The sequence below is a fragment of the Dermacentor silvarum genome, chromosome 9 (genome assembly GCF_013339745.2).
Source record: "Dermacentor silvarum isolate Dsil-2018 chromosome 9, BIME_Dsil_1.4, whole genome shotgun sequence".
In the NCBI taxonomy this organism is placed as follows: Eukaryota; Metazoa; Arthropoda; class Arachnida; order Ixodida; family Ixodidae; genus Dermacentor; species Dermacentor silvarum.
The window spans coordinates 150,803,974-150,876,062 of record NC_051162.1 but is presented as its reverse complement, the minus strand read 5'-3'; the positions used below and the strand labels follow the sequence as shown (position 1 = coordinate 150,876,062).

The window sequence follows — 72,089 nt, the reverse complement described above, 5'->3', positions numbered from 1 at the left end:
ACTACCGGACGTACGCTGCGTGTTGTGGTTTGTCGGAAAGGATAAATAGTGACTTCAGTCAGTCGAGGGACACGCGGGGGTCATTCTTTACGATGCGCGGGGTCAACGTTTTTTCAGTGCGATGGGTAACACGTACGGTCCGGTGTAAGTGGCTAGAAAGAAGCCCGGATTGTGTCATCGCGGAGAAAGGCGTGCGTAAATGTTGCTAGATCTTTCAAACGAAAGGTATTGACATGGAATGGTGTGCCGCTGGAGACGGACGGGCGGCGTTCATAGTGCGTAGGAAGCGGGGACAAAAATGGGGAGATCTGAGGTTGCCGCGTGTGATGATGCCGAGAGAAATCCTCCGGGAAGGCCCAGTGGTTCCCCGTCAACGAGTTCTGCAGGCGTCGCTTGAATTGTATGCCTTAAATGTAGCGCGCCGACCTGGGGCTGCAGCTGGGATACCCTCGACCCAGGTTGAGGCTGGGTGGTATGTAATGGCTGCTTCGAATTGGACGTGTGCTTTGAAATAGAAGTGTTCCATTATCCATTATCAGGGTGCTGTGGGGGCAGCCGGGCGGGCGGACTGCCTGGCGGCAGCAGCAGTGGTTTCCGGCGGTATTGGGGCGTTACTAGTCCTGGTCTGGGCGCAGAGGAATACGCTGCAGTGAGTGGCAGTGGCGTAACTTTTTGTTTCCTTCTGAGGCAGTGGCAGCTCCCGAACTCCCAGTGGCTGCTGTGTTTCTCAATGGACGACGTCCGTGCTTCAAGCCACTTGAGGCTGTGACGTAGGGTGCATTTAAGAAGTTCTTCACGTGAAATCCCCCTGATTGTCCCTCGCAGCTCTTTGGAGCCTACTGTTTAGACGTTTGGCTATGTCGAAGTATGCCTCTTGCGGTTCCTAGTGTCTTCTCTATGGCAATGGCTTCCATTAAAATTTACCTATGGTCTTTGTGAGTGTCTAATTAATCGCTGCCTCAGGATCCAAAATTGTTTCCCTTCATACTGGCCGGCGTCGGCGTGGCAAAACTGGTTTAAGTCATTTCCGAGAAGATGGCTTTGTTCCCCTTTGCTAGCAGCACTGAGGCTTCGAGCAGAGCTTTCATCGTCGTTTTGTCCACGACGTTCGTTAAAGCGCCTGAAAAGTTTCTTCGAAACAGGTCCGACGTCGTCAGCCCTTATGAAAATTGTTATGTCCTTTATGATTACTGTATGTTTCCTAGAGGTCACGCAAGGAAACATTCTTTATGTTTCCTATGTGTTGAAATTTGGCCACTGCATTTGTTTTCTTCGTGTGTCCGTACTTTGTGTATCCTATATGTTGAAATTTGGCCACTGCTTTTCTTTCCTTCATGTGTCCTTCCCGTATGTGTTCTTTATATTACCGTCCTTTATTTACCCTATATGCTGAAATTTGGCCACTGCTTTTATGTGTTCTTCATGAGTCCCACCTTTATGCACCCTTCATGTGGCCCTATTGATAAGATCCTGTATCCTGCATTTTCTGTAAACATTCATAGATGAGTTCTCTGTGCCCATTTTATATTTATGCACATTCTGTGAGTTTTAAAGATATGCATTGGTTTTTATTATATGATTTACTATATGCATACTGATTGGAACTCTGCTAGGGCGCAGAAATTCAGACAATATTGTTCTATAACAGTGGCGTAGCCAAGGGGGGGGGGGTTGGGGGGGGGTTCAAACCCCCCCCCCCCCGAAATTTTTTGCACCCCCCCCCCCTAACCCACCCTTTGCTCTCGTCGCTTCGCGCTGACATATTTCAAGAAACCGGTGCTACTTTCACACTTTCATTCCTGGGCGCTTCCGTTTGGGTTGGTAATTTACAGTGAATCATGTCTGCATATGGAAAAAGACTGTCACGGTGTTTGTCAAGGCCTTCACACTCTGTGAAGTTTTGGGCGCGAATGTGGCGGCCGCATTCTGAAACAACAAATGCGCAACAAATGCGCAACAAATGAAGCAACAAATGCGGCAGCCGCATTTTAGATGAAGGCGAAAATGCTCGAGGCCCGTTTACTTAGATTTAGGTGCACGTTAAGGTCCCCAGGTGGTCGAAATTTCCGGTATACATTTCCGCCGCTTCCCTTCAGGTGCCGGTTAGACCGCGTTCGCGTAGGAATTGGTCTCGAAGCTGGCGGAAGCGGCAAAATCTTGCAAAAATCCGCCCGCCTAGGCGGCAAAACAGTCAGAAAGACAGGCGGCGAGCCAAATCGGTCTCGGGCCGATTTTTTCCGCCTTGGCGAAGCGGAAACGCGGCGGAAAGTCGTTCTGCTTCACTGGAAGCTACACTAGCATGTAAACAACCGGTCGTAAAATTGAATATGGCACCAAAAGTGTATAGGCTGTAATGCTGATCGACGCGATCAAGAACCAGCCCTTGCTCTACGATAAGAGTGGCTATAAAACGTACTGTCAGCAATACTCGCGATAGTATTCAATGTCGCGCGACCGGAGGAGCGGCAACGAAGCCTTGGCGTGACCCAACTTCTCGAGCTTTTGCAAAGCCAGGCGAACCCACCACTGCCGTTTCCGAGGTTTTCTTGTCTTCCGTTTATTCATTGTCCATTTCTAGAAAACAAGTAGGTAGAAGTATAAAAGCCATTTCTTCTTCCACTTCCACGGCAGACAATAGTTAGGCAGATTCCTCGTTGGCGCTCCATAATTCTCCTCGCCCGTGCACGGTATGATGCAGAAGTCGCGGGGTGCTTTTCTCGTCGCGACGATAGATTGGGAGCGTAGGTCTCACGTAGGACGCGCAGGCTTTGGCGAGCTTCAACACAAGGGCCAGCCCGGGTTTTAGCTTTGGTGTTCCCGTTGCCGCTTTCGTGTCCTGGAGGTGCCGACAATACGAAATGATGAAATGTTATTACAACTTGTAAATAAAAGCTATTAAAGAAATATAATCACGCCTAGGCAGCAACCTGTGACACAGCCCTACCGCGCCCGTGTGAGGAGAATTACGGAACACCAACGAGGAACTTACCGAAGGTCGCAGATGACACGCGAAATTGCGCAAGATGATCATTTTTGATGACGGGTGGGTCAGTGAATGAACATACCGCTCGAAATAATGCGATAATGAGCGCCACCAGGCCGACAAACGTACGCAGACTAGATTGATCTGTATGAAAACGGCAGCGGCGGCCGCGGCGGTAGCAAAACAAATGTGAAACTTGGACATGCGCGGAAAACATTATCCGGCCGCTTTGGCCTTCCGCCCGCTTTGGCCTCCCCACCCGCTTGCCGCTTCCCAAGTGTGAACGTAGCCATAGTCTGCAGCGCAAAACGTTTCTCGTTTGCGATTGCGCCCCTACGGAAGGCTGGTAGTTACTGTTGTGTTGCTGAATCCCAAACCAGCAATTACGAAAGGCTGGTAGTTGCTGTTGTGTTGTGGAATCCCAAACCAGCAATGTACACACGAAAGGGTTGATGCCAGCAGTGAAATTCCACCGACTCGCAACAGAATGCACGAAACAGACAGCCGACAAGCATGGATTACTGCTGTGCGCAGTACAGCGTAAGTAAACTCTTGTTGCAGACGCTGACAGTTCTCGTCGGAGTTCACGCGTCCTGAGAAATTGATTATGTGCACTATGCACTGAACAAGACCGGAGTGCATTCCTGAATCACTATTACACCAATCAGTCGAGATTCTGTGAGGTACAAGGCCGCTTCCTGTTTGCACCGGCCTAAGTGAAGCAGAAATGACTCGCACGCACTACTTAAAATGCGTACACATGCCATAACTATGCAGTGCGGTGAAATATTCTGTACAATTCTGAATCTGTTGACGTAAAGGCAAATGACGGCTGCACGCTCGCACACAGCAGAAGACACAGCGGCCCATGCACTTTCCGCAGGAAATGCAAGGCGACGAAAGCTTCGTAAAAAAAGCATTACTCATTTTAGCGCATATTAAGGTTTTCTAGCGCCAAAACGCAGCGAACAAGCTATTGCTATGGGAGTAGGTATAGCCTGGTAACACGTGCATTTTCACATGTATAGCCGTCCTTGACCTGTGAAACGCACTTCGCCCCGACGAGGACGACGCCATCTACGCTTAACGGAGATTAACAATTAATGATGTCTTCTCCGATCGGGCGGGTCGTCTCAATGATGCGTTTTCAAAGACTGGTCCATTCAGTGGCGCGATGAGAGACGGTTGCTCCAAACGCCCACTGTACCTGTCGTACTTACTGTATTTTGCTGAGCTTACATTACTTTTTACCTAATTTCTTCACACGGGAGGGGGGGGGGGGGTCCCATGTCTTTGATATACATGCATAGAGTCTGCTTAAACTACCGATATTTATTATCGATCACGTCACGTAGAGGAAAGCAGACGCTTGCCCCCCCCCCCCCCCCCCCCGGTCGGGCCGATGACCCCCCCCCCGAATAAAATTTCTGGCTACGCCCCTGTTCTATAATAATAAAACACTTGCAGTACAACCTGTATCTTCCTCACTGCAGTGTCGCTGTTCTAGATATGTTTTTGTCAAAAATATAAAATGTAATGTTTGAATGGAAGCATGTCACGTTGGACAAGTGCTTGTACTTTTAAAAGAAAGCGTCGACAATACTTTGCAAAGGTGTCTTTGAAACTACAAGTACTTTATTGGACTATCTACATGTTACATCCATATGCCACATCGGCTCACAGCAGACCTGTGGAATGGGGTGTTTGGATTAGAGCTCATGAGACACCTGAAAAACAAAAGTCCAAACGTTTTCACTTATGCAATAAATTTCATATAGGCAAGAACAGTTTCGCCTGTATCCACACACCTAAGAAACGTGCAGGTGTGAAAAGGATTGAATTGAATTTTATTCCGTAGCAAGAAAAAGTTATGAGGAGGACACGTAAAAGCTTTAAGAACAGCTTGAAGAGACCTGACCTCCTAGCACACGGGGAAGCATAAAAGCATGCAGCTAAGGGAGTACAACCTACTAAGAGGAAACACAGGAGTTATAAAACGTCACTTGAAAAGGGGATTATAAATCTGTCATAAAGAAAAAGGAAATCATCGTATTATACAAACATTAAACGCAGTTGTTTTGCTGATGTGTTAGGTATGGCAATGTCAACACTAAAGCTTTAAACGAATTATTTTAAACAGACTGCGCTGTTGCTATCTGCCTGAGCATTTTTTTTTTGCTATCTGCTCGAAAGTTGTTGTTTTTTTTCGAGCGTAAAAGAAGCCAGCGAGTGCATGCGAAATTGCCGTGCGACTGGCCGCTCGACGCGCTTTGCATGTAGTCGCGGGCATCTTTCACGCTCGGAAAAACATTTATATATAGCACTACGGAGTAAAAGAAAGCTGTATCGGGAGTTTCTCATGTCTCTCTACAACTTTCTCATTGACACTCTTAGTCCAATAACAATAGAGAAGTTCATTAATTAGGTACTAATTATCTAATAAGACGGAATGCACAAAATAACCTAGTATCTCCAAGCGACGGCAAACACCATTACCTTGGTGCTGCCAAGCTACGTTACATTTGCATAGTTTTAACGTTTCTCCTAAGTTAACCAAAGTACCGTGTAAAGCGACAAGAATCCGCGCAAGCGTCGAGACTTGCTTGCCTTTCAAGACGTGATATCATCAAACGCTTCTTGTCTCGAAGGCACCTCAGCGCCGACGCTCTTTCTGGAGCAAACACTGTCTAATTGCAGATGAACTCCAGCACACGAAAGCACAACTTTCAACAAATCCCTCCACACACCATGATTCGAAGCCACAGCACCACGTTTTTCACGAGAGAACCCGGACAGGCGAGAACAAAGGAAGCTCGGATGGGCGCTGTAGTACACTCTAGACACTGGCGTTTCACACGAAGCATACTGCTAAATAATAGCATTACACAAGTCCAGAGGTTTCGTGATGATTAATGCACACGTCAGGGACCACATTTTGTCGAGACACTTCCAAAACATGATTAAATTACCGTCTTGCTGCAACGAGTACTCCTGCCCACACAACATGGCCCAGAGGGCCCAGCTCAATATAACACCCAGTAATTTTACCGGGCATGGACGATGATGATGATGATGATGATGATGATGATGATGATGATGATGATTTATTGGCATCCCCTTTGAAACGGGGCGGCGACAAATAGTCACCTCGCCTGCTTGATTTAATCAGGTATACTATACATGTTCTTTATCTAGCATTTTTCTATACCTCTCATTATTATTTTTCTTTTTCAAAAATTTACCTTGTGCCGCTGCCTATGATTTTAAGAGCACCAGGTCGTATCCATCTTTTCCCTGCTTTTTTTCCACCCGTACTGCAATCGTCTCTTGCTGATCTCTACGGCTGATCTGTTTATGTTTCCTTCCACTTTGAAACCAAGCGCTTCTGGGAGTAGCACGTTACCTACGGTTCTCGCTGGGTGGATCCCGTCGCATTCCATCAGGATGTGCTGAGTGGTTTCTGGATCTTTACTGCAGCATGCACATGTCTCATCTAGTTCCGAATATTTGTTCCGATATGTTTTCGTCCTTAGGCAACCGGCTCGAGCCTCAAATAGCAAGGCACTGCCCTTAGTGTTATCGTACAGATTTTTCCCTTCTAATTTCTTTCTTCTCATTTTTGTAAATCTCCATGGTCCTTTTTGTTTCCATTCTTTGCATCCAATTCACGGTCTCTATTTCTCTCACTTTCTGTCTGATTACTCCTGGTTGTCTATTTGCAGTTTCGATTATCCTGTACTTGGTTGCCAACTTCCTTGACCTCTTCCTCCAGTCTGTGTCCACGCTTTTCATGTAGAGATACTTGTGCACTTTAGCCACCCATTTATTTTCATCCATGTTCCTGAGCCTTTCTTCAAAACTAATTTTGCTCTGTGCTTCTCTGATTTCAAAAGAGGCCCAACCCATGTCACCCTGCACTGCCTCATTTGTGGTATTACCGTGGGCTCCCAAAGCCAACCGGCCTACTGATCTTTGGTTAACATCCAAACTCGCCAATATATCCCATTTTAAGCATATAATGGCATTTGCGAATGTTAGCGCTGGCACCATTACTACTTTCCAGATTCCACGCACCACCTCATACTTATTGTGGCCCCACAGTGCTCTGTGTTTCATTATTGCTGCATTCCGTTTCCCCTTTATTTTCAGATTATCTTGGTGGTTGTTTGAGTAATTCTTTCCTTCGTTTATGTGTACGCCGAGGTACTTATATTGCTTCACTATGGGTATTACTTGCTGGTTGAATTAACACCACGAAGTTACTCGTGTGTTCATGAAAGACTATAATTCCTGATTTCTCCGACGTCTCACTGCGGCAGCGCCACACTGCGGTAAACAAGTGAAAGTAGCCTCTGATATCTACCTTCGCTTCTAGAAAATGCAGTTTGTGCAGTGTAACGCCGAGGAAGTCGTAGCTGGAAATAATGCCGGTATTTAAACAGCATTTAATAATTTCAAAGTGCCTGGATGTGCTGGCTTTTTTATAAAGCATATACAGGAATTTTAGGCGAACCATGCGTGAACTATTGCTGGTGGACACGAGCGAATCAGCGCTCAGCCCGTGCACCTCTGCTCGTCTGCTTGCAATGGCGGACGGCTTTCGGGCAGCTGCGAGAACCACCGAGCACAAATTCGTGATCACCGCCCATATACACGCTTCGTATGGCGCCAAGTGTCGTGTTTGAGAGAATATGTGACCTCATCTTGAATAGGTTGAACCATATTTCCTCGTAGCGTAAGGAATAAAGACGACAAAACGTGCCGATGCCTTGCTTGCTGCGGCAGCTTGAGCTTCGGTCGAAGTGAAACAGGCGTACTGCTTGCACACGTAAACAAACAAATATGGCCATGCTCCGTACACAACTTTTATCACTCAGCCATCTGACAATTGAAAAATATTCAGTTGCGCGCCCACGCAAGCGTTTACGGGATCCGCGCTGCCCTACTTATACCCCTGCGAATGTCAACACAGCAATCACACGCAGTTTTGAAAAGACAGTTATCTTTTAGCAACGACCGCACGTTTTGAATTTGTTAGTGAGCGAATTTCAGCGTGTAATTTGCGTAGAGTAGAAAAGGAAAGGTAGCTTGACAAAGTCGAGGTCCGAAAAAGCCGATTCCCCCCCCCCCCCTACTTTTTACCTGAATACGCCAGGTAGATCTATCCGTAGCATGTGTTAACAGATAATTACTGTGTGCACTCTATGTTACCTCGATGTGCAGTCGAGGGAGTGCACAGCCAGGTAACATAGAGTGCACACACAGGTAACATCCTGCCGTAAACACAAAGGACACATCCTACAGGAAAGATTAAGTTTGCTTCCTGGAGTCGTAAGAAAGGATGAGTAAACATGCGGTACACACGAAGTATGTTTCCTCAAGATCACATAAAGGAAAGGAAACATAAAGGTCACATAGGGCACAAGAAGGAAACAGACCGCAAACATAAAGGTCGTGGCCATTTTCATAGGGGAGGGTGGACTCCCGATTCTCAAACCAAGTCGTGGTGGCGTCTTCCAAAGAGAAATACACATGGCGCAACTTGTCCTCACTGTTCAAGTTCGTAAATGTTGCGACTCTTTCGCGCGTGTCCAGCCAGCTTTCCTCGTATACAAACCACAATCCACGGCAAGTCGGTGGTTCGCTGGGTTTCTGTATCACCAGTGCAGCAGAAGACGCTCGATTGTCATTGCCGCTGGTGACTCTGCCTTGATTTTTCCGGCCTTCTCGAGTGGAAGTCCGTACACGGCAGCAGTGCTTCGTAGCCAGCCGCTAGTTCGACGGTAAGTGGCTACGTTGATGTAATATGTACGACTCGGGCGTCCCTTGCTGCTTACAGAAGCAGTCCGGTATACAAAGGAACAATTCCATCAGATGTGACGTTGTAGTCGCGGTGAAGTTACAGGCTGTGGCACTCGTGATATTCACGAAACGAACGGTTTCTACAATGAAGCTCTTTATGGCTAGGTTTTGACCAAAAGTGCGTGCGTCGACACGGTGAGTAGAAAAAAGTCGCGTCGACAAAACTGAATTCAAAGTAGCCTGCTGCGCGCTGGCGGTGCTCCGTGGCTCGGAGTGAATGGCGGAATAATAAAGCCATCATTGCGTATCCACGAATATCTGTGCATTGTTTTATTGTGGCGACGCGACATCGCTGTAGCGAGGTTATCAGCAGTTGAACTTTGGTCTTGCTATGGCCAGGACGCGCGTAGTCTTACTGAAGAACAACGTGCATGGAACGAGCGCCAGCGTGAGCAACAGCGTGAGTGGGCGCAAAGGCGACGGGAAGCCGCTATGGCTGAACGCCTGCCGTCCGAACGATCAGTAACGTCGGGATAGCCGCCCTGTGACCGATGAAGAACAACAGGCGTGCCCGCGAGGATCGCCTTCGCGAACAGAAGCGGGAGTGGGCGCGAAAGCATCGGCAAAATTGCACTATCACGGGGACCACAAAGCAATGGTTATCATGATGACAAAGTAAAGAGAAAATAAAAGACTATAACAACAACGAAGTTATGTCTATCTGTCTTTGCTCAATAAATTTAGCAATTAACCATATATAGCTCAATATGGTTATCAACAAGTACAGCTTCGCTGGTCTTCCATCTTCACATAGTGGAATCGCTCTGAATTTGGGGGGTAAATTTTGCCGAGAAGAACAAGTTCCAGTCAAACGCAAGTGTGGTGCGCAAAGCTGTCGATCGTCTTAATCTGGTCTGCGTGTCAAGCAGGTCGGCCATTTATACATGACTCGCCCAAGATTCCAGTGTTATCGCTTTTCTTCGCGTGCGCTCGAGATCGAAAAACACTTTTCGCGTCACGGGCGCACCCTAACTAGACAGGGTTCGGCCGACAATCTACATAGAGATACTAATAGATGGATAGATAGATAGATAGATAGATAGATAGATAGATAGATAGATAGATAGATAGATAGATAGATAGATACATAGATGTAAAGAAAGAAAGATAGATAGGTAGATAGATAGATAGATAGATAGGTAGATAGATAGATAGGTAGATAGATAGATATATAGATAGATAGATAGATAGATAGATATTAAATAAATCTAGGATACAGGAATGCGTGCACTGAGCTGAGCGACAGCTTTGGAACAATGTTACCTGGTGATAACTGGTAACCGGGAAAACAAACAAGTACACATGTCTGCAGGCTTATATACTGTAATCGTTCGAGAGGAGGTTCCTGCGGGAATAAAATTGCTATCGCCCATCGGACCTAGAACACGTCACTCTTGGAGCCGCAGGTGTTGTATCCCATGTCTGCATGCTGCCTCAAGAGAAGACCATCCTCAGACTTATTTTCTAAATTATATTTTTTGTAACTTACAGAACGCGTCACAGCCTTGCCAGATTGAAAAACACGTGCAAGCCTTTGATATTAAAAACTGTCAGCCCTTCCACTGGGGTGGATGGAAACCCAACGAAGCTGTTCTATGGTAGTGTAACGAAGAAGAAGTGCCGGTTATGTATGTATTTCAACTTATGACTGTTAAGATGTGATTTGTATTTGATTATTTGAACTATTAAAGAATGAGAAACACATATGATCCGGTGGTATTTATTTATTTAATGACCACAGGGACCATGGCCTTATGGTCGCTATGGTACACCGCCATAGGGTGTATGGCAAAAGTTGGCACGTTCTTCATAAACACGTCAGCAACGCCGCGCGCGTTCGGTGCAAACGCGGGCAAAACGCCGCCGCCGTGGACAACACTTCTGCGCGTTGCTGATGCTGCGACATGTCCAAGTTTATACAGCTCCTCAGAATTATGAGAATGACAGCCCATAAACAAATGTCATGAAACAAAACACCGGCAGCGCGTGCCTTTTCTGTTAAATCTTCTCAGACTGAGATTGAGTCGCCAGTTCCCCTTGCGCGCGGTCGCAAGATACGCATTTGGTGCCGCAGATAAAGGTCGCCTCCCCTCCCTCCCGTCCCCCCACGGCCTTTCGCACGACGGAAGAAGTCGCGTTTTCTCTCCACCGTGAGTTCGTTCCCCGTGAAAGCGCGCGTCCCTCGCACACTTTCACTCGCACATACAGCATACGACCAATGGGACTTCTTTTCTACACGAGGACGAGACCATCGGAGACTGAGCCCTTAACAGCTTCGGTGCAAAAAGGTGTTTTATCAATATACACTGAATGCCTATATTTTTTTTTCAGAAAGTATAGGTTTCGATCGATATATGGCAGAGAGGCGGCAAATCGTTTGCTTGCTCGTTTTTTTTTCCCTTGTGTTTTGGCTACTTACCTTTGCTGGTCTTGCTGCCGATGTTGCGATCAACCGTATTGTTTTTCTTGTTGTATTCTCTCTATCAGTCTCTTTCTTTTATCCTTTCTTTTAGGGGTTTTACGTGCCAAAACCAGTTCTGATTAGACAGTTTTAGTATCGCGTAGGCAACTAATAGCGCACGCTATACGCTATAGTACAGCGTACGCTAAACAGCGCACGTTTATTACAGTTTTAGTTGGCCTGCGAGATCTTCCAATCTCAGAGGCAATATGTCATCGTCGCGCCTATCTCTCGACTTCACCGACAGGTGGCGCTGACATATCTCGAAGGTTTCCCTCGTTAGGCTTCGTGTCGTTCGAAACGAGAAGCGATCTCGGTAACTCCACAAGGTTATCCATAATACACTGTTGTCGAAGCGGCCTGAGACTAAGAGAAAGCCGTTTACGCAGTCATTTGCTACGAACGAAGCGAATTCTACAAAAGCCACCGCCAAATTCAATTCGAAGCGGGCAGCGGGGACCGCCGCCATGTTTTACGTAAACTCCGCAAACCACGCAAAGACGGTAACGCTAAATCTGAGAAATAGCGTGCGTACGCTATACGCTATGGGTCGGATAGCGTTCTGCGCATGCGCAGTGATTACCCGCTATTTTATAGCGTACGCAATGGCATAGCGTACGCTAAACTAAAACTCTGTTATGAGGCACGCCGCAGTGGAGGGCTCCGGATTAATTTTGACCACCTGGGGTTCTTTAACGTCCACTACAACGGAAGCACACGGGCGATGTTGCATGTCGCCTCCATCGAAATGTGGCTGCCGCGGCCGGGATTCTATCTGTCTCCAACATTTTACATTGTAGAATCTATCAGTCTCCAACATTTTACAATCTCAAGACAGCAACTTTTGAGACTGACCTCGTACGTCGGTTAGCGTCCCTTACCGGTATAAATCTTATTTCGTCCATATATGTATATTCACGAAAGCACCTGGAAAACGTTGGCCTCGAGAACGTTTAATTCCATCATTCCTTTAAACCATCATGCTTTTTCTCTGGATCTGAACTCAAACCGCAACCAAACCCTAAAACATTTCGGTTTAACACATCACGTTTATTGCTAAAGAACACCGAAGACTGCGACCACCTGTGTCGTTGTCCGCGCAGTTAGTGTTTTCATTCGCGGTTGAGGTCTTTCTGAAGAGGTAAATATGCCATGTTGTGAGGAACAGTCACCATTGTGGTATAAACGTTTGCAGTACAGAAGAAAAAAAATCCACTATTTATCTCTTATACGTTAGATTCGTATTGCCGGGGCCTGTGGTTGAGATAAAAAATTTTAATCAAATTCTTCCGTTCATTTACTCACGACTTTAATCCAGGAGTCCTGAGATACCACTTTGCTTAAGTGCTCTTGGTCTGCGTCTTTAAAATCGAAAGCGCCTACACGAAGCTGTGCTTGAAAGCCGTTATTCAAAACAAAAGGAGAGGTGGAGACTTTACGGGGCTGCTGAATGATTGGAGTCCCTATTCCGGGACCCCAATGGTACCAGCCGCTAGCTTAGTCCTCCGAACCAAGGCCTTTTGGGCCTGAATTTCCGAGCAACCACGCAGAGTCGCCTCCCACTCCTCTCGGGTTGTGTTAGGGTTGGGGCGTACAGTTTAGCTGGCAAGCCCAAACCATGTGGTAGGTGTCAGCCACCTTCCTACAGCATTGGTACTTGCCAGTGAAAGAAGAATCGAAATGTTTTAAGATTGCCGGGCACATTAAAGTGCTAGTGAAAAGTCGGAACAAGATGCGTCCATCAACCTTGCCCAACCCCTTTGCAGGAGTTGGGTATTGGCGGTGCCTGTCCTTGTAATAGTTCGTGATATCTTTGAATGTAAGAAGATAGCCGCCTTCGGGTTCCAGGTACTCAGGACCTAAGTGGGACGCCCGGTGGATAAGTGCTCGGGCCACCGTGTTCGCGGCTTCATTCCCCATTATATCCTGGTGGCCCGGAGTCCTGACTAGGCAACGGGGGGTAGAATCGATTCCCCCGTTACTATACTTCTGCAATATTCCTTCCGCTAGCGGGGTGACCCAACCAGCTTCATAATTTCTAAAAGCCCCACGCGAGTCGGTTAGGATATATTGAAATCGGGGATCAGAGGCAGCTAGGGCGATAGCAACTTCTTCACCTTGTGTTGAGCCCGGGGCTGTGAAAGTGAGCATGCCTACTTGCTTTTCCTCGTGGCGGCGTCAACGCAGCAGTGGTAGAAGGTGGCACCTCGCTAGCAGCTGGCGCAGTGAGCACATAGGCACGCCTCAATGAACCTTTTCTCGGACTCGTACGGAATAACTCGGTTTACCTCACTCCGTTTAATTATAGGTGTACTGCATTGAATTCTGGTATTTTACGTGGCAAAACCGCGATCTTATTGTCAGGCATACTGTAGTGGTGGAATCAGAAATAATATTAACCATATGGCATTTCTTCCAATGCACGGTACACCAGCGTTATTAGGTTCCGCCCGCATCGAAATGCGGCCTCCACGGCCGGGAGTTGAATCCGCGCTCTTGGGCTTAGCAGCACAACGACAAAACCATTGCTGGCAAATTGCCTAAAGATATAAAGAAATCATGCTGGCGACTTTTGGAACAAGTCAAATGGTTTTATTGCTTTGCAAAAAGATAATTATTGATATTGCCGCAAGCCATAAGACTTGCAACCCTCAGTGCCCATTCAATAAACTTTACACTTATCACTGTATGGCATGTAAACTTGTCTCGAGGAGCTGCAATTGTTGAACCACATCTGGCAATTACGTGGAGCGGCCGTGAGTTTAGGAAGATGTCCGCGCACGTACATCGAGCACTTCGCGGTAGCTGTAATTAAGGACACGCAATCAGCATTATTGTAACAAATGCTAATAAACAAAACATTCATCCCACGAAGGAGGTGTCAAGCTAGCATTGCAATCTGAAATTTGCAGACACAAATTAAATATTTAGGAATTCAGTTTACATTACAATGACGTGTGAGCATTGGTTCGATGTAGACAAACGCCATGCAATGTTGCTATATCTCCCTGGACATGTGTGATGTCCTCTGTTTTCTTTGCTGATCTCTGTGAAGTGTGTTTGTATTGAAAATGAACTGTGACAAACTTGTCCAATTTAGAATCATGAGAAGGTCGTCATACTTAACTGACTCAAAATTCTGAGCACGTTCGCTTAATAATTTTGCACATCAGGACAACGTTAAGGTTGGTTCAGTCGGCTCAACCTGAGATCATGCTGTCATTTGCGAGCAGATGCCTCCGCGGATGGCACTACTGATTGTAATTATTAGAAAAATAAACATTTCTAAGTTAACGTATGCGTATTTTGAAACAGTGTAATTTTTTTTCGTCTGGCAACTTACGGCGCGAAAATGTTAAGAATCACGCGCCATGTAGCAATAAACTTCCTTTTCCTTTTTTGTCACCAAGAAAACTTATAGAAAAAATTTTACACGTGCAACCCAGTAAAACAGATTGTTTTCTTTAGAAAATCTGCCCACACAGCGCATGGTAATAGGCTTATATCAAGTGTCCACTATGCATATACCAAAAAATGATAGATCTGCGTAGTATTTAGAATAAGAGGAGTTAATGTGGCCGACAGGCGTTTACGTGCAAGCACTTGAAGTACATCAACTTTGCTGCGCTCAGACGTGTCTATTAAGGTGTTGAGGTGTTTTCGCATTGTAGTTGGCAAGGTTATGTTGAGAAGGTGCCATACTGGTTGGCATGCGGAAAACGGTGAGTGGCAGACAATGTGGACTGAAGTACTAGAGGTAGCTAAGGAGCTTCAAAAGTACCCTTGCGAACCTACGATAAAGCCTCCCACGGTGCGTGCTCTTGCTATTTTGTCTGAATTTACGCGGTCAAATCTCAGCGCTTCCTTCCTGTCGGCAGGAAACCATTTCTTTAACCAGTTCAAAATGTTGACGTTTTCACAGCAGGGTGAGCATGCGTTCCTTCCCACACAACTTGTAAGTCTAGTGTACGGTCCTCTCTGCGACAAGGTGAAGTTTGGTAAGGGCACGATAATGTTGACCTCATTCAGCTTTTTTTTTATGCGTTGTCACAACCTAGTTAGCCAGCATCACAGTAAGCTTACACGCCACTGTTATTTATGAAGCTCATTCCACACCATATGTATATATAATGGTTTTTACTATTGAATGCAAGCTTAGAAGGAGTATTCAAGCTCTTAGACTGGGAAGGCTTAGGAGTGAGGATCCACGTCGAATATCTCAGCAACCTTTGGTTTGCAGATGACATTGTTCTATTCAGCAACAATGGGGACGAATAACAGCAGATGATTGAGGACCTTAACCAAGAAAGTTTAAGACTGGGGGTCAAGATTAGTATGCAGAAGACAAAGATAATGTTCAATAGCCTGGCAAGGTAACAAGAATTCAGGATCGCCAGTCAGCCTCTAGAGTCCGTAAAGGAGTACATTTATTTAGGTCAATTAATTACAGGGGGTCCTAATCATGAGAAAGAAATTTACAGAACAAAATTGGGTTGGAGTGCATACGGCAGGCATAACCAAATCCGGACTGGGAGCTTATCACTGTCGTTTAAAAGAAAAGTGTAAAATCATTGCATTATACTGGTGCTAACATATAGGACAGAAACTTGGAGGTTAACAAACAAGCTCGAGAAGAAGTTAAGGATCGCACAAAGAGCGATGGAACGAAAAATGTTAGCCCTAACGTTAAGACACCAGAAGGGAGCGGTGTAGATCAGAGAACAAACGGGGATAGCCGATATTCTAGTTGGCATTGAGCGGAAGAAATGGAACTGGGTAGGCCATGTAATGCGTAGTATGGATAACTGGTGGACCATTAGAGTTACAGAATGGATACCAAGAGAAGGGAATGGCAGCCGAGGACGGCAGAAAACTAGGCGGGGGAAGAATTTAGGCAATTTTCAGGCGCAAGTTGGAATCAGCTAGCGCAAGACAGGGGCAATTGGAGATCACAGGGAGAGGTCTTCGTACTGCAGTGGACACAAATATAGGCTGATGATATATATATATATATATATATATATATATATATATATATATATATGTAACGAACCACACAAGGACGGTACCGTGCATTAGTGGTGAAGGAGGAAGATGAAGATTAAAGGCAGCGTTCGGGCGACCATGTTGTTCTACGTCCGCAACCTCCTGCTCGCGTCACACTAGTCGACAGGATAAAGACCTCGCAGCCACCCCATCGCGCTCACATCACCATGCAAGTATTAAACACCACGCCGTGAACCTGAAGCGCAGAGATCTACCACCGACATCGACCAGCATCATGACCACACCATGGGAAGCCTTGGACGTTCCCAAGTACACTGGATCAGCGGACGATGGGCTCGTGGAAGACTGGTTCCGCCTCTTCGAGTTCCACGCAACCGCTGCATCATGGTCGGAACGGGAGATGGTCGCCAGATTCGATGAATACCTGACCGGTGAGGCATTTCGCTTCTACCTGACCCACATATTTGAATTTAAAGAATCATGGAAAGAAATCAAAGAAAGATGATCAGTCGATTTAAAGTATACGGTGCAGACTCCCTCATTATCCAACAGCTGGAGCAATCGCAACTGGATCGCCGTAGCCACCCGCATTCTACACGTAGCAATCATCATCAGTGTCAACCAAAGCCACCCATGGCTCGATCATCGACAAGTTTCTCATATAGTGATCCTCCCGAAAAAACGAAACATCGCACGCCTGCCATGATTTCACCACGCACAATGGACATAGTAAAGCCTCCCTTCGCTGAGGGATATCCAAGTGGCTTCGCTTCAAGACCAAACTTTCCACAAGGTTTCAGTGCCGTGCAGGAATCGCGAATATGTACGTCTTCATCACGCTATCATACTCCTGCCATCGCGAATGCATTGGATGCGTTCACTGCGTCTTATACGTGCCACCCGCCGCCTGGTTTCAAGTCACGGCAGTCTTCTATGACGCTCATTCCGCAGCCCGTGCTTCACAGAATTGCTTCGTTCGCGCATGGCACCTCGAATTTTCCAGAGTCGGACCTATCACTGGAAGCGCGTGGTGAAGTCACGTCTACAGCGACATCATCCAATGACTGAGCATCCAGGATTCCAAGCTGCATTAATTCAGGCTACGGTACCGTTCACACCAATCAAGGAAAGAGCGTTGCTATTACTTCCAGCGGTGACATGAAGCACATTGCCTTCCCGCCAAGACAACAGAAGGAAACCACCACGAGCGTGTGCTCTTTCCACAAGGAAGACAATGCACTTTCGGCAGCAGCGGATAAGCCGCGTTCGTTAGGAGACCATTCCACTCCGCAACAAAGAAACTTTCTTCAACATGCAACACCACAAGGAACCGCTGGTACTGAAGAAGCCTCGCAAACCCTAAGCGTCACACTTTGCCATATGATAATAGCAGACGCAGACAGGCGCGTAGCCGGGGGGGGGGGGGGGGGGGGCTGATGGGGCTTCAGCCCCACCCGAAATTTTTTCGTGCGGGCATGCACCACCGACCAAAACTACCACCGACGCCGGCAATCATTCTGGATTTAGTCTACAATGTCTTTTTCACGCTCGAAAAGACATTTCGGCACGAACATTGCGAACTCGGGCTGGATTTCGTGACAACGCCCTTGCACCTGGAGTCACGTAACGCAAGGAGCCCCATCCGAGCACAAACTTTCAACGGCTTTTCGATAGCGAGCGGGCGCGTTGCGGCATCTCGCAGCGGCCGCGGAATATACAGAGCGCATGGATTTCAATTACGAAACTTTATGGGTATAAAGTTCTCCTCAATTTTTAACGCGAAAGGTGCGGTGACATTTCCAAAGGCATGCTTTAAAAGATTTTCAATTCTAGAACTTTATGGGGTTAATGTTCTTATAAACTTGGGCCAACATGCGCGCACTGCAAAGCTCGTGTCCAAGCCGTTCCATAAATGTAAGCGCGCGCACGCAATCTCCCACACACACGAAAATACTAAATATCACCGTGACTGTCAGCTAGCAGATGATAATTTTCTCCAAGCATTTTCAGGAAGCGTGCAGAATGTGATTGATCAGCTGTACCAGGGCAGGCAAAGTAAAATATGAGAAAACAGAAGAAAGTAAACGGCCTATTATTGATAATTTTTTTTTTGCGGGCGACAAGGTCTGGCTCTCCGTTGCCACAGGGACAGGGGCCCTATGGATTTAAGCAATGCCCCTGCTGAAAATACAGGCATTTTCAGAGTGCTTCTTCGCATGCGAGCTGATTGTGGAGATACATATCTGAAGAACCATTTGGAAAGTTGCCCCAGTAATGCCTCGTATTTAAGCCCAGACGCACAAAACCAAATTATAGAAATTTGTGGTGAAATTATCAAAGAAAGCCTAGATTCAAAAGCAGGCTGCTTCTCCATACTTCCTGTCGAAACGACGGACATCGCTGGAATCGAACAGCCTACTGTTTCTGCAAGGTACCTAAACAAGTATGCCACGACATCAAGGGAGTGTTTTAGGTTTTAGCACCGGATTAGATGCCCATCTCTCATTGCGACAGCAGGTTCTATGTAAATGTGTAAATGCTGCTGCAGCTTCTAGTCACCCTTCCAGTGATCACTGCCAGCGCAGACAATATTTTTTTTAACAAGAGTTTACTAAAAACTACTTGCGCTATACAATGTCTGTGGAACGCATGGTTAGGCTGGCGCTTCTATACAGCCACAGAGACGTCGGCATCAACGTGTCCGAAGTCACTGACCGCTTCGCTCAACTTTCCCGCCGAGAGAAGTTTGTCCTTTAGATAGCGAAGCAGAAAAAATCAATGCAAGTAAAAAGCACTGTTCCTTCAGGTCCATAAGTTCTTAATTATGAAAACGTATGACCGTTCATTAGCTTTTAAAACCGCAGAAATTTTCGCCGTTTATTCTAGCAGTTAGCATCATGATCATAATTATCACGCGAATACAAAAATTACGAGAATACCAATAACCAATTTTGACCGAACTTGCTCATTGAAAGCCCGGCCCACGCGGCGTTCGCCAAAAACACACTCGGATATTGGGTACTTCAACTTGCCACATCATCTGTGGCCTTCGCTTTCCTTTTCTTTCATTTTCAGCTACCTGCTTTTATTTCTTTTTATTGCGATAGCAATTATATGGACACTCAAAAGCAGATTTCAGCCGTCGCCGTCGCCGTGAGGTTCCGTATGACGTCTATGGAGATGAAATCGTCGCCGCGCGCCGCCGAACGCTGTATGTGCGAGTGAAAGGGCGCGAGGGACGTGCGCTTTCACGGGGAGTGAACGCACGGCGGAGAACAAACGCGCGTTCTGCGCCGTGCTCCCTTAAGGGTTGCAGAAGTAGGCGTCTCTTTCCTCCTTTACAATCACCATATATGTAGAGCAAACGCGCCTTCTTCCGACGCGCGAGAGGCCGTGGAGGAGGGGGGGGGGAGGGAAGGGAGGTGACGTTTAGCTGCGGCACCAAGTGCCTATTTATATCAGAGGCTCCGGCAACAGTCACAAACGCCGCACGCATTTTGAGCGAACGCGGGCAAAACGCCGACGGCGTCGACAACAGTTCTGCGTGTTGCCGGTGCTGCTGCATGTCCAAGTTTATACAGCTGATAAAGCTAATATCATTACTCCGTATAGCTCTCTACAAATTTGCTATCGCAATTGATGCTTCGCCTTTCAGGTGAAACTGCGACAACTTTTTTTGAAACGAAGGAATACCCTCCTTTAATTTTGGGTGCAGAATAATTCTTGGCGTTGTGCAGGCAGGTAAATTACACATTTTCGTACTGATTTATGCATTATTCCTCTATTATTCTACCCACATGGCGCTGTCGCGACCGCTGCATAGCCCAAGTACATATCACAATTTCTGCGATCATAGTTATGTTCTTGCCTAGATCATCTGTCTTTCTGTGCGCAACGTTTACTATGTGTGACTGAGCAACATGTTTATTTGTCTTATTTGACGCATTATATAGACTGATGTTTGCTTAAATACGTAGATTTATTGGAGATTCATACGTACTTTTAAATATCTTATTGCGAGGTTTTGTGTATACAAGCAGTGAACTTTGTTTCCAGCGACTCTTTTTTTTGCCCTTTAACGAGTTGTATCTTCGCATTTGTATATTCCATTCCATCTTCGCAATTTCTAATAATATTTTGCAGAACTCCCACTTTTTATTTGTACTCACTGCTGCGAGTATTATCTCGGTGTAATTACAATACACTACGAGTTACAGCTGCTCCTGCGCAATCGATTGCAACGAGGGATAGCGTCATTGAGGTTTCTTCCTGGCCGTTGCATATGTTGAAAAATGTAAACAAGGATATTGAATGACAAAGATTCATCAAAATATTTGTCCTCAACTTATTCAGTTCATGGCCTTTACGTTTTTCATATAAGCTGCATGCACTGCTTTGCTGGTTTCGAACTGATATTGACCCTTTTCGCGGCAATCCCGTGGGCGCTGCCATATTTGATCACGTGGTGACGCGTCCATTGCTTGCCTCAACTGCCTCAGTTGCCTCCTTGTTTACAATGGAAGTGTATGACGCCGGCGCGGCTTAGAAAACCTCTGTTTTCGGAGATATCATAGACGGTGACTAGATGGACGACACGAAGCTTTGATCAAGGCTTCAGAGAGCATGCAAAAGCGCTTTCGGAGCTGATTAAGCTATGTCCAAATGGCATAAGCAGCCTATATGGTGCTTGTTCTAAAAGCGGGGATAAATATGTATTCCAAGCTGTCCGATTATGAATTCAGTCAGGATTAGTGTGTTTTGCTCTTTGTTCTTTATTCGGCAAATATTTTGAAGCAGTGGCTTGTCAGTTTAGTGAAGTTGCTCGGTGCGGCCACTTTCTGATTATTTTCTGCCTAATCACTCGCGGGTGTGCTCAGTTCCGAATCCGATAGATTTGCTCTTGCAGCGCACGAGGCTTGAAACGTAGCTGTTTTGTACATTGTAATACCTTGTAGCAAATATATATTACAGCTAGTAACTTGCTTACTCTTGTGGACCATCACGAAACATTCAGCTTCGACCATTGGTGCGCCATAGGTGTATTCCGTCCTTTATTGTGTGTATACAGTGCGCATATATTCAAGTGTGAGTCCATTCACTTATTCTTGATACGTCGGCGATAGAGTGGGCGTAAGTTTTCCTGCCATTTGGACAGATGTGTACAGATAACGTGCGCGAAACTTACTATTACAGGAAGCGGCGCTACTCCCTTTGTCATTGTTTAACGAGTGGTACTCATTCTTGCCGACGTTCTGGGGATGAAGCCCTTTCTTTGACGGTTAGCGATACAAGGCTGGCGGATGAGCAAATTTCTGTACCCTCGAGGAAAGCGGTACATCACGAAGTGCCGGTAACACGTTCGGACAGTTGCAGCAGCGGTCCGCGAACTTCGCCACATAGATTCATTCTATTCCTTAACATGCCAGTCACTATTTTTGCAGCCAACTACTGCACACGTCTTCAATCCATATTATTCAATCTAGCATGATTGGAGCACAGTGTATTAGTGAAAACTCAGTTGCATTTCCGACAGCTGATCGCACAGAAGCAAGGTAGAAGCGGTAATGGTTTCGTATTCGTGCGCGGTCGCTGAGGAGAGAGGATGGCGCGCCGCCGTGAGCGCTATCTCGTTTCTCTAAAACAAACTGCTCCGCGAAAAGGGTCAATAGTTCTAAAGTTCATGTGATGTTTTCTTTGCTTATTAATTAGACCAAAACACGCGGAAGCATTGATATCAGTTATTTCTGCCACAATTTTTGGGGCATACGAATTTATTCTTTTATGACAACATACATATTTTAATGGACAGTGCATAGCGTTCAATAATTTGTTTGCAGCATCTAATATACAATGGAATTGGCAATGCAGTTATTATTCATGCATTTGATCCCTCGACAAATTCTATAAGGAGGAGGCCGCGCTGCAACCTGAGCCCCCCCCCCCCCGAACAAAATTTCTGGCTACGCCACTGGACGCAGAAAAGCCTTCTGTGAAGCCTGACACAATGCTTTTGCCACCAGACAAGTCTCCCACAAGCGAGCAATGCACCGGCTACCCAGAGATTGCCAGGACGATTTCCAAAACAACTCAAAGACCAAATGTGATGAAAACACAACCTCAGCAACTCCACCCGCAACATCAGAAAGATCAACATCAACTCCATCAAAAAGTTCAGCGACCACGACGACGTCGACACAGACGACGACAGAGAGCGTTGCCTGAAGAACAAATGCATCATCAGAAAACACGTGAACCCGCAAGGCGAAAAAACCCAAGGCGAACTCGACGAATACTACGTTTTGCAAGAAAGAAAAGTCGCCGAACGCAACTTCAGTACCACCTATCAGGACTGACCCCACGCCAAGGATTCCTGCGACAACGCTGTGCACGACGATAGAAAAGACACGGGCACTTTCTCGGCATACCGGACGAACGAAGACTTCGCCTCAGATACCTCAAACAACGAGCAGACATTTCAGAAAACTCGTGTGACGCGAGCAGGAGGTTGCGGACGTATAACAACATGGTCGCCCGAACACTGCCTTTAATCTTCATCTTCCTCCTTCACCACTAATGCACGGTACCGTCCTTGTGTGGTTCGTTACATATATATATGTGTGTGTGTGTGTTTGTGTCAAGTTATTTCAGGCTGGAATGTAGGTGATGCATACCTGATACCGCATTCCAGACCAACTTGTAGGTTACTAATATTTAGCACAGTGTCTGAACTTTTAGCTTGAACTTGGTAAACCAATTATTTATTCAGTTTTATTCTTTTGTCTTAGTCAATGCGGTTTCAACAAAGGCGTTCTTGGGACCTAGTGCTTATTTCTTCCACTGAAGATTGAAGAAGGTAATCGGCAAACGGAAATACACTGAAGACGTTGTTCTTTCTTTTTTTAGTTTTGCTAGAGCTCCCAACTAGACTGTCCACCCGATAACTTTGCAAGGGTCAAGCTATAGAAAAAAAAAACAGGCGAAAGCTTGCACTAGGACGCGCAAAGCTGAAGACACAGCGAAGCTGGCCGATTGTTGGCGTCTCTTGGTTGTAGCTAGGTTGAACTTGGCGATGTCAAGGTTTAAGCTTGGTTGTAGCTAGGCCTATACTCGTTTAGCTAGGTTGAACTTGGTAGTAGCTAGGTTAGGCCTTGGCTGCGCCTGAGTTGCAATGAGCTTGTTTATGCTAGGAGCTCTCCAAGCTTGAGTGTATAGCGTAGTGGGTATGACGCTCGCCTTCGGACCGTGAGTACCCGGGTTGAAATCCCGCCTTGCCAAGCCAGCATAATCTTTTTTCTCTCTCGCTTTCTTTCTCTCTCTCTCTCTTCATTTGTCTCTCTCTTTCTTTCTCTATTTCGTTCTCTCTCTCTCCTTCTTTCTCTTTCTCTCTCTCTCTCTTTCGCTCTCATTTTCTCTTTCTCTCTACCAAAGGAAGTTGTGTTGCAATAGTCAGTACAATGCACCCGTATATATGGTTCTCATAAATGCACGTTCTACAAGCGTGGGTGTATACCGCAGTGGTTATGACGCTCGCCTTCGGACCGTGGGTAACCGGATACGAATCCTTCCTTGCCAAAAGCGTTGATTTTGTTTTATTCATTTATTTATTTCGGGCAACGAGCATAGGCGCGCCGGGAGGACGTCACGGCGCATGCGCACTAGCGTGCAGCTGGCGGGTGCTCGGCGGAGCCGTGTCTGTGTGGCGTCGCCTGGGTGCCATGGCTACCGCGCGGCAGTTTCTTGATACGAACCACAATTTACGGCGGGGCTGGCTTAAGCAGCTTCGCTGTTAATAAGTAACGTTCTTTTTTGCAACTTTAAATTTATTTTCAAGAGATCAAATAGTGTTTTGTGTCCTTATTCTAAGAAATCACCAAAGGATAGGAGTCATACAATTTTCTATCACGCGGCCAATTTGTATTGCTGCTAGAGGCTAACGACTTAATTGACTGCCTGTCTTAAGGAACAGTTTTTATAAAATGAGATTAAAATATGATTTAAGTCCCGACACTGCACAGTGGGTTATTAGTAAGATGGTAGTAGAGAGATAAATAGTTTCAGCACCTGAGGTTCTTTAACTTGCACTAAAACACGGTGCGCGAGGGGTTTTGCATTTTGAACACACCGAAAATTGGTCGCTACTGAAAGGAGTCGAATCTGCGGCCACTTGCTCAGCAGCGTAATGCCATGGCATAGTCGGCCACAGTGGCGAAGCGCTTTGCGCGTTGACCATAGAAGAATCATCAATGTTGCCACACGCGTGTTGTATTTGGTCCTTAGAACGAGGCGCGTGTGCGAATTCAGTCGGGCAAAGAGGAGGAAGAACGAACTGGGCTCGCGCTGTGAATCCAACCGGTCAGTGCTGCAACCGCTTCTGTAAATATAATCTACACATAGTTTCTCGTTTAATTCACTCGTCCTTCACGTAACATTGTGGTGGAGGTGGAGCGTTGCTCGAATAGGAATTGCTGGCCGCGAAGTTCCAGTCGTGTTCACCGTACTGACCAGTTGCCCTCATGACCTAATCTTCGGGCTCGACTTTCTGAATCGATTAAAAGGGCGTTTACCTTTTACCACGAATCGACGACACTCTTGATCGTCTTCGCGGTGTGAAATACTTTTCGTCCATAAACCTTCGAACTGGTTATTGACAGATTTCTGTAGATGAGAAAGACCAAGAAAAGACCGCTTTCATCACTCCAGATGGTCTCTACCAATTCAAGGTTATGCCGTTCGGTCTATGCAATGCCCCCGCCACGTTCGAACGGATGATGGTCTCTCTGCTTCAAGGTTTCAAACGGTCAACTTGCCTATGTTACCTCGACGACGTCATTGTGTTTTTACCTACATTTGAGACATACCTTGGGCACGTCGAAGGTATCCTTGACGTATTCCACAAGGCTGGGCTCCAATTATACTAATAGAAGTGCCACTTCGGGCACCGACAGATTATTGTGCTAGGTCATCATGTCGATGCTTCCGTCGTATAACCCGACCCGATGAAAGTTCGAGCAGTAAAGGCTTTTCCTGTACCTCAGTCTGTGAAAGACGTACTGAGTTTTATGGGGCTCTTTTCTCATTTCAGACGGTTCGTGAAATATTTTAAAGCAATCGCTCGACCGCTGACTGAACTTCTGCAGAAACACGTGCCTTTTACGTGGGGTTCCCCTCAGGCTGCCGTGTTTTCATGCCTTATCACGATTCTCACCAATTAACCTATCTTGGCTCACTTTGACCCGTCCGCACCTACGGAGATTCGAACTAATGCCTGTGGTTATGGGATCGGAGCCATATTAGCGCAACGCCAACATAGACCCGACCATGTCATAGCCTACGCTAGCCGGCTCCGGACAATTTCAGAGCGAAACTATTCGATAACCGAGTGCCAATGTCTTGCACTCGTCTGGGCTGTTTGAAAGTTCCGCCCATACTTATATAGCAATCACAGACCACCATGCGCTCTGTTGGCTTTCGTCCCTCAAGGATCCTACCGGCCGGCTCGGTTGATGGACCCTCCTACTACAAGAATATACCTGCACAGTGCCTTTCAAGTCGGGACGCCAATATCAGGACGCAGACTGCCTCTCTCGCTACCCAGTCGAAGACCCGACCGCAACGTCTGATACTGATACCGGCGCCTGCGTTCCCTTTGTTTTCCAACTGCTCCATGTCGCCGACCAGCAGTGCAGTGAGCCGTACTTACGTATCATCATTGACCGCCTGGAATCGTCACTTGCCGACAGTTCCCTTCACTTATTCATACTTTAAGATGGCGTACTCTATCGCCACAACGTTCGCCCCTTCGGCCCGACATTACTCCTTGTGATCCCTAAACACCTTCGCTCGGCTGTTTTCCACGAACTTCACGCCCTCCCCACTGCCGGTCTCCTCAGTGTGTCACGTACCTACGACCGGATCCGCCAAAGCTTCTTTTGGCCAGGGCTTGCTCGCTCCGTTCGAAGTTACGTAGCAGCGTGTGAGAAATACCAGCGATGCAAGACACCATCGACGCTCCCTGCCGGGTACCTTCAACCACTCGACATTCCCGCGGAGCCATTCTTTCGGGTTGGTTTTCACTTACTTGGCCCTTTCCCTCTATCAACCTCTGGGAACAGGTGGATCGCTGTGGTCACGCATTACGCCACGCGTTTAGCCATCACCCGAGTGCTTTATACAAGCTGCACCACAGATCTCGCTAATTTTCTCCTACGTGACGTGATTTTATTATATGGAGCTCCACGACAACTTCTCACAGACCGTGGCCTAAACATTCCTATCAAAGGTTAGTGTAGACATACCGCAGTCTTGTGCAACGAGGCACAAGCCATCCACGTCATACCATCCGGAAACAAATGGCCTCACGGAGTGTCTGAATATCACTCTCACAGACATGCTCGCGAAGTATGTCTCTTCAGACCACTTTGACTGGGACCTCACTCTACCGTTTGTCGCGTTTGCGTATAATTCCGCGCGCCACGACACAGCCAGTTATTCTCTATTTTTCTTCTGTTCAGCTGAGAACCGGCACTGTCCCTCCACACAACCCACCCGGTTCACACGGCACCGACCAGGGAATATGCACTTGACGCCATCGCCCGGCGCTGCCCACGCAAGGGAAATTGCCCCCGACCACCTTCTGAACTCCCAAGAGAGCTGAACTCAAGGTGTTTGTACGAACGCCGACACGGAGACGTGCACTTACCGCCTGGTTATTTGGTGCTTCTGTGGTCTCCGTCGTGTCAGGTCGGCCTGTCAGAAAAACTTCTGTCTGACTACACAAGCCCACATCGAGTGATTGGGGCCGTGACTCCCGTCACTTTACGAAATGGCCCGTGATGCCCCATTTGCTTCCCAGCCCACGTTACACGACTGAGGAAGTATCACCCTCCAAATGATGACATTTAGTCGTTCCGAGATGTCGCTTCTTCTGCCGGGGGATTATGCTACACGCGTGTTGTATTTCGTCGTTTAAACAAGGCGCGCGGGCGCCATCACTCGAGCAAAGAGGAGGAAGAAGGAACTGGGCTCGCGCTGTGAATCCAACGGGTCGGTGCTTCCATCGCTGCTGTAAATATAATCTGTACATAGTTTCTCGTTTAAGTGACTCATCCTTCGCGCAACAATACTGGTAGCCCTTTTCTAAAAGCGAACCTTTTCTCTGAGAACATCGCCGGGTTTCGTGACCGTGGGGGCTGCAGGCTGGCAGTTCCCTCGCCGAATAGGCCAAAGCTATCACCGCGGAGCACGCGCGCCGCTGGGTTCCTTGCAGCACCACCAGCTGGCATCCGTACTAGCGGCGGCACCGAATGTGCGGGTGAAATAGACAGTCACAGTACCCCCCGAAATGCGAAGCATCAATTGCGATAGCAAATTAGTAGAGAGTTATACCAGCTCCTCCGCTATTTGTTTCAATGCCAGCCAGATGCGGCCGATCCAACATTTCACCACCCTATCCTATCGCCCTTTCCTCCTCTCCACCGTGGGCTAGCGTTCTCGCTTGCTTTAAGGTCGTGCGGGAGAGTACACTCTGGGTGGCGCCTCACGACGGAAGTCGGCGAAACTAATCCGGCCAGACCCGTGAAGCGTCCACCGCTAAAGTCACTGGAGCCTGGAAAGTACCGCAACCCTTTTCTCTTTGCCGCCGCGCCATCGATTGGTCAGTTGCAGTCAGGTGATCACTCTCCGCCATAGATGGTCCACGCCGCGCCGGAGCGGACAAGCAGACAAAGGCATCGCTCGCACACGCCGTTATCGACGGGGTCGGATTTTGCATTTTGTGTATTTTAGGGCATATGGAACCTTGCTAGACTTAAATCGAAACGAAAGGAAATGCCCGGGTGCTGCGCTTTCGGGTGCAGCAACCACTGGGAGTCCGGGAAAGCTCTTTTCCCAATCCCAATTAAACAGAAGGAGTGAGAGCAAGCGTTGTGACATCTGGCTGCACCGAATAAAGCTCGACAAATTCACTCCCACAACGTGAATTTGATGATATCACAAAGTTGTTCCATGATGCCGCAAAGTTGAGAACATTTGCGGTATCATCGGACTGAGTAAATGCCATATAATGTGACCGAGATCGAAGCTTCTTCACGCGTTTGCTTTGAAGGCTACTATTCGCTTTGCGCAAACAAAGCGAGGATCGAGACGCTCAGAAATATGCAGAACCGAGCAAAATGTGGCTCCAAGACTGTCGGAATGCGGGTGACTGTGTGACAAATAACATAATGTCGTGAGAAAACCACTTCAATAAAGATCTGTCGACCTGCCAATATCGAATATTAAAATATATATTTCGACGCGTGTTGTTGTTTATTACTGCTTCAAACAACGGGAACGTGACCTGGATAAATCTCTTGTAGCATAAATTTCCTTTTGCTGCACTTAGGGACCGTTTATCTTTGTCGAAGTCAATCTATATTAGAGCACTGCACGGGCCCATTTTTGTGGCCCGGGCCCGGCCCGGGCCCGGCCCGGGCCCGTTTTTACATTGGGCGGCCCGCCCGAGCCCGATCAAAACTTTTATGGCGAGACCCGGGCCCGGCCCGGGCCCGGAAATAATCTACGTTACCCGCCCAGCCCGGCCCGCCACCCCTTTACCTTAAGCCCGAGCCCGGCCCGAGCCCGGCCCGAGCCCGACTCGAAACCGGCCCGAACCCGGCCCGAGACCGAAAAATACATGTTTTTCAGAGTTAAGAAGCCCGAGAATAACTCGCAGACAGCCCGAGCTCGGCCCGGGCCCGCGTCAAAAAACCCGAGCCCGGCCCGAGCCCGGGTCAAAAAGCACACACCGTGCCCGAGCCCGGCCCGAGCCCGTGAAAAAACTCCTCTACCCGGCCCGGCCCGGCCCACGGGCCGGGCCGGGCCCGGGCTTTCGGGTAAGCCTGAGCCCGTGCAGTGCTCTAATCTATATCAATCGTTTCTGTATCAATGGTTTCGAGCACAGTAAATCAGTAGCCACGTTCGAAACCGAATATATCCATGCTTAAAAACGATGCATGGCTGCGCTTGATACCTAGTCAGCCTAAAAAAAACCTGTGTGACACACGAGCATCGGGTTCGTTTTGCATTTAGAACGAGTAGCGCACAGTTGAATGCTTCATATTCCGAATACATGTAATTTATATCGTATCTAGCTACGCGAAACACGGTTTTGTTTGTGGATTGTTGACAACAATCGTGCTGTTCTTCACTGTACCAAGCCAGAAACCTCGAGGAAGAGCTGCTCGCGTTTTCCGCAATGCGTCGAATAGCTGCGAGTAAGCTACGAGGGTAAAACAGTCAATGTAAACAAACCTGAGATTCACGTAGGCCGGCGACGTATAAAATGCCTAAAGCACGAGTAATGTTGCCTAACTACGCAGGCTGTCCTCCAGCAGTTTAGTATACTCCTTGGATAGCTTCCCAACGAGCACAAAACTTAACGGAAAGGTGAACAAACGTAAGAACCACCGCTCGAGCGCCAGTTCGCTGGTCTCGCTGCATCCAATTTGGCGCCTATAAACATCTCCCGATCGTACTTATCTGTACTGATTCGCACGCATAGAAGATCCATCATCTCATCTTTTATGTAAAGGATGATAAAATCTGTCGATTTGGGAAGCGAATCGCTGAACGCGAAGCTACATAGCTGAGCGCCTGCCGCCCGAGAGACGCGTTTGACCAAATCTGGAAACAACAGTGTAGTGTTGCCTGCGCGCGCTCCGGCGGTTGCGGTACTTTTCAGGTTCCAGTGATGTTATCTACCGCATCTCCTCCGGAATGGCAGCGGCGTGCGCTCAGTGGCTCAGACGCACGCATGACGCAAGCAGTTGTACCCTCTGGGTAGCACCATATTGCGGCAACTCACTCAACTAAGGCTCCCATTGCGGAGCGAGCGATTGCACTGGCATTGAAAAAATAGAGGAGGCGCTGGCTATACGGAGTAAGGATAGTAGTTTTATCGGCGGTATAAACTTGGACACATTCGCCTACTAATAGAATTACCAGACATGGTGTCAGCGCGCACAAACAAACATGAACAGATGACATTCGATGACCGCACACAACCGCTGTCGAAACGTTGGCGTGAGCAAGCGCGCCAGCAGCAGCGAGCGAACGCTCGTGCGATCTATCACTTCAACGGAAACTTGAGTGCCGAGAGCACAGCGCAGACAAAGGTAGGAGCCGTGTAGCAGATCGCTTTCAAGATACGGTGCGCGCAACCCGCCCACCGCCGCCTGCGCAAAGTGCAAGTACGCGGTTGCTCGCAGAGCAGCAGCCGCATCCCCCTCCCTCCCGCGCGGCCTTCCCACTTTCCTCCTTTCGTCTGCGAGATACCAGTTCCCCTTGCGCCCGGTCGCAAGATACGCATTGGATGCCGCAGCATACAGTCGCCCCTTCCCTCGCATCAATCTTTCCGCGGCCTTTCGCACGACGGCAGACACCGCGTTTTGCTCTCCGCCGAGAGTTCGCTCCACGTGAAAGCGCGCGTCTCTCGTGTGCGTTCACGCGGCCATGCAGCATACAGCGCGCGGCAACAATTTTATCACCCTTGCACTTTGTACGGAACCTCACGGTGGCGACGACGGCGGAGACGATGGCGACGCCGACGGCAGAAATCCTCTTGGAGTGTCCAGGCGGAGTGTCTAAATTCTAGCGCAATAAAAAAATTTAAGCCAGTTCCACGCTTGTAAAATCTGATGAAACAGCGCAGCTCTGCAAGCGTGCGTGTATAGCGTAGCGGGTGTGGTGCTATCCTTCGGACCGTGAATACGCGGGTTCAAAACCCGCCTCTCTCTTGTGTGTGTCTCTCTCGCTCTCATTTTCTCTTTCTCTCGCCCATAGCAAGTTGTGTTACAATCGTCGGTACAGCGCAATCATATGGTTCCCATAAATTGTTATTCCTTCTGGCGTTTTACGTGCCAAAACCAGTTCTGATTATGAGGCACGTCGTAGTGGAGGGCTGCGGATTAATTTTGACCCATAAATGCATGTTCTTCAAGCGGGGCTGTATAGCCTAGTGGTTATGGCGCTCGCCTTCGGACCGTGGGTACCCTGGCTCCAATCCCGCCTCGCGAAAAAGTTTATTTTGTTACCTTTATTTCTCTCGCTTTCTGTCTGTCTCTCTTTCTCTTTCTGCACCTCCTCTCCTCATTTCACACTCTCTCTACTTAGCTCGAAAGTGCGAACACTATCCCTCCGTAGGGCTCAAAATAACCTCGACCTCAAACGGCTCCGCTGTTAAAAGAACAAGAATGCTCGCCGTCGAGTGTCCGTGGCTGCACGGTAATGAGGAAGTAAACGCTTCTTGCGGATAAAATGGATTTTGATTGCCCTACGTACGCATGATCATGCTGCCTGTAAAAGCGTGATGCGCTTATGGCGTCCATGTTACTCTCTAGCAGTCAGCAACGCCACTTAACAGAAGGCTCGGTATAGGTTGCGCGTGTGTGTGTGTTTGTGTATATGTGTGTGTTGTGTGTGCTGTGTCTGCGTGTGTATATGCGCGCATGTATTCGTGTTTCGACTCCTTATGTACTCACTGAAAGCTTCGCTGCATATAGATTGCATCTCGTTGGATCTGCAGCACTTTTTAGTTTAAAATCCTGGCGCTGGTACGATTGGATTTATGCAAAAAATGTCCGTTATTTCTACTTCATCAATAACGCGTTCTCATTTTCTCTACTGCTGTTAATGGTGTCCTAATCGAACATTTCAAAGAAATGCAATATCACGGTGCTGAACCTGATTAAGATAAATGTGCCCCATAATATAAGCTATACAATGAATAATGAAGCACCTGCGATTAACAAGCGCTTTGTGAACCATTTTGCATGTATGGCATTCTACCTTTTCATGAAATTTCATGGAAAACACCGAATAATATGCCAGCCAAACTTACCCAATGCACTTCCACTGAGATTGTCTGAAAATTAAGCAAAATTAATGTATAAAATATATCACACTGCTCCTACAATGATGCTGAATAGTCACTTCAGATTTAGAAAGTTGCAAGTGGTCAATGTTGTGAAATAAATAACCTTTCTTTTATCTCTTTAAACAAAAAAGTACGCATCTGATCAGCTCGTTGCTAAATCCTCTTTGGTAAATACAAAACACTACGCGATTCGTGCTTATATTTTTGTATTGTCACCACCATTTTGTATTGTATTTTTGTACATTTTTACAATACATTTTTGTATTGTCGTCAACAATTAGAACTAATAACTGCAAGCATATATATATGTATACATATATATATATATATATATATATATATATATATATATATATACAATGTGAATTGCATTTACCCCTATGTTGAAACCAGGCGTATATAAATTTGATGAAGCTTCACTCATTGAAGATCATATTGAGAAAAATTATTTGAATGTAATGAAAAATAATTTAGTTTATCAGAATTCTGCATTTGGTGGTGAATTTGTAATCCTAATTTTATGCTGTTTTTATGTTATAATTGAAGCAACATTTGTTATATTTAGGTGCTTCTTTTATGTATATATGCAGGGTGTTTCAGCGAACACTTTCAAAATTTATTTAAGGTTGCCTGTGGCAGAAATCCCAATTCTAGTTAATGAGCTGGCCTACTCGAAGAGGCCGACATCACTTGCACAAAAAATTGAAATGCATAAGCGACTAATTAACAAAAATTCACTAATTCAGTTTTTAACTAATTACCTGATGGCCCATATTGCAATTTACAAATTGTAGCCATGGAGTTCGGGAGGCTGATCCACTTAGAATTAATTTTCAGGATGGCACCAGTTTCGAGATATTAATTCTCGAACTTTGCGGAGAAATGCATTGGCGTTCCAGTTAATTTTGAGCTTCAATGCATGAAGTGACGTTTTGTTAAGAACCTAACTGGAACGCCAATGCATTTCTCCGCAAAGTTCTGGAATTAATATCTCGAAACTGGTGTCATCCCGAGAATTCGTTCCTAGTGGACCCGCCTTGCGAACTCCACGGCTACAATTTGTAAATTGCAATATGGGCCATGAAGCAATTAGTTAAAAACTTAATTCGTGAATTTCTGTTAATTATTTGATTATGCATTTCAATTTTTTGTGCAAGTAATGTCCGCCTCTTCGAGTAGACCACCTAATCAACTAGAATTGGGCTATCTGCCACAGGCAACCTTTAATAAATTTTGAAAGTGTTTGCTGAAACACCCTGTATATATATACAAGGCGTTTCAGCGAACACTTTCAAAAATTCTTAAGGATTGCCTGTGGCAGATAGCACAACTCTGCGTAATTCCATGGATGGTAATGATAACGAAGCCTTCATGTTAGTCACACTGGAGAAGCGGTTATAGTCACGGATGATGTAACGTGCAGCGCGGTTTTGCACAGATTCTAGTAAGTCGATTAGATATGCTTGGTGAGGTGACCAGATAGAGGATGCATATTCGAGTTGTGGGCGAACAAATATCTGATACGCTAGTTTTCCTGTTATCGATGGCGCCGCGTGAAAATTACGTTTCAGGTATCGGAGTGTGCGCGATACTGGGGCGGTAAATTTTAAATGTGTGTTGACCAGGATAGTTTAAAGAAGTGAAGTTAATGCCAAGGTACTTGTAATGGTCCGTTGCCAATAAAGGTTTATTGTTAAGAGAGAATGTGTAAGTCGAGTTTGAGTGCTTTCAGCTGAACGCCATTAGTTTGCATTTCTGAGCGTTAGCCGTCATCTGCCACTTCGAGCACCAGAATCAGATTGCGTCAAGATCCTGTTGTAGTACCAGATGATCTTCCCGAATTATAATATTATGGTATGTTATGCAATCGTCAGCAAACAAACGGATGTTTGATGTTATATGAGAGGGAAGATCATTATTACAGATAACAAATAATAAAGTACCCAGGACGCTGCGCTGAGGAACATCAGAAGTAACGTCAGAATATGGATATGAGGTGTTATTAACTCATGTAAAGTGCATGCCGGAAGATAAAAATTGCCGGAGCCCAGATACAGTTAGAGAATCAAGATTAATGGAATACAGTTTAGCAATTAAATTACAATGTGCTACACTATCGAAAGTATTAGAAAAATCGACATATTTGCAGTCGGTCTGTGTGTTACCATCCGTATTAGAAAATAGATCATGGGTGAATTCTAGTAGCAGGCTTTCACAAGCCAAACCTTTCCTCAAAACCGTGCTGTTGGGAAAAAAGGTAAAGGTTTTTTCTAAATGATGGGCAACATTAGATACAATTATGTGTTCAAGTATTTTGCAAGGAATGCTAGTGAGGGATATGGGGCGGTAGTTATTTACATCACTTCTATTTCCAGATTTGAAGCTCGGTATCACCGTGCCAATTTTGCAATCATGTGGAAGTGTACCAGTGGATAATGATTGATGAAACATATGGTAAAACATTAAACTGCAACGAATTATTCTTAGTTTCAGAATCTTAGTGTTGATTCCGTCAATACCGGAGCTTGTGGAAACTTTTTTTTATTACGAATGCGGTACCTTCGACTGTTAATTGAATGTGGTTCATATAACTGTAAGCGACGCCAGTAATACTAGGAATATTTGAGCAGTCTTGTTTCGTGAATACGGATGTGAAATATTTGTTTAAGACATCGGCACATTTTTCTTCTTCAATCAGATTTCCGTTTTCATCTTGTAGCATCTTGTAGTGCTACGTTAGAGAGTAGGTCCAGGAAATAGCAGGCCAGAATTTTTTGGGATTGTTAGTCATCAGAGACTGTAAATCACGATAAAAAGCTCGTTCTTGTCTTTACGAATGGCGCGACAATATGCGGTTTCGCAGGATTTTCATTTCGACCAAGATTCAGGAGTGTTTAGTCGCTTAGCTGTCTTAAACAAGCGTTTCTTTTTACATTGTAGAGTTCGCAGAGATCTGTGATACCATGAATTTCATACGTTACATCGGAATGAGATTAGCGGTATTTGAGCATGCGTTAGTGCCAATAGGTTGAGCTTCAAAGTTTTCCAGTTTTTGACGAGTGTATGGGAGGAAAAAGATGGTATGAATGTATCGCAGAACGTTTCGAGACCAGTGTTAATGGCAGTACAGTCGGCTTTCTTACAATTGAAGAGAAATAAAAAATTCCAGTCTATATAGGTAATATAATTAAGCTAAATAAATTTCCTAATTATTTAATTTACGGCAAGTACTTCTATCAATGAATTGTATTTAGCAAGTATGCAACGCATATCTACTTAGAACAAATCGCCTGGACTACGCCAGCTTCGAAATATTTATTTCCAAGTGGTCAGACGAAATACACTGGCGTTCCAGTTAAGTTTTCACGTAATAAAACAACCTTTCTTAGGAAAGTAAGTACCGCAGTGAACTTTCACCGCAAGTTTTACAGCGCACATCTCGAAACTACTGTAGCACACCCTTGAAAACGGCGAAAGTTTCCTATATGAAAAAGACAGCTAGCCGATGATAATGTTAACTCTTTCCTTTTTTTTCATTATTTACTTCAGGACGGAAGCTCCCATCGCAAAATAATTGTCGCGCAGTACTGAACTGTTTACTTTCCAGAAATTACAAAGACTACCACCATTTCTGAGATATGAGGCCAGCAACAATAATATTGCCGTTCCAGCTAAGAGTTGCCAAATGCGTACGTCAAGCAGTTCGGGTAGATCTTCAATGACAACATTGGGGTAAGTTTTTACCATGTCTTTTGTAATCTTATGTTCGTGAGATCCTTCTTCAGTCAGGGACCTGAGAGTAGAATTTGTCGGCAAATTTCACAATAATTTTAAGCAAACTGGAAAGCGCAAGAAAAAACTACCCGGGTAGTCAAGGGAACCACTCTGTGCGGTAGTAGCTGGCCAGCGTGGCGGATCCGTAAGGAACGCTGCTCCTGCCAGCGTGGATAACAAAAGAGGAGCAAGCGCACGTTCAACTAATCAGTGACCCCACCCGACAATAGAACAAAGTATGAAAGTAAAAATATCATTTTCGCCAGCTCTTCGGATCTGTGAGCGACAGTTGCGATTCCAACCAATTCAATAGCTTTGAATCGCCATTCGCATTTCACCCGCCACCCCGAGAGCTAGCACCAAGCGCAGCACACCGCGCGGCAGCATCAAGACCAAGGGTTGCCACTAACCACAGATTTTATACGTGCTCCCAGCTTCTTTAGGAGTTTTACCTCTGCTCAAGAAAGCGTTTCGCATACTCACTATGAGATGCTATGGAACGGTGCTTTCGGAATTTGTAGGTCAACTTGAAAAGCGCACAGTTATGTTGCAATGGGAGCTTGCGCCCGGAAGCGCACATTAAAAGTGCATTTCATAAAGAGGTACTGTACGCGGTGAGTTATATAAATGGGCCAGCGTCTTTTTATGGCGACCGTATTTACGTTTCTCCATTATGTTTTATTGCGAGTTTATTAAGGGGTAAGCATTACGGTTTAACTTGGGCTTTGTAAGAGTCATAGAATATTTCAGAATTATTCGAAGACAAGTATTTTTTGCGACAACCGATAAAATCGTTTTCATTAGCTTTTTCATCACACAAATATTAAGTCGGGATTGTCTAAAATGTAGTTGAAACTATTATATTGTATTCAAATAGCAAGAAAGTCCAGTCTATGATTATGCTCACTCCTAAAGGATTCAGCTGTACATTTCTCTATACACGATAAGCACTCTCATTCAGAGCATATAATATGTACTTACAGCACGATCCGGTGGTGGCTTCAGATATAAGCATGACGCTGCAGTTATACGTTTCTGGTTCGTTATATAAGAGGGTCGTGCAATGCTTCCTTTGGTAAGGTGCTGCGAAATCAGTGCTTAGTGATGAGAGAGAAAAAAGCACTACAGCAGGCTCAAACCTAAATATAGTTACTTAGTTCTGCCCCCAAGCACAGACTGACTATACAAAGTGAATTGAATTGAAAGGTGAAAATATTATGTCAAGCTCACTAGTATAGTGGCTGGCGGAAGTTTAGACATCAGTACGCTGACGAAAAATGATTTTAAATCCTGCATGTTGTTATTCTTCTTTAGATTTAGACGAAAAGCACAATCTCGTTTGGTGCCTACGGCAATGCTAAGGCGCGTCAATTTCTCTCCTGTCGAGATTACAAATTACTTACAGTTCCAGCGCTTAAGAACAAAAAAAAAATCACAGCATATCCACGAAGTGAATGATGATGAGTGGGCGAAGCACCGGGGGATCATTCGGGTAAACCACAGCTACGGAAGAGAGATAAAGAGAGCGCGCGTCGGGAACGAGAGAGAAAGAGAGCGCGGGTCAGGAACGAAAGCCCTTGTGCACCGCAGCGCCCCTAGCTACGGACGAGAGAGAAAAACGCCGGAAGCGTTCTCGGGAAGCCGGAAGCTGGCTTCCGGAACCGGAAGCGGATCCAGAAGTGGAAGCGGAAGTCGGCTTCCGGTTATACTAATACATATATATGCATATATGCGTATGCATGCATATATAGCGGTCTCCCTGTCAACCAGAGCTACGGACTTACGCCATCTAGTGAACACTTCATAAAACTACAGGTGGCTACCACTTACGCCATCTATTGAGCAATTCATAAACTAGAGGTGGCTACATACTACTACTACTACTACTACAGAGGAGGGAACGACCCACACCCTAAGGAGCTTCGCCCATAAAAACGTGTTGAGACTACAAACGCACGTAGGACCACCTTTACTACCACGCATTCTACTGATACGGGATCGGCATCAGCGTCGCGCATGTGAATGTGGCTCGAGTCGCAAACAACAACGCGCCTTCCGCCAAGTGTCCCGGTACCATTCGCACTCCGCGGCTCCACCCTTACGGCCTACGCGAGGAGGATTGTTCGCCCGGCTCGACGCTATCCTAAACCTCAAACGCGTCGTCACGGCGCAACCGGAAGATACGCCACCTCTTTCACATGCCATCCTCCTGCCCGCGGCCTTATGACGATCCGCGCTCGGCTGTGCTGGCGGATTACAGGGTTCCCGCCTGTTCCCGGAGGTCGGCCACAAACTATTGGTTCCTCTCTGTTGTCCAGCACGATGCCCATCGCCGCCTGCTTTTACAGCGTGAGCTATTATGGGCTCATTCTAATCGCCGTTTCGGTTCGCGTTGTTGTCCGCCGCGGCCGCGTAACCCCTATCGCCCGAAATGCGAAAAAAACTGCCTGGCCTCCGCCGGGATCGAGCCCAGGCACACTGCGGGGGAGTCGGATTCTTTAGCACTGAGCCGCGCAAGCGCTTGCTATCATCATCAGACAAAGGCCCTATAAACGCGCCCTAAGCAAGCGCGCCGGCGCAAACGAACCGAGCCTCCGCCAGTATGGTGGCGCCATCTAGTTGAGGCGCCTGCAAAAGCCGCGTGCACAGGTGCAGACGACGAGGTGCGATTCAGACGAGGTGGACAATAAACGCGATCTTGGTGTGAGATGTGCGACACGTATTCTCGGTAGCTCTTCGGTACACGTTATGGCGTCTCCTCGCAAGGTACGAACCGCTGCTGAAGAAGTGAATCGTAGAGCTACGTGCGCGGCTACAACAAAGCATCATCGGGCTCAGCCGAATGCTGCGCGGAGAGCATTACAAACCGCAGCTCGCCGTTGAAGCCGAGTGGACAGTTGAGATCGCTCTCGTCAAAACGAGGCGACTTTGCCGCGAAGACCCTGTTGTGCGTGGCGCCGAAATTGCTACTCTTAAGCCGCTCCACCAGCTTACGCTGTGATTGTGCTGCATGTTCCGCGCAGGGCCTGTGACTTTTTCTGACATTTGTGAGTATGTAGGCGAATTACTGACATCTATTTTACCAACAATGAGGGACAGCGACTACGGTAACAATGCAAACTCACGTATGCCTCCTTCAAAGCCGGCTTTTGTGCCGGCACAGACTGGCTCTTTCTATTCTGCTTCCATCGTTTGTCCGCCGCCTAACCAACCTCTTGCTCACCGCTTGTTTTTCTGTTGTTCTAGTGGTGGCCAGAGGTGCCTGCATGCGACACTTTCGTCCCCACTTCTCGATTAGCCATCCTCTTAGTGATCGCCTAGGCCCCGCTACTTGGCAGGTGTGCTTCCGCGGTCCTTGCCGACCATCAGCATAAGGGATATACTCCACAGCCTTTTACTGTCGCTGACTAAATTTAGGTCATGTCCTTAGTAGCAGCACAGACCTCGGAGTCGCCCACATAGATCCTCGGGTTGCAGGATCAGTTCCCGTTACACAGCTGTGCTACCTCCATGGACGCACCTGTATCGCCACGCACTGCATTGCGGCTATAATAATAATAATAATAATAATAATAATAATAATAATAATAATAATAATAATAATAATAATAATAAAGTTCATTTACATATTAGATGAGAGGGCGGAGGAAAAAAAAGCTGTTCACAGGCAGCTTGACCAGCCCACAGACCCCTATTTGTTTATTTTCGCAGAAGCCGCATAGCAACACATAAAAGTAGACACAAAATTGACGCATTAAATGAAATGTAACAAAAATGGTAATGATCGTGTCCCGAACAAAAACAAATTCTACTGACAATACAAACCACGGAGTAGCACGAAATCACAGCGAAAGGAGGTATGCAAAATCAAGCACTGTACATAATGCGGAGATTCCGATAAGAACACGAAAATAAACCAAAGCCATCGAATTTGTAGGCTTTAAAAAGGCGGGATAACGTGTAATATAAACTGTGTTGTACAGTATTAAGACGAGGTGTATCAACCAGCTTTCTGCATGTCTATTTGTGTGGCATGGTAAATTATTTTGCAAATTTGAAAGAATTTGCAAACTAGAAACGTTCTGTCTGATCTCGGTATTGAATTTAATGCGCAGTCTGTATTTATATCAGTTGTGTATACTGATCACTCTGGCATTGAGAAAAAAAATTGGAGTAGCTTGCACTAGTGGCGCAAGGCTAAAGACACAGCGGAGCTGATCGGTTCCTAGCTGGTCCTTGCTATATAAAGTGATGCTAAGTTATACGAAGTAATGACAAGTGATGCTAAATTATACGAAATGTATAAGCATTTCCTCGTGGTCTGTGGCATCGGGGATCGCCTCGCGAAGCACTTGCAGTCCGAGCACACATAGGGGGAGTGGACGAAAGCTGTGCATAGTGTACGGGCGGCGCGTAGCAGACGACGCGCCGGGATGACGTCACGGCGCATGCGCAGTAGCGCGAAGCTGGCGGGAGCTTGGTGGAAGCGTGTCTGTGTGGGGCGAAGCGAAACGCGCACCTGCGCCGGTGGTTACTAAGCAACGGAAGGTGACGTCATGCTCCTGCTTCGGCGCATGCGCGGCTAGGCTAGGTTGGGTCAGGTGGTGCGCAGCTGTGATTTGGTTGTACGCAAGGCAACGGCGCGGAGTTTTCTGCGGACTTCGGACGTTTCTCCTCCAGCTCCAACAGCTTGGCTGTTAATAGTTCAGCCGTGTGGGATCAATATATCCTGTAACTTCCTTTTGCGTCTTGAAAAACACTCAGTTGCCTTGCGGTTAAGAAGAGGAAGCCGTCATGTAGCTTTGTGTAGGAGTCGCTCAAGCCACTGAGCCTTTGCCTTTCATGACCCCTGCTTTGATCTTTGTGACTGTGCCCGCCCTGCTGACCTCACGCCCCCATCCTGCTCCCGGTTTCAGCACAATAGAGGCAATGGCTACGTCCAATTTCATGCTTGTGAGGAATAACACATGAAAAGGCCGCGATTCTACTGCCGGCTTGTCTCGGCAGGGCACGTTGGTGGGTATCCGAACATGCAAACTATCGCGTTTTGTTCCAGATGGCCTTGACGTCCTAACGTGACGCCCCATGACCACATGTAGGCCCGTCTTGTACTTCATCTGCGCATTAGGCAAGCCTCACTCTGTCTGCAGCGCATACGTTGGTCAACGCAGCGGTCAATGTCGAGGCGCTGACGACGTAGCGCCTCGACATTGTCGACGCAAAACTCGCGTCGCCCGCCTAATTGCTTACGACCACTGGGCTCCGCACCCTCACCAAGACACCTGAGCCGGAGTACAATACATTGTTGCAGCACGCAGCCTTAGGCAGAATTGACGTCGTCTCGCGGCGGTGCTAGTTTTACTGCATAAAGCAAGCGCTGGCGTAGCGCAGCGGTAGAGTAGCTGACGCCCGCGCCGAAGGCCCGGGCTTCAATCCCGCGGATTTCTATTCTCATTCCTGGCGACAGCTGCGACGGACATCGGTGGTGGCGGCGGCGGACAACATCTACAACCGAAATGGCTATTGGAATTAGCCCATAGCAGCTTACGCTGTAAACGTTGCATGAACCGGTGTTCTTCATCGCATGAGGAACATGACAGATAGCAGCGAGTGAGCTTCTGAGTAATCCGTTTTTGAGGCGCGCTGTTTCAAGACATATGAAGTCTTCTTTTTTTATCGGTGGGGTGTGTACATAGGGCTACGTCTTAAGAATTTACAGCAGTTTCGCTTCGGACATTGGCCCAAGTAACAAGAACCAATAGCTGCTCCCTGAACTCCTCACCAACTGCAGTTCTCAATATGGTGGGACAGGATGTACGTGTACGTTTGCTCGACTAAGTGAGTCGTGTTGAACTGTAGCTGATATGAAAAGTACTTACTAAATTCATGTTATAATCACTTTTAACACCAGAACTCCACCTCCATCATGATTAAAGGTAGAAACCGTCCCTCTTCTTTTCCATAAATGTTTGGTTTCTTTCCACTAATAACCATTTAATTATTGTGGCCGAAGCTATCACAGTCCTTGTACGTGAACGTCTTGTAAAATTTGTTCCTATAGATAATATTGCAACAAGAAATTCGCATTTGTGTTAGAAATATATAGCAATTATTAGTATAACCAGACTTTCTTTATGCTTGCGATTTCTCCTTTACCAATGATTTTTACACACACACACACACACACACACACATATATATATATATATATATATATATATATATATATATATATATATATATATATATATATATATATATATGTGTGTGTGTGTGTGTGTTTATATATACCTGTTGCAAAACTCTTCGATTTCCTCACAATTATTATTAGAATTATGTCGATGCCCTTTTTCGCAACCACAATAGAGTTGCACTACAGCATCCTCTGATTGTCGATCTGTAATTGCTGTTGCGACACCTTACCTAGTGTATAACATTCCCACATACACTGAGAGGCTAAAACTAAAATTTGAGTGAATTTCACGCAGGGGCTACTCTTACGTGTCGTGCTGTAGACCTTCATGCGATAGGATGGCTGCGAGCGGTTGAAAACAAATTTTCCAATTAAAGTTTCGTTAAACCTGGAAAGTGGAAACAAAAATAGCAGTTATTTAGTTTTTTTTATTATTTGTGCACAATTTAAACCATGCAAAATGCAAATACGCCGTGTAAGAGCTAAAATCTTTCTCCAAATTCAATAAAAGGAGTTCACAATACATCAGAGATGCTAACGCTAGCACAATAATGAGGGCGGCCGAAAGGAACTCAATAAGAAATTGATAAGTGTATACGCTGTTACAGGAACTCATCTCACACTACCTACTACCGCAAGAAATTTCGAGTGCTTTATGCGTTGTTTTACCAGGAGTCGTTTCCATAACTGGATACGCTATCGGCTTATCTCGCTTCCGCTGATGATATAAAAAAATTGTTCCTAGGCTGGGTGGATTATGATATAATTAAATATAAGACACAGCAAAATAAGACACAGACGAGGCAAGACGGAGTGCTTGTGGCGTTAAGTATTGCATGCTTCATTGTTCTCAGCTTTCGTTCTTTTATTAATGCTACCAATACCAGGAATTAGGGACATTTCGCACAGTTTCCTTTTTTCGCCACCACGTGGCGTATCGACCTTAAAGAATTCGAAATTCCCGCTATGACGTATGCTATGACGCACAACTAAAGAAAACGCAATAAAAAGAAACACACCCTGAAGCTGTGGCTTCACCTCGGTGCTTGGAAACGAGCGCGCTTGTGTATCAGCGTTATCTCGAAGACGGCCAGCTACTTGCTCTACTGACAATGAATCGACGGTTTTGCTAGACACTTCGCCAGAAAGCTCGTCCGCATTCTGGAGAGATGTCTGATCGAGATAACGGCTCCCGCGAAGCTTCCGATGAATATATGTTTTTTTCCTTGAGCAGACTTTTTATTTGTACACCACTGTGGCCACGGTCTTGCGTACACGTCAGGGTTCTGTTTCATGGGTTTCCTATAAAACTGGCGTGATCCATTGTTTAAGAGGAAGCTTTAGCTCGGGCCTATCTTCGATGCCGGATTATCAAATACATGTAAAATGCAGGAATCCCTTTCGGCAATCACTACACTTCAACTTTTTTTTCTAAATTCATCATAACTCATCAAATTTGGTGCATTGGTTGCTCTGAGAAACTACTTCCGATTTCCCATGTATTTCGATAGGAGCCCCCAAGCTCAATGTTCCCCCTAAGTTCGAGCTTGAATAATATACTTGTTGGCAAGATACGTTTGTAAACGTGTGATCGTGAGCTAATGAGCTAGAGCACTGGCTTACTGAGCTCAACGGCAGAGGATATGTTTACAAAGCGTCTTGGGAAGGAATAGGAGAAAAGAAAGGGAGCAGGCTGGTATGTTATTCAGAAGCGTGTCTGGTTGGCTAAAAATTACTAAATGCGTTGGTCGTCATACCACCTTCCGTTCCATCAGCATAATTTCTATTTCATTCCGCTAGTATTGTGCTATTATTGTCAGTCAATCGAGATTAGAACACCGGTGTCATGGCATTGTATTCCGTCGCAATTCTTTATCGCCGTCACTTCAGAATCCTCTCATCGTCGTCAAGCAGTCGTCCTTATATGCCCTCGTCGTTCTATCGACATCATTCCTACCTCGTAATTCCATCGTCGTCACTGCATGCACCGTCGGCCTGCGGTCCTTGTTCTACCATCGTGAGGTAACATTGGCGAGCGATGGTCATAACAAATCGGGTCAATCAAGGAGACAGTGTATGGCCGCATATAGCCGAATCACTTGAAAATGAGGAGAAACACTACGGATTCTAAACAAAGATGTCTTAGCTAACACGGTGTGTCGCTTCTTGTTCGCTAGATTGCGTAAATGCTAATCGCATTAACTTCGATAATCATCTTAACATGGGTTCTGCAGGAATTCTTTCGTCTTCGCGACACTAACGAACTCTTGTCCACATTGTTCCCAGCCTATTAACACCTCGAATTCCTAGAGGTGATCGTGCTCAGGCATGTGACGGACGACCCGAAGTTTGATGGAGGTAGCGGTATGATTTCGACAGCGGCACCGCCTATCGACCAGGAGAAACACATTTGGGTGGGTGGGAATAGCGGCGAAAGGCACACTTCATGAGTTGCTAGACATCACAGATTTGAATCAACCTGACAAAGAGTTAGAAATATATATGCATTGCAGTCGCGCTAAAGAAATTGAAAATTATTGTATTGGTGCGAGACTCGCTGCAAAAACATTCATTAGACTGTGTCAGGTATCCGAGCTATCCTTAACGGGAATTAATGAGATGAGTTTCGATAGAGCTCGTTAGATTTTTCAAGAGCGGAAGACGTGCCTAGAGGCAGAGTCGACTGCAATATTTTGTTGCTGCACAAAATTATCTAGATTTTCGGCATGATCACTTTAACGGAAAAACAAAAATTAAAGAAGTTTTCAAGAAGTACTTAGAGAACATTGATAAAATTGTAGCAAACAAATTCTGAAAAGTTAATTTGCAACTTTTTTGTGTCCTAAGGCACAGGGCAACTTACTACTGGTTTCCATTAATTTTCTTCGTTATATTTTCAAGCAAGTTGAATATTCTGCCGTAGGTTAATTCACAATTAGCCCAACTAATTAAACTGAGACTTTCAAGTGTATATTGTTCTTGGACAAATGCTTTAAGACTACGCGGATGCTGCAAAATTTATCAACATTGCTGAGGGGAATATGAAAAACAAAATAGAAATGCAAAGCACTTTATTGCCTCGTAATTTTTTATTTTGAATGCTATTTCCACTCGTTAAGTGGCGCGACCCTCGTGTTCGCAGCCTCGTATATGTTTTTGTAGCACTAGGTGCGTTATCTGCGAATTTACGTGTATAAGCAAGCAGATCATACTTTAATCTGGCGGAGAAAAAAAAAAACAAGGGAAGCCTACGTTGTAGATGCACTGTACTGAAACACAATTAGACAGAGTCTAAATTTGCATATATTTCTAAACAAGGGTGTCTAAATTGTCGATTGAAAAATTGACATCATTATAATGAAGTCGAATAAAGCAATAAGAATGGCATGTTCCGCGTGAAAATATGATGAGCTTTAGCCTTGTGGGTCAACAATTTCTGTTTAATGAAAAAAAAAAAAAGCTTCTAGTGGCCGTGTGTTATCGTATTTCTGAAAACCAGTAACCAGCGTATCTAAATTTACATTCGCGCCAAAATTAGTGGCTCGAGTTCTATCACTGTAGGTACATCCGAATGACTATATGAGATTAAAAAGTGAGATTAAATGGTGGGTGGCGGCGTGTACGGTAGTGTTCACCTATGCCTTCGCTATAGTATGTTGCCGCACACTTTAAAGCACGAGCATGGTGATCAACCGATGTGCTTTTTTACATTGTACTTCACCCCTAAATGTAGGCCGGGGTTCTCCTACTCCCTGTGGTTGTTGCCAGCCTGATCCCTCCCTATTTTCCTAACTGTCCATTGCATGGTTTGTTTTCATACCAAATATTCACATAATAATCTGTGGGTGTTCGGCTAGTAATGAAATGTTTTCTCTCGCAGTTAAATTATCAAGTAACCATAAAGAAGGGATGCAGGGCAAAAACTTGCTATGATGCAGCTTGAAGACCGCCCGGCGGCCGTTGATCACATGACAGTATCTTCACAATAATCGAGAACGCGAGCTAGCTTCGTAAAGGCAAAAGGGCTAATGGGTGGAACAGAACCGCGCTGGCCAAAGAATGGTACTTTCGGGCTCGGGCCAGGCCCGGACCTAAAAAACCGGCCCGTGCAGTGCTCTACTTCAGATAGACTGATCAGCAGATTCCCATACTGTCAAGTAGTAGTGACGCTGAAGTAAACAGTCGTAAAACTGTGTATAACGAAACTGATTCTTTATTGGGCGAACATGTGCCCACAAAAGCAAGCTACACTCAAAGCACAACGAAAGCGGTGAACACAGTCGGCGATCGTCTTAATCTGATCAGCGGCGAAACGCGTCGGCTTTTATACATGAGTCATCGAAGGCCCCAGAATAACCCCTGGTACCTAAAGTCTTATATAGGGACTTTACTGGTACCCGCATCTCTTCCAGAAAGATCTAGATAATTCGCGTCTCTCATAAAATCAGATTACATGAGCGTCGGTGACAAAAGACAACGGATAGAAGCATCGATAACGTTCGAGAAACTTCCCATACATGCAGGCGCGTCCTGTGCCTAGCGATAACGTTTAACATTTTTAGCCGGTGAAAAGCGGTCACCGGTGAAAGATAAACATGTATACGTGTCAATATGATTATGAAAGATTGAGTAAAACAATTTAAGACGTAACCTGCTTCCCTGTTCAAGCAAAAGGATCCAGTCAAGTTATTTTTTCCTCTTACACTTAGAAAGTGGTTGTATATCCCCAGGTCGAACAGTGTCGCGACGAATTGGACTTTTTCTAGAGCATTAATATGCAAAAAATTTATTGTTGGACTTTGCGTACCATAACCACAATCTGATTATGAGGCACGCCATGGTGGGGGACTCCGGATTACTTTAGTCCACCTGGGGTTCTTTAACGTTCACCCAATGCTGCATTGATATGCACATCAGCTACTGCATTCAACACAGGGCATGCCTACACCAACATTGCTAAAATTTGTTTTTTACGCTGCTCTTTTACGTTAATAGAGACTTTTAGTATTGCGGAAAATGCTTGCGTTAGCGTTAGCGTGTTACGCACGCTAAATCTTTGCGGAACGCTGTTCGATAGAGTTTTAGTATAGCGTAAGACAACGATGCGCCGCTAAGCGCAAAACCATCTAGCTGCGAGTAGTCAAAGCAGCAAACTGAGCAGCTCGACAACCAAACTAGCCGTGTTGATCCACGCCAAGCCTTGAAACGAGCCTGCATGTCAAGCGTTCGAGCCGAGGGTGCCACCATGTTTGCAACGCTAAAAACTTAGCGAGCGTTTAGCGTCTCCGCTATATTTCAGAAATAGCGGACGCACGCTATCCGCAAAACTGAAATAGCGTTCTGAGCATGCGCAGTCTGACCCCGCTATTTTATTGCGTTTAGCGTGGTGCCATTTCCGCAATACTAAAACTGTCTAATACTTATGTGTTTTAAACTTTGTTGCAAGTGAAGGGCATGCCCGGCATTTCTAACTACGGTATTGAGATGTTATGACCAAGAGCCATTCTCTGACAGCATAAGACCTAAATATTTCACAGGTGAATTATTTTTTATTTCAACTGGCCACTTAACAAATACTTATATCTGATTTTGTAACATTTTTGTAGTGAAGCTAATGTCTACATAATTATTTATGTTTAGGGCCATGCTATTAGTGACACACTATTTTTATACGCGCTTCGAGTCGGCCGCCAATAAAACAATGACTCATTAGATGCCCTTGCATACAGTACACAATCATCCACAAAAATTGTATCCTGGTTCAATAATATCACACATATTGCTAATAAAAAACCTTGCACTCGGCCGCGCAACGCTTGAAACAGCGAAGCTGTGTGATCGTAGCCCAGCATTTTCCGGAAGTGCGCGCGAACCTTTCATCTTATTACTCATGTAGACGATAATTTCTTTTCGCGCGTCTCGGACTTACGGCCGACACTGCGCGTTGCACAGCGCAGATTGCAACACCGACACCGCGTTCCAGGATGATAAGTGGTTCGTGAGGGAAAGGGAAAGGTTGGCGCTATCTTCTGCAGCCCTTGAGGGAGCACGGCTCAGCGCCAGCGTTCCAGGAGACCCGCTTCGTGAATGCGTTGCTCTCTCTGTCTCTCTCTCGCTCTCATAGCACGCAAAACCTCTTCACCTCGCAGAGCACGAGCGTACAAACGCGCCAGCTGTAGAGGAATACGACGACGCTCGAACGCAATCATATGGTTAGCATAAATGCATGTTCTGGCAGCGTGGCTGTATAGCCTAGTGGTTCCGACGCTCGCTTTGGGACCGGAGGTACGCGGCCTCGAAACCCACCTCTGCAAGAATGTTTATTAATTTCTTTTTTTTGTAGTTTCTTGATACGCACCACAAATTACGGCTGGCTTAAACAGCTTCGCTGTTAAAAAAAAAGAAATTCGGCAGAGACATTTCAAACTGCTTACGTATGGCTATGCGAAAGCGATATATTCCCTTTGGTGCAGTTTTGTACGGAACGGCGTTTCAGGAACTATTTCCTTTTGGGAGGAACGGAGGAATGCCACCATTCCTTTAAGGCTCGGTGGAACTGTAACGGTAACTCGTTATTTTTACAAAGGGACGGCAGAGGGAACGGCGTTCCTTCTGTAAACGTTCCACGGCACTAAACAGGCGCACGAACGCACGCACGTATGCAGCACATCATGCAAGGCGCAAAGAACTACCGCTTGTCTGTCACGTGACTATAGTGCATTTTTTTCCCGAGTTCTGCATTATATTTTTTTAATGACTAGGCTTCAAGATTGCCACGTGACGCTCCCTTCTGTAGTTTCTTTCCGCCATGGCGGCCTGTCGGACACTAACATCGAGATGTAACTCTTGCCGAGTTCAAACAAGGGTCTTTACTTAAATTAAGAACATCTATTCTGGACGTTTCTTTTTCCGCTCATACTGCAATATTGGATCAGCATTCATTAAACGCCTAAGTATTGTTCCTTTCGATGCGGTTTCTTGTGCAGACATTCAATTCTATTGGTGCATGCGAGTAACTTTCTATTTGCAGATCTGAAGCGCAGTATCCTGACTGCGCATTTGAAGACCGAAGTGGAAAGCGCCGTATGTGTTGCACTTGTAATAGACGAGCACCAAAGTGGCAGTTAAACATGTCTGGAGTATGTCCGGTGCTGCTTGAAAAAAATTCGTCTAGGAGCGTTGCTTTGGATTCTTTTTATCTCCAGATAATGTGCCGCCGGCAATGTTCAAATTCTTATAATATACTTAGTTTGATGTGAGATTCAAATTGCACACTTTATTTCGTCGCAAGATTATCCGACACCACATTTTAATTTCAAAAAATCAAAGGTAACGTTAATGTAACGACACGTTACAATGCTAGAAATGTAACTGGAACGCGTTCCATTCGCCTTAAAGTATCTTGTAACGGGAACTCGTTCCAAGATTGGGAAGGAACGAGGAACGAGCTTTCGTTCCTGTTTTAGAGGAACGTGTACAACGCTGCTTTGGTGAAATGTTTTTTCCGCACGTTCCGCCTCCGTGCAAGTTCACCCCTGCGTACTAACGGCGCTTCGGCGAGGCCAAATGAAAACGTGCTAAACGTCTGAACGCACTTGCTTGCCCACGAGTTCGTAACTCGAAGGAGCGCTCCGCGGCGTTCAATTGGACATAAATACAAGGGGTCAGGCAAGGAGACATCCGAAAGGCGAAGCACCAATGGCGATATCAACTTAGTAGAGAGCTATACGGAGTAAGTATAGTAGTTTTATCAGCTGTATAAACTTGGATTTGCAGCAGCACCCGCAACGCGCAGTACTGTTGTCGACGCCGTCGCCGTTTTGCCCGCGTTCGCACCGAACGCGCGCGGCGTTGGTGACTGTTGCCAGGGCCTCTGGGGGCTGCTCGGAGGTTTTCGACGAGATCAGAACGGGAAACTCGTCGAGCAGCGTCAGAAGTCTTTACCACCTTCTCGTCTCGCAACGTTTTTATATAAATACACATTTGGTGCCACAGCTAAAGGGTCTAGTTTGCAGAGGAGAAGTGGAGAGGGTGTGGAGCTTGGCCTTCTTTTTAGGCCGCGCGGCAGCACAGGCTGTCGCGTGGAGGGCATCTTGCTCCTTAAATCGCTCGTCAATTTGGCGAGCAAATTCGTCTAGACGGCTAGTGAGGTTGGAGAATTGTTGTGTGAAGGCTTGGATGGCCGTCTGCACCACGGCCTGAATTTTGGCCTCCACGAGTTGTTCGAATTGTGGGGATAGGGCCGGGGTTGCCGCGGCCGATGTTGGTGTGGCCGAGGAGGTAGTGGGAGTTGCAGCCCTCTTCTTGGCCGGCTGACCGCGAGTAGGAGGAGAAGGTAGTAGGGTAGGGAGTTTATGAGCGGCCGAGATCATTGTCGCCGGGGTAGGGGTGAGGACCTACAGGAAGGCATGCAGCTGCGACTGAAGGCGTTGGTTGGTGTTGTGGAGGGAGGCGAGCTGTGCGCGGACATGCAACATTTTCTAGAGGGGGTTGGCGGAGTCCTGGCAGACTACGTCTGTCCAGCTCACCTCAGTAGTGTGGCGGCCGGGTTCCTGTGCAGGTGATTTTTGGGGGACTGGAAGTGGGGGTTGCCTGAGTCCGGTCCAGGAGTGGGATCAGGCCATAGGCTTGGTACGGTTGGAGGGCTGTTTCAGGAGATGGCTACGGTTTCAGGCTGTTTCAGATGTAGCACCTATATAGTACAGAGGAGTAGTAGAGGTGCTTGGGCACCCAGTCTTGTTCGAAAAGTCTTGTTCGAGGTAGTGGTGTCGGCGTTGTGGGTCGGGAGTGTTGATGAGGACGACGTGTTGGAGGGTGTTGATGATTACGGCGTCTGGCTTGGCCTCTTGGTGTCCGAGGCGAGCTGCTTGAAGAATCCCATCGCGAAGCGCAACGCCGTTCACGGTCCGAAGGTTGAGGTCGCCACGGGGACGGAGGATGATTTTATGATCGTTGATGGGTACCTAGGGGTGGCGTAGGGCAGAGTTGGGGCGGCCGGGGCCGGCTCCTCGCCAGAGCTTGAGGCGTAGATGGCTGCTACATTTCTCGGCAGCGACGGAATTCGGAGTAGCGGTGGAGCGGGAGTTGCGAGTCGAGCTAGGATGAGTTGGCTAGGATGAGTTTATCCGGTCGTAGGGGACAAAGTCTGGTCTCCTCCGCGCCCCGCAGGCCTGGTTTCGATTCCCGCCAACATCAAAACTTACCTATTTTTCTTTTCAAAGGGATTAGTTTACTTTGTTTACATGAACCTGGCTGCTAAATTTGTCATCAATTCGACCATTTTTACGCGTTTTTAGTCTTTGCCGTCGGCCATTTTTGGTAGCGTCATTCGGTCACGCCGCCGACTACAACTACGGGTTTTCGCGTAATGGGGCATATAATGCTTTCGCATTAAAAAAGTGGAAAGGAATCGGCCCACTTGCGACACACCAGACGTAGCAGCAACATCATCTGAGCAACTCCCATTCAAAACAACTCTTCGACTTATACCTGTGCCACACAGGTACATTTGGAAGGCCTTCCAGTCGACGGCCTTCGAAACGCCACAACTCTATCGACTCGAAGGAGTTGTCGCCCTGCTACACGGCACTTTTGAAAGGCCGTTGAGTGGTTCAGGCTTTTCTCGCAAAATTGTGTGGCACTGCGGATCTTTATTTTCGTTTTCATGTAACTAAAAGTTAAAGAACATTAAAACCACTTAAAAACGCTATTATTTATTTTATGTTGAGAAATGGCGGTGATATGACGGAATCCGGCAACACATGGAGTAGAGGGAGAGTGTACTACACAACATGGAAGAAGGAATGAACACAAGCACGTCGCTGTTGTCGAGAGTATGTGCAGTTCGCAAATATGAAGTGGCGAAAATAGTTTATTGAATAATTAATAACACTCATGTATAGTATTTTTAGAGAATTTTGGTTGGATTTGTTCTTTCTAACCGTGAGTACGAGCACACTGTGAAGGAGACGGCATGTTCGCGCTGTTTCCGCTTCCGTTGCTCAAAGGCCATCCAGATTTCAATAGAGTTGTAGGGTGCTCCGTTGACTCGATAGGCTATTGACTCGGCGGCCTTCGAAACCGCACGTGCAGCAGCTCGAACTTCACCTTTGAGTCAACTGACTATTGGTTGGAAGGCCTTCCAAACGCCCGTGTGACACGGGTATTACTTACTTAACAACATGGAGTTACAGCCTGTATATTCATAAAAGTATTCACGTGTTCATAGTACCGCTAATCTTACCTGGTCAACCTGTTACCGCTAATCTTACCTGGCATATCGACATTAGTAACACTGCGGATCGAACGTTGGGTTATTGGCTCCTGTACACTTATAATGCCACCATCCTCTCTCATGCTACTATAGAAAACACTAATAGGAACAAAATTTGAGTATACATCCAATGTGTGAAATTCCATTGTATTTATTACCTAATTAGAACTCAAGTTTACTCCACTCGTTTTATATGTTCAACTTATGATCGAATAGCTACTCTAACCCCAAATAAAGCTAAAGTTGAATTTGTAACCCGTAAACTGATACAGTCAAACCCGGATATATCGAATCTGAAGGGGATCACAAGAAGTTCGTTATATAGGTAATTCGGTATATAAAATAATAGGCCCTCAGGTAAGCGGCGGCTTACCGGTTAGTGCAACTGAGAGCCGCTAACTTACTGCACGCAATATGGGGGAAAAAAGCAAGCACACTTTATTTACCCGCAAAAAAAATGCTGGTTCACTTTCAACTTCATTGAAAAGTCCAAGCTGATTCTTTTTTTACACTTGTAGCGGCCATCGCTTGCGGAAAATAAACTCGTGAATAGGCACTCAACCCACACTACGACGCCTCCAAAATCGGATAGAAGGAATGTTGACGTCCGAGGTAGCATGAGGGCTAGCTGAACAGCCTGACGGGGCTCAACTGACTGCACTATCTCTTCTCCACCTCCAGGTGCCAGAATACCTCAAAGTGTACAATGGAGTGCACTATGAGGTTTTCTGCGTGGCGCCGCGCTCGATATATCGAATGTGCTGGTGAACGAACGTTCTTTATACGCGTGCACCAGCCCGATACATTTGCATGGAATTTGCAAGGGGATATTACAGCTGTTCGACATACAGAATAATTCGTTATAAGTTGGCTTGATATATCCGCGTACGACTGTATCTCCGTCACCATATATATGGCATCGTATTTATCAGCTGTAGAAAATACGTATCAGATTTAGTCACATTAACTTCCTTCAGCTCTTTCTGGCCTCACACAGCCCTCGAATGGTATCGCCTCCCCAAAGAAATCATAAAGAGTACAAATAAACGCAAGTTTCATGCAACATCAACTACCGTACGTTGTGTAATCTGAATTTGTTAATTACTTACTATGTTCCTTTTAAATTCTTTGTAAGGTCAGGTAATATGGTATAATTGTAAAGCTGCCTTCGTCGTGCGCACTGAACGTTTTTCCACGTACCACCAGCTAAAATTACATGATTAGAAACTTACTTTTTAATCATTGCATTATTTGTTTAGTCTGCTCAACCCACTTCCTTCCGTAATGCCTTCGAGTGCTGACGGCGCAAATAAATAAATTATTAAACTGTAAAAAATATTTCTTGGATGAGAGGTGGTCACCTCCGGCAATGTTTCATCATCATCATCAGACTATATTTACGTCCATGGCAGGACGAAGGCCTCGCCCAGCGATCTCCAATGACCCCTATCCGGTGATGTATAAAATATGCGCATTATTTAAAGCTACATAGTTTAACACTACGTAGCTAAACTCAGTTATTCTTCTGAAATAACTAGTCAGTTGTTCCTCTTAGCCGCTTATTTTGTCTGTGCATGAAAGTCTCTCGTTTATTTGCTCAAATGACAACCTAATTTAACAAGCTTTTGAAACTTATATTGCTTTGGTAAATAAGTTGCTATGTGTTTTTAGACTCACGCGCTAAAATAAAAAAACGTACATTGCTTTATAAATGCAGTGAATGAAATTGCTGCGAAAAGACAAAGCCGTGTAATACATTTGAGCTTTTCATTACATGCCTATAGCCAGGAAGATTATGCAACCAAGTGATTGTGTATTATTACATTCTCAAATTCCTACGGCATTTCCCCTATGTGGAGAAGCCAGTTTAACTTTTAAATGATTCACAATTCGAATTTCTGATGTTTCGACCATATATTTGATAGATAGAAATGTGCATGACCAATAGGAACATATGTTAGAGGCAAACATTTTTAGCAAATTTTGCAAAATAATCTGTGTTTACCAACTGAACAGCATATCTTCTACCCTGGAACAGATAGGAAATTGAAATGAATCACATGCATAAAAGTTTGCAGTGCGAGTATTATGAAGTACAGTTTCAGTTTTATTTCTTTCAATTTATGGTATATGATAGTTGATGTGATGACTTCAATTTGCTGTTTTATGTTTAGGCTACTGACACTGCACAAACTATATTTTTTGTCATAACACGGAATACAGGTCCAGAGTGCGGCTCATAAACACATCGGGATAATGAGGTGTAATTTGTGGATACATTTCGCGCTATGGGTAATATAGGAGCCCCTTTCTCGCAAATATGTCTTGGTTGAGAGCGCATGTGCTGAAAGTAGACTGATTGTCCGCGCTTTCCGTGCAGCTACCGAAGCGACTGTGACAGCCTTTCGCTGTTGAAAGGTTTAAGCCTTTCGATGCCAAGCGCCTGAAATATACAAAAACAACGCGCTTGTCCAGAACCAGAAAGGTCGCAAGCATCATGCGAAGGCAGGGATTACCCTTGTACGGGTTAGTTGCATCTTGAGCAAAAAAGAAAAACCGGGGAGTGACAAGTCATTTTTACGACGGGCTGTCGCTCTTATCGTTATCACAAATGACGACTTGCGGCAACGTACTGCGCTTTGTCGGGGAAGCTGTTATGGTTCATTCTTTATAAAGGGTATTTATTTTTTTTTCCGCAACGTAACTTACGTCATCAGGGCAGATTTTAAAACATAAAGGTCTTGGGTCAGGTGGTGGTACCTAGGTGACATGAACGCCCGAGAAAAATGGACTTGTACAGTCATTTTCTTTTGGAAGCGCTGATAACGTTGTAATTTTAACCACAATAGCACTTCGTACATGGTATTTTTCCTAACAGCTTAACAGAAGGCTAATCAGTCCTCATATTAATAAACTTCTAACTTTTTACCAGAGACACTCTCAGATGACTTCAATATATTTACAATAAAGGGCTCCGTAATTCCCACCATGGCATTACTTAGGTACGTTGGCGCACTTCATGTAATAATCCCAGTCAGCCTACTCACATATAGCGCATTACTAATCACATCTACCATGGCCTCGGCTACATCCCAAGAAGCAATTTCCTACCTATTTTGATTACTTAAGACTCGGTAGGCTTAAGACAGGCCAAAATTCGAATAGGAATGCGTAGTATGGAATTAGTATGAAACCTACAGTGATCTAGAACGTATGCATTACACTCGAGTCTGTCCAGAATTAGACAGTAACATTAATTTACTCTGACTATTCATCTATCATCAGTGTTAATAAACTAAACGCATGCTGTGCCGATCTTTCCCCCCACCTCACCCCAAATTCAGCTGGGCGCAGGCTACCACCCTGCGTCTGCTACAAACAAATACGTACCCTTCACTCGCCCGCCTCCACCTTATATTCCCTGAAGTCTACTGTACACCCAACTGCCGGTGCTGTGGCACTCACCCGGCTATGCTTCCGCATGTGCTGTGGGAGTGCCCAGCACTGTATACATACATTAACACCACGACCCCCTCGTCGAGGTTGCGTGAGGCTCTGCGGAGCTCCGCCCTCGACGACCAAACCTGGGTGACCCAGCACGCCCGTGAGGCGGCGGCGAGGCAAGCCCTCGACGTCCCCTCATGGGAGGCTTAGGCCCGGCCATCATAAAGTGCTGGCTCTACAATAAATGTTTATTCCTCCTTCTGAGCTTCTATCGCTAGGTTTGCGTCGTGAAGTCGCCTGAGCTTGCACAAGTTCTACAATTCTACGCTCTAATATCCCATCACCAAGAGCTCGGCGCTTGTCATCACGAATAAGCTAAAAAGCAACCTCGCCTTCAGAACGTATAGTCAGCGTCACAAGCTTTCGTACCCCAGAAGGTGAAAAAATATTTATATTTCTACGCCTTAGTCACGCATCCGTAGTATTCGGATTTACAGCGTATACTGGTCTAGAGTAAACAAACAAAAGTTTTGCATAGTTTTACTGGCTGCGGGGTAGCTGCGTTGAAAATGAACTTATTCGCAGAACCTCGGCCGCGTAAACTATTGGCGGCGACTGTGCGATTGAACACCTGCATTTTCTTTATTCTGCACACAATTTTTTTTCATGAATGGCCTTCCAGCCAACGTCATGCAGTGCTTACACCTGGTTAATTTTCAGGACAGCAGACTCAGACATGACTTATTAAGTAGAAGAACTGAACTATTATGTAGCACGTCATTATTATCACCAATCAGGTGTAATAAATATGTAAACAAATAAAGGATAATAACATATTGCCTATGAAATTTTACTAAAATCTCAGGACTACTTCAAAACTTCGCCTGTTCTTCTTGTGTACGTCCCTATACTTTCAAGCAAACTGAAAGGGAGAAATTCAAGGGTGAAATTGATATCTCTTGTGGCACCATGGCAGAAAAGGGAAGGTGTAGCTTAGTGGGCCCATATGAAAGGATCAGCTGCGATTGTGCTACTCACGCACAAGGAACGACACTTTTGTATTTTTTTACAGGTAGTAAAGTGATAAATGGTGTCCGTGGACGCTGGAGTGATCATGGCAATACCAGCGTACCAATATGGGTGATAAACGATTCTAATAAGGGAACATTTCTGCAAACCTCACGGTCCTTCCTCATGTTTCTTCAATTGTCCAAACACGTTAATTTTGCGTAGAAGAAAATTCTTACAGAATTACTGAAGAATTGTACCAGTAATTATATCATGGTGCTGCGATCTGATTCAGCAATAGAGTTAGTTAAGAACAGAACAGCAGAATGCCATAGTAACTTTGGTGATTCTAGCCGAAAAAAATATCTTCTTGCAACGCTTTGTGGGCATAACTCAAAAAGGGTGTGGTCTGCGATTGGAATAGTTCTCTATTTTTACACGACAAACTACATTAACACGCCCCGGTGTCTTTTCGCATTATTTCCAATACTCCTCTGCGTACGTCGTGGTAAAAGCATATGAAGACCTTTAGTATTTCGGGAATTTCGTGAAGGTATATGGGAATGGTTCAAATGATTAAAAAATTAAATTAAATTATGGGGTTTTACGTGCCAAAACCAGTTCTGATTATGAGGCACGCCGTAGTGGGGGACTCCGGAAATTTGGACCACCTGGGGTTCTTTAACGTGCACCTAAATCTAAGTACACGGGTGTTTCGCATTTCGCCCCCATCGAAATGCGGCCGCCGTGGCCGGGATTCGATCCCGCGACCTCGTGCTCAGCAGACCAACACCATAGCCACTGAGCAACCTCGGCGGGTCGGTTCAAATGATAAGACACGTGCGGTGCATATTGAGGATAGAATGTTTATGTTTCGAGGTATTGGTTTGTACTAAGCAAAAAAGCTTGTGAAATAATTTGGACAGCCTTCATTTGCACCGAAGATCCGGTACTCAAAAATTCTGCTTTGATATAATGCAAATATACTCAGTCAAATAGCTTCTGTATTCCTTTGTAAGAATACTACGTCTGGGGCTGCAGCCAAGTTTTCTACTTCTGCGTCTTTTAATTGCACACACGGGAAGCTATTTATTTATTTTTGTGGTACGTTTCAGGCTGAACAAAAGTCGCACAAGCACGCCTTTCCATGACATAGCTGAATAGGCAAAAATATTTCTTAGTAATGTCTTCATAAATGTTTGCCTTAAGAAAGAAATCAACTTTGAAAACACAAAGTTGGGTTTATTGTCTAAAATACATTACACCTAAAGTGCAAAAGAAGTTTGGAAGCTCGTTCGCATGTTCACGAAAGCAGCCAGCTATTTTTTTTTAGGAAGACGGTTGTACAGTAGAAAGAAACGAAACAATAACCGCAACTAAATGACCTGCGTTTCAGAATATGCCATCTGGCGGGCAACCGCCAAACTAAGCAGCGACAAAGTGATAAAAAAAATAGCGGCGCCGCTGGCTTCGAACCTGCGAACTGCCAATCGTGGTATCAGCGATCCTGATCGGTGGTCGCGCAGAACGCTCGGCTATCGGTTTGAGTGCTGCCGGAGGCAAAAACTAGGTTTATATACGTACCACAAAAAATTCTGCGACCTTGTTATGAAAACTGCGATTTGGAACGACTTTTTTGCCATTTCAAGAGTTGCTGCTGCAACTAGCTGAAAGCCGAGTCATTGAAGTTGATAAATCCCCAATAATACGTCGATCTATGCAATAGGCTCATCGCAAATTGCTTTTTACTGGCCAAAAAAGCCTCCAAAATTTGGCCTTTTCCATAGACTCCCATACTTCGAACTTCGCCCGCAATTTGGAACGGGTTTGCTGTCGTAAGTAATGGTACCGCTTGCATGAGATGTCGGGCTAAGCTCCTAGAGCCTATTTCCACGGTAATATTTTGAAAGATGGCTTCTATGATTAGTTATTTGGGAAAAACGACGCTCTCCCATAGAAAATGCGCATGTTTTCAGAGGCGGCCGCTAGAGGCGCTGTTCGGCGATGTCCCAGATTCCTGGTATTGGTCTATACGCTTGCTCAAGGCAAGATTTTCATGTCAATACTTGTCTGATGTTGCGGAAAAGCGTTTGTATTGTGATATCCTTGATCTGTTCCTACCAATACCTCTCTATTGAGCTGTCTACAAGGTAGGTCCTGAGCACGATGGGCTAAAGCGTGTTAAAAAAATGCTGCTCGGACCCTCAGTTAAAACGTTCTTTTTTCAGATACATACCGACACTCTCCCTGCAAAACAATGGTTACAAAGTAAAGGTCTTTTTGTACATTGGTCCGTAAACTGTTTAATCTGTAACAAACCGGAAACAATAGAGCATATTTTTCTGGACTGCCACGATGCCGTAATTCTGTGGGATGTCCTACAAAGAACTCTTAAAAAAAAGAATTGCCGTTAAGCCCTTTTGGAATCCGGTTTCATCCACGTCCGGATACAGCAAGGGAAATGCCGAGTGACATGCTAATGTTGCTTTGCATGCATGGAAGACGAGAATGGATATTAGGCATGCTCATGTACAGGCTTCCTCAGCAAGACACTATTTGTTGAGAGTATGATCTACACACGAGACTTGTTCAGAGCACAATGTGATCCTCCAGAGTGGCTACCTGTACGTACTAGGCCAATTGACTTCTGTGAAGCCTTTTTAAACCAAATACACTGGCCGAGTTGTAGCTGGTGAATTTAGAATATGTACATGTGTATCTGATAATTTTGTTTGTGTTTGTGAAATGGCAATAAAGAAAAAAATCTTCCGTGGCACCGGTGAAGCGTGCTCATCTCGAACCCCGGAGGCCCGGGTTCCATTCCCATTCGTACCAAAATGAACCCAATTCTCTTTTGAATGCCATTAAATTACTTTGTTTACAGAAACCTCCCTCAGAAACACGACGTCAATCAGAACATTTTTGACGTGTTTTTACACTTTGCGCCGTCGGCCATTTTTCGGTACCATCACTCGGTCTCGCCGCCAATGACGACGCCGGATTTCCGCGTAATAGGGCATATAATGCTTTCGCATGAATATAGCAAGTCAAATATTCGCCAATATAACGGCGTAAAGTAGGCAGATATGTTTTGCGAATCTGCTACTGAATCGAAACCATTGCTAAGTAGTTGTAATTGATGCAAATCACTGCTAATCCTTAAAGGGCACTAAATCTATTTCAAGTATCATCCTAACTTGTATTGTCGAGCAGTCCGTTTCATCAGGAGTGGCGCCAGAAGACTGGGAGGTGGGAAAGATCGTTCCACTCCCTAAATAGAGTACAGCATTTACCCCTAACAACTGCTGCTTAGTTTTGCTTACATGAGTCCGCTCAGAACTCATGGAACATATCCTTTTTCCCATGTGATAACTTTTCTAGGGCCTGCTAAAGTCAGCCACCCAAATCAACATCCTTGTGAATAAAGACTTACTTGTGGCACGTAACTAGCTTTCTTTATAAATGACCTCAGCATGAGCCTAGATGTTAACATACCAGTAGACGCACAGTTTCTTGATTCTGAAAAAGCATTTGACAGGCTTCCTCATCAATGGCTCCTCTTAAAACTCTCCCGTCTGAACCTATACCCCTTAATTTTTAACTGTAGTCGCGGTTACCTAACTAATCGACAATCGACAATTCACGTTGGCTAATAACCATTCGGTCCCTCTACGACCCGTTACTTCAGCTGTGCCCCAGAGCACCATTCTTGGTCCAATTTTATCTTTAATATACAGTAACGACCTATTATCTAACACGTATTCTGATATACGGCCATTTGCAGATGATTGTGCAATTTATCGCTGAATTAATAACCTCGCCAACACTAATTCTTTTCAATACACTCTCAGTCGTAAACTGGTGTAACGCTAAGAAAACATCATTAGCTTCTTTTCATAGGCGTCATTTACCAGCATCACAGCATCGCAGTATTGCAATCATGACTGTCAGATCCTCAATGCATGTTCTTACGTGATCCCTTCGCGAAGCTGACAGTGTCCTCGATTGCCTACGACGTAACCTTCACTTAGTCCCTTCCTCAGTCCAAATACTGGCTTATTAAAACAAAACTGGAATACGCATGTGCACTCTCGGACCCTCACCAAGCTAACCTCATAAAAACCGTACAATCAGTTAGAAGCCGCGCCATTCGATTCATATTCTGTGATTACATTTCCATCATTCAAACATTTCCTTCATGAAATCACGCGATCACCTTTCCATTATTTCAACGCGCTGCAACGTAGCTCGTCTTTGCCTTTTTCATACTTTTTAACCCGCAAAATCTGGGACCCCGGCCATTACACTAAACCCATTAAATTTCAAGTTATCTCAACAATCTTAACAGCTGTATAGCCGCCAGCGCATTCTTCTGCGCACCAGCTCAGTGACGCTGCGCTCCACTCCATCACTGCCCAATTCAAAGAAATCATTGAAAGCACCTAGTACAAACTTCGACGTCCACCCTTAGGTTTTTGAGGCATCGAAAATAAATAAGTAAAAGATGTCGCAGTTTCGCCCGAAAGGCGAAGCATCAATTGCGATAGCAAATTGATATAGGAGTAGGGATAGTAGTTTTATCGGCTGCATAAACTTGGACACATTCGCTTACTAACTGAATTAACAGCGCAGGGTCAGCGCGCACAAGCAAACATGAATAGACCGCAGACAACCATTGTCAAAGCGCTGGCGTGAGCAAGCGCGGCCGCAGCAGCGAGCCAAGGTTCGTGCGGTCTATCGCTTCAACGGAAACTGAGAGGCGAAAGCACAGCGCATACCAAGGTAAGTGAAGTGCGGAGATCGCTTTCAAGATACGGTGCGCGCGACAGCGCGCAGCAGTGCAAAGTAAAAGTGCACAGTTGCTCGCACAGCAGAAGCCTGCATTCCCGCTTTCCTCCTTTCGTGCGGGAGATTGCATGAGTCGCCAGTTCCCCATGCGCCCGTTCGCAAGATACGCATTTGATGCCGCAGCACAGCCTCGCCCCCCCCCCTCCCTCCCTACCCGCCCCCGCACGGCCTTTCGCGCGACGGAAGTCGCGTTTGCTCTCTGCCGTGCATTCGCTCTCCGTGAATTGTACGAGTGAAAGTGCGCATACCTCGCGCGCTTTCACTCGCACATACAGCATACGGCGCAGCGCGACAATTTTATCGCCCTTGGACTTTATACGGAACCTTACGGCGACGGCAGAAATCCGCTTGGAGTGTCCATTATAATAATTAAAATTCCACATTTCCAAAAAGATAAGACGCATGATACCAAATTGCTTATCTCAGTTGGCACCAAACAAGACACCGGCAGATTAGCTATTCCTTTTTTTTATTTTGCAGTAGAGTAGCTATCCGGGTCAGTTGGTACATACGGAATAGTAAAAATCAGTCGAAATATGAAGGACAGAGAAGAGACGTGGCACACACAACGACTGGACTGACTGTGCTTTATTGAAAAACCCCGTCTCCCAGGAAAAACCAGGCGAGCATGCGCAGCTCAAAAGCCGACACCCACACACAAACTAAAGTTGATTGCAAAAGGCCACGTTGCTAACGCCAGTGCGACAGGAAACTAGAGGTAGAGCTGATGCAATTATCCCCTTGCTTGTTGATATGGTAAGCTTCGAGAATTTCACGCTCCGTCTTGCCCCTGCCCCTACCAAGGATTTTAACATTGGAAAAAAGCGGGACGCAGCCGCATTCCCGACGATGGCGAGGCAAATTTGCTCCACCAAAGGTCTTCAAAGAATTGTAGTGCACTCGCAGCCTCTCATTAATACACCGGCCTGTGTGACTGATGTAAACTTTTTCACAATTCAGCGGAAGCTCGTACCTCGTACACCACACGTGTCGCCAGTCGTTGTGTGTGCCACGTCTCTTCTCTGTCCTTCGTCTTTCGTCCGCTTCGTGGCGTAGTGGGCTAACGCCGCGCGCTCGGAAGCGAGGGGTCCCTGGTCCTTCGTCTTTCGACTGGTTTTTACTATTCCTTTTTTTATTAGGCTCGGATTATCTATAGTGACCTTTTGTACATCGAGTCATATAAACTTTGGTCCTAAAGTGCAACAAGCATTTTATGTTTATTCATCCACCGATAATTTCAGATCCACTTTTTCAACATACACTAAACGTGTGAGAGCCGTTTCCAGGGTTAATAATCATTTAAGCTTTTTCGTAGCCAGAAGGACAAAACTGCCAGTATATTTACTCGTTCAAGCACGTCCTTTAATGTGCTTGGGCAAACGATTGGCCTATCAAGTATTGCACTGCTCACCCACTGGTCAAGGTAGACGCGAAATTCCAGTGCGTTCAAGCTTAAAACACGCCATAGCTGAGAAATTCATCATCGCAGCTATTTAGACGAGCTGAGTTTGGAGCAAGTTTTTCTTCATCTGTGAGTTACTTAATTGAGCCTATCTCTTTGTGGTGTCTTTTATTAAAATCCGAGGTATTGGAACCACCGGCCGGCGTTGTCGAATCAACCCCCCCGTCATCTATTCAAGCTTGAAGAGGCTGCATTGACGTCAGAAAACGAATTACGCGCAATCACGATTGCTTGCTCAAATTTTAATCATGGCAGGCGCTGGGGACAAGGAGCCTTTGCATTATTTCTCATAAGTAATGAGACACAGGAAGCTCCCTTGATTCGTGAAAACTCACATAGAAAAAAAGGTGGTCTCCTACCGAGCGGTCTCGCTTTATCTGCGCGTATAAAGTTTGCACGGAACGTTGCCTCACCTAAATATTTGAGAAGGCGTGTGACACGGCACTTCGAACATCAGTGTGCCGGGTGTTCTATCATTTCTTTCGCTCACTCTGCTCTACTTCGTGCTCTTTCAAAAAAAAGTTGAAAAAAAAGAAATGACAGCAGGTTATTACCAGAGCACAACAGTGGGAAGACTCCAACTCCGTGCTTCAAAAGATATGTATAGCTTTAAATTTTGATCAATTAGAAATCGGTAAGTATTGTCACGGTATAAACCATGCGAACGAAAGTGACTGAAAAAAAACGCAATATAACTTTCAAGCGACCCACGCGCTCGAGAGCTCCCACCTGTTGGCAAAGGGGGCGATTAAAATAAAAAATCGGGTTTTACGTGCCAAAATCACGATCTGATTATGAAGCACGCCGTAGTGGGGGACTCCGGAAAATTTGGACCACCTAGGGTTCTTTAACGTGCACTTAAATCTAAGTACACGGGTGTTTTCGCACTTCGCCCCCATCGAAATGCGCCGCCATGGCAGGGATTCGATCCCGTGACCTCGTGCTTAGCAGCCCACCCACACGGACGCGTTCGTGTGGCATGACGTATACGTGCATGGATCGTCAGTATCCTACAAGAATAACATCATGCTTTGGTGCGCGTCTCCGCCGATTGTACTGAGGGTAAGAAAGGAAGGTTAATGAGAAAATACATGTAAGGGCGCATTATACTTCGGACTACTGTAGAGCGCAAGAACCGACAACCCTGTCGAGACAAGTTTGCTGTACGCTGGGAATTTCTCAACTTGTATACAATTTGTGTATGGCTGAGGAAGTAACGAGAAAGCGAGGTAAGTAGTCGTTCGCAACAAAGGCCGTCGCGTAGAGAACTTTAAGCGCTGTCATACGTGAGACGATTCACCGGATTCTTTACTATGTATACATGCGCGAGCCCGGCACACAGAATTTGAAAATGCAGAACGCATATGATGTATAGGTACTGAAATGCAACTAAATGTTGGACTATAATTGAAATAAACTAAAATAAAAGTTATTTCAAGTGATCGCAATGCGAAGATTGTGAGGGCGCGGCTATTATGATGATTTAACGACAAGAATGTATGTCAGCCTTTGCAGAAAATGTGGACCCCGTGCAAGCAGCACGAACATAATTCGGCGACGTAAAAAAGTGCCAACTGCGCCCCCGGTAGCGGAAATTGAACTACCATCAGTCGTACTAAGCAACTGTAATTACTTCTCGTCCACCGCGCTTCAAACAAAATCAATGGCAAAAAAATAAAACAATATATATTGCGGACAACATTCCAATTGTAAAGGCAAGCCCAAACATTAAGACTCTACTAGAAACATCATGGATGGTAACTGAAATTCTACACAAAACTATACACTGACACAGCGGACGCAGTGACAATTCACGAAGCATTGAATATTCACAAGAGTCGGCTAATGTCTCCTTCCTTTTTTTTTTTTTACATCTGATAAATGCACTTTCGAACCACATGTGTTTCCTCGACGATAACGACGCTAACGCGAGTGAAGCGCAGGCAATCCCACTCAAAATATGACTCAAGTTTTTTAGCAGCGATCTGTGTCGATTCGTTGAATCGTTGCGGTGTTAAAATGCCACACAAACAAAATGTCTGGCAAACTGTGTTGTGACGTCCTTCGCGAAAATGCTCAAAGGTTTTTAGTTCTTTGCTTCTGTCGTACTTTTGTATTTCCTGATCGCTCGCTCGTGTATGACTGGCAGGTTCAATGGAGACACCTGAGCTCGAAAAGAACAAAACACGTGTAGCCGCTGCAGGATGAGTTAGGTAAGAGTTACGGATGTTAGAAAGCCGACGTGTATTCTCGCACAGAAGAAATTTGTGTTGCGGCATGCAGTGGTATCTTTAGAAACCAAATTTTTCAAACATAGAGAGTGAAACAAGGTAAAAATATGTGAACACTCAAACAAGAATGTCTCGCCAAAGACGTAAAAGGAACGATTCGTTATCTGGCCGTAAAGTTATACTCGAAACAGTAAACGATGGTGCGGCTTACCTGCTTTCACCGGTGGTTATTCCCTGGGCAACGAATATTAGGCACACGCAAACGTTACTTCTCCACACATAGAGCACATGGTCCACAATGAACTCCTTTCCAAACGTGTAGAGCTGACGACCAAACGAGCACGGCGCACACGAGCAAAGGGGATCAATGGATTCCAAGCACCCAACGCACGACGCAACCTCAACGATTCAGGCGTTGTTATCCATCGCGAAACGAAGAAAAGATGCGTCTGCTCCGTCACCGCCAAACCAAACAGCCCGCTCCGGCATCCAAACACAGCACCGAATAAACCAGTCGGCGCGGTGGCGTACCCAGGGAAAGCTGCAACAAAATCACGTGGTGCAGAACGGTTTAGTGCGGCGTCCGCGGGATGGCGCGAACAACACCACAGATGCACTGCTCTGCGAAGACGCGGCTTGGGACTGACGCGAGGGAGTCGCAGGGGTGTTTCCAGCCTGAAGTCGTACTTCACGTTCAGGGGATACGAAAAAAAAAGAGGAAGGAAATAAAAAGATTTTGGGTACTCGAATACAGTCACAACATACTTTAGAAAAATGCTTCCTCGCATGAAATTGTACCCGCGTTACCAATTTTGAAATGTCTGATTTATTCCTATCAATTACGGTGTACCCATATGGAGAAATAACATGGTTTTCAATACTTCAACGATTATCGACAATAATGTTCTACACAACGAGTGTAGAACTAAATTCGAGTGTAACCCTCTAATAAACAATATACATCTTCAGTCACTTTAGTGTGGATAGTACTGCAAAACAATGTTAAGTGGTGCACTAGCATGTTTTACAAGAAGTTCCACGTTTTGCTCTGCAACCCCGTGGTTAATTTGCGTTTCGTCTTCATCAGAAGGCTCTCAAAAAAAAAAACAGTGCATCTACTTGTATCAAATATTGCAGCTCATTTCATTAATTTCATTATCTAACTAACCATATATACAGTAAGTATATATTTGTAATCAATTAAGTTTTGTGAATATGACAACTGGACTGACGTGACTTAAGAACCTACGCTACAGGTCCAAAATTTTTCTGCCAAGTTCGAGCCATGTTCCCAGAAAGAAAAACAAAAACTTGGTCCACCACTGCTACTGGTGGTAGAGCGCATACCTCTGTGACATTGTGACATTGAAAGTTTATTGTTCATACGAGTTAAGAGTATATTATACGGTAAGAATTACAGAATAAAGGTCTCGAAGTGAGGCCACTGCAGTGGGACCTCTCATACTACGCATTTAAGAGAACACCTTAGCTCTTTAACCAACTCTGATTTCCCCATTCAAATTCGTGTAAAAAGCAGATAGAGAGAGAGAGAGAGAAAATATGAATAGAAAGGCAGGGAAGTTCACCAGAGGTAGTTCCTGTTGGCTACCCTGCACGGGGGGAAGGAGTAGGGGGATAAAAAGAGAAATAGAGTGGAAGGAGGGAGAGGACATTTATTTTTTGCTCCTTAATTTTATTTCATTTCTGCTTTTAAACTTCGTGTAAAAAGCAGAAATGCTTTTATGAAACACACACTGAACCATATTGAATGACATTTATTCTATTTCAGATAGTTAAATCCTAGTGACTTTAAGAAACACATGATTTTAGGGTATGGAAGCTTTTGCAAAGCTTTTCAAAAATTTGTAGGTTTAAAAAAATGAAGCACCCAGTTTAAAACAGTCCACCCAACACATATATCGCAGTTCTGTAAACTGCATCTGTTGAAACACTTAAAGCGGACAAGATTGTTTCAGAAATTTGGTGTTTCCGTTAAATGGTTGTAATGTTTTCAAGGATCTTGCAAAAGTCATATTCCCAAATTTGCCGCATATTTCATAGTGATGTACAATACATCCATTTTGTCCACTTTAAATGTAATCCAGTTGACAAAATTTAAGTTGTTTTTTTCAATTGCTGCCTTATCGAGTTGTAAACTTTGTAAACGCTGTAGTTGAGAATTTCCTTGCGAACCTCGCCAGGGTCGTGACTATGCTCGTGGGCGCTGCGTGGCTGCTCTCTAGCTTAATAGGCCCACAAATTATAGCGGAGGCGTCGCGACATCGCCGCTGGGTTCCTTGGACTACACCCAGATGGCGCTCGCTTCCGCGCATCTGGAAGCATCTTCCTGTCAGCAGTCGAGATAAACAAGATACGTTTACAGTATTGCTGGAAAAAAAAAAAAGGAAGAGACTGAGACGACCGGGTCCGTTACAGGCATAGGTAGCGGTACAAGGTAGATAGGGAAGTTTGGAGGAAGACAAAAAAGGTTAAAGAGATGTATATAAAAATTTTTGAATGAAAATCACGTCTAGCATACCTGAGTAGCTCAAGCAGGCTTGGTGACTATTTGTCACCGCACCGTTTCAAAGGGGATGCCAATAAATCATCGTCATTATCACCACGGCAGCAGCGGCGCCAGCCATGTGGGAGAAAGAAAAAAAAATTAAGCCAGTTCCACGCTTGTGAAATCTGATGAAACAGCGAAGTTCCGCAAGCGTGGGTGTATAGCGTAGTGGGTATGACGCTAGCCTTCGGCGCTTGAGTACCCGGGTTCAAATCCCGCCTCGCCAAAAAAAGTTTATATTGTCTTTTTTCTCACTTTTTCTATTTATTTCTCTCTTTCTCCTTCTTTCTCTCTATGTCTCTCTCTCTCATTCTCATTTTCTCTTTATCTCGCCCATACCAAGTTGTGTAACAATTGTTGGTAGAATGCAAGCATATGATTCCCATGAATGCATGTTCTGCAAGCGTGGGTGTATAGCGCAATGGTTATGACGCTCGCCTTCCGACCGTAGGTACCCGGGCTCGAATCCCACCTTGCCAAGAAAGTTCATCAGCCTATATTTATGTCCACTGCAGGGCGAAGGCCTCTCCCTTCGATCTCCAACTACCTTTCTCTTGCGCTAGGTGATTCCAACTTGCTCCTGCAAATTTCCTAACTTCATCAACCAAGAAAGTTCGTTTTGTATTATTTATTTCTCGCGCTCTCTTTCTTTCTCTCTCTGCACCTCCTCTCCTCCTATGCTCTGATTTCACTCTCTCCCAGCTCGGTGATGCTGCGCACGACAATGAGACCAACCTAGCGAGGCCTTAACAGCTCCGCTGTGAAAAGGAACCAGAAAGCTTGCCTTCACGTATCCGCTGCAGCAGTGGCCGCATTGCATTAGCCTTTCTGCAATGCCTGAATAACCCTTCCATGTTACTCCCAATGAGCACAAACTCGTGTTTCGACTCTTCATGCGTTCACACAATACTTCGCTTTATATAGATTTCAAATTGTTGGATCTGAGGAGGTATTCTGTAAGAGTCCACCTAGTGGACTCTTACAAAAGTCCACTAGGTGGACTTTTTGCAATCAGTCCACTTGTACTGATTGCAAGTGCTGATTGGCTGTGGCGCCTGGCTCCTACTGAAGCGCCCAGCCAATCACAACTTCAACAGCAGACGAAATGGACATGTCCACTAGGTGGACTCTTACAGAATTATCTCCCCTACTGCATTTTTCTTCCTAATTTCTTTCTTGCCATTCTTGTAAATATTCATGGTCTTGTTTGTTTTCATCCTTTACCTCCAATGTACTGCTATCTCTGTTCCTCCCACTTATTTTTTGATGACTCCTGGTTGCCAATTTATACTTTCAATTAAGCTGTACTTGACAGCCACCTTTGTTGACTTCTCCTGCCATTTCTTGTCTACACTTACGAGGCACAGATGTTTGTGAGTTCTACTCGCTCATTTATTTGGATCCATGTTCCTTATTCTTTCTTCAAATTTAACTTTGCTTTGCATTTCTGTTATTTCAAAAGAGGCCCAAATCATGTCGCCCTGTACTGCCTCATTTGTGGTTTTACCATGGGCCCCCAAAGCTAACCGGCCTACTGATCTTTAGTTAACTTCCCAACCCTGCAATATATCGGGCTTTCCGCACAAACTGGGACTTGCGAACGTTAGCGCTGGCACTATTACACAAATTCGATTTTTCCCGCACCACCTCACATTTTTTGTAGTGCCAAAGGGCTCTGTGTTCTCCTACAGTTTATTATTATCTTGGAATAGGGGCCCCAACCATCGTGCCTTGTTTCATTTCTTTTCGATAAAGTTTTTACTCACTCACTCACTCACTCACTCACTCACTCACTCACTCACTCACTCACTCACTCGCTCACTCGCTCACTGGTCTTTCCGTCGTTTATATATACACGCAGGTATTGATATCGCTTGACTATCGATATGAATTGATGTTGAATTGATGCAATAGTATTACTGGCCTGTTTATTATAGATTATAATTCCCGATTTCCCTGTGCTAAAACAGAGGCGTAGATTTGTCACTGCGTAGTCCCAGATATTCGCAAGTCTCTGTAAATGTCGTGCATTGTCCACTAGTAGCACTATGGCATCCGCATACATCAACACAGGGACTTTTTGCTGCACCCTTTGCACATTACGGAAGCAAGGTAAATGATACCCTAATTCACTGTATCCAATGTTGATGATGAATGTTGCCATCTCCTTTGAAACCGGGAAGTGACAAACAGTCACCTAGCCTGCTTGAGTTAATCGGGTATGCTATATACGCTTTTTATTCTAGCATTTTTGTGCTCCCTAATTTTATTTTTCTTCCTCAAAACTTCTCAATCTACCTTGTACCGCTACATATGCCAGTAACGGACCCTGTCGTATCAATTTATTCTCTGCTTTTTCTCCCACCAATATTTTAACGTCTATTGCTTATCTCGACTGCTGACCGGTTAATGCTTCCGTCCACTTTAAATCCAAGCTCTTCTGGAAGGTGCACGTTACCCCAGGTCTCACTTGATGAATGCCTTCGCATTCCATTAGAATGTGCGGAGTGGCCTCCGGATATTTGCTGCAGCAGACATCATCTTGTTGAGAATATTTGCTCCCCTATGTTTGGTCCTTAGACCGAGCATAAAATAGCGAGGCACTGCCTTTTGTGTTATCGTACAGATTTTCCCTTATGAAGAAGAAGATGATACTGTGGCATCCCCTTTGAAGAGGGGTAGTCAGAAATGGTCACCGCCCTGGGTGAATGTGTGGGTAGAGTCACAATTCTGATGATGATGATGATGATGATGATGATGATGATGATGATGATGATGATGATGATTATTGGAATTTCCTTTGAAACAGAGCGGTGACAAATAGACACCTATCCTGCTTGATTTAATCAGGTATGCTATACATGTTTTGATTCTAGCATTTTTGCATCCATCTCCTTAATCATTTTTTCCTTCAAAAAATCTTTATCTACTTTGTGCCACTACCTAGGCCTCTAACAGATCCGGTCGTATCAATCTCTTCCCTGCTTTGTTTCCGTCAATACTCTAAACGTCTCTTGTTTATCTCGAATGCTGACCAGACGATGCTTCCGTCCACTTTAAATCCAAGCGCTTCTAGAAGGTGCACGTTGCCAACAGGTCTCTCTGGGTGAATCCCTTCGCATTCCACAAGGATGTGCTGAGTGGTCTCCGGATTTCTGCTGTAGACAATATTTTAAGCAACCGCGCTAGCGCCACCAATCGTCGTCAAGAATCAATACTATACGCTGTTCCACGCGCGGCCCGCCGCGACGCTCCCACACCCCCTTCTAGCCACCATAGCTCGGTATACTGAGTTGTTTCTCTTTGTTCATCGTAGAAGCAAACGTTCGTGCCGTTATGCAAGCACAGAAGTTTAAGCGGGAACGTGTCGCTGCAACACGTATCATCAATACAGGTGCGCCTTACGCAACGCGAAGAATGGGCGTTCTCACTGGGAATGCTGTGGGTGCTATAAACACATAGAACGAACGAATATATAAGCAAGACGCACAAACCAAGTTATATTGCAGCCCATTGCACAAACTCGGCGTCTGAGCCGTGTATCACGATTACGGCATGTCAGAGCACCTCGTGTACCTGAAGAACCAGCAATAACCGTGTTACCTCATCACTATACCTGCCAGGCGAGAGCACCGTTAATCACTTACCGGAACGTTGCGTACTTGAAGAGAGATCCCTAGAGAAGACTAGCACAATCTACCCAAAGAGGCACGGGTAGAGTGTTACAAATGTATCACTCAGTAAAAACATTTGCTTTCACGGTGATTGCACACAGTAGCTGTTGTGTGCAGGCCAACATTTTTCTCATTGTATATACCGATTTATTATGCTATGCCAATTAAAAGGGTAGCAGGAAAGTGAATGCATTCGTTAGTCTGTGAAGGTTCATTCAAAAGCACCTGTATCCCACACAAAGACTGCCATCTAAAATATGTTTACACCTTGCGATATTGGGATGTGATGTACGGCTTTTCCGCAATTAGCGCTAACAACGCACAACATGCACAATTCTTTCCTCAATTCAAGAAAAAAGATATTGCGCCTCCTTCTAGTGTATCTGAAAA

General features: G+C 45.5%; 1 long non-coding RNA gene across 1 annotated transcript; it reads right to left on the bottom strand.

Annotated features, from left to right (window-relative positions):
• Positions 1-13,882: 13,882 nt before the first annotated feature.
• LOC119464546 (uncharacterized) lies at positions 13,883-42,602 on the bottom strand. Its single transcript, XR_005194470.2, has 4 exons — positions 42,502-42,602; positions 36,982-37,083; positions 32,191-32,214; positions 13,883-14,111 (listed from the first exon to the last, which is right to left on the bottom strand). It is a non-coding gene; the product is annotated as an uncharacterized LOC119464546 (long non-coding RNA).
• Between the last annotated feature and the right edge of the window lie 29,487 nt (positions 42,603-72,089).